Source organism: Haliotis rubra, unplaced genomic scaffold (genome assembly GCF_003918875.1).
Source record: "Haliotis rubra isolate DU_JTF1 unplaced genomic scaffold, ASM391887v1 Scf1007, whole genome shotgun sequence".
Taxonomy (NCBI): Eukaryota; Metazoa; Mollusca; class Gastropoda; order Lepetellida; family Haliotidae; genus Haliotis; species Haliotis rubra.
This window is the reverse complement of record NW_025764901.1, coordinates 259,214-331,302: the sequence shown is the minus strand read 5'-3', so window position 1 is coordinate 331,302 and position 72,089 is coordinate 259,214. Positions and strand designations below refer to the sequence as shown.

Genomic DNA, 72,089 nt, shown 5'->3' with positions numbered 1-72,089 from the left:
TGACGTATTTTGTGAGCAGATGTGTGACGTGTTGACGTAATCTGTGGGTAGATGTGTGACGTATTGACGTAATCTGTGGGTAGATGTGTGACGTGTTGACGTAAACTGTGGGTAGATGTGTGACGTGTTGACGTAATCTGTGGGTAGATGTGTGCCGTGTTGACGTAAACTGTGGGTAGATGTGTGACGTGTTGACGTAAACTGTGGGTAGATGTGTGACGTGGTGACGTATTTTGTGAGCAGATGTGTGACGTGTTGACGTAATCTGTGGGTAGATGTGTGACGTGGTGACGTAATCTGTATGTAGATGTTTGACGTGTTGACGTAAACTGTGGGTAGATGTGTGACGTGTTGGCGTTATCTGTAGGTAGATGTGTGACGTGTTGACGTAATCTGTATGTAGATGTGTGACGTGTTGGCGTAAACTGTGGGTAGATGTGTGACGTGTTGACGTAATCTGTGGGTAAATGTGTGACGTGTTGACGTAATCTGTTGGTAGATGTGTGACGTGTTGACGTAAACTGTGGGTAGATGTGTGACGTGTTGACATAATCTGTATGTAGATGTGTGACGTGTTGACGTAAACTGTGGGTAGATGTGTGACGTGTTGGCGTTATCTGTAGGTAGATGTGTGACGTGGTGACGTAATCTGTATGTAGATGTGTGACGTGTTGGCGTAAACTGTGGGTAAATGTGTGACGTGTTGACGTAATCTGTGGGTAAAATGCGACGTGTTGACGTAATCTGTGGGTAGATGTGTGACGTGTTGACGTAATCTGTGGTAGATGTGTGACGTGTTGACGTAAACTGTGGGTAGATGTGTGACGTGTTGACGTAATCTGTATGTAGATGTGTGACGTGTTGACGTAATCTGTGGGTAGATGTGTGATGTGGTGACGTATTTTGTGAGCAGATGTGTGACGTGTTGACGTAATCTGTGGGTAGATGTGTGACGTATTGACGTAATCTGTGGGTAGATGTGTGACGTGTTGACGTAAACTGTGGGTAGATGTGTGACGTGTTGACGTAATCTGTGGGTAGATGTGTGCCGTGTTGACGTAAACTGTGGGTAAATGTGTGACGTTGACGTAAACTGTGGGTAGATGTGCGACGTGGTGACGTATTTTGTGAGCAGATGTGTGACGTGTTGACGTAATCTGTGGGTAGATGTGTGACGTGGTGACGTAATCTGTAATGTAGATGTTTGACGTGCTGACGTAAACGCTGTGGGTAGATGTGGGACGTGTTGGCGTTATCTGTAGGTAGATGCGTGACGTGTTGACGTAATCTGTATGTAGATGTGTGACGTGTTGGCGTAAACTGTGGGTAGATGTGCGACGTGCTGACGTAATCTGTGGGTAAATGTGCGACGTGCTGACGTAAATCTGTTGGTAGATGTGACGTGCTGACGTAAACCGTGGGTAGATGTGCGACGTGCTGACATAATCTGTACGTAGATGTGTGACGTGCTGACGTAAACTGTGGGTAGATGTGACGTGTTGGCGTTATCTGTAGGTAGATGTGACGACGGTGACGTAATCTGCATGTAGATGTGTGACGTGCTGGCGTAAACTGTGGGTAAAATGTGTGACGTGCTGACGTAATCTGTGGGTAAATGCGTGACGTGTTGACGCAATCTGTGGGTAGATGTGCGGACGTGTTGACGTAATCTGTGGTAGATGTGCGGACGTGTTGACGTAAACTGTGGGTAGATGTGACGTGTTGACGTAATCTGTATGTAGATGTGTGACGTGTTGACGTAATCTGTGGGTAGATGTGTGACGTGTTGACGTAATCTGTGGGTAGATGTGTGACGTGTTGACGTAATCTGTATGTCGATGTGTGACGTGTTGACGTAATCTGTATGTAGATGTGTGACATGGTGACGTAATCTGTATGTAGATGTGTGACGTGTTGACGTAATCTGTAGGTAGATGTGTGACGTGTTGACGTAATCTGTGGGTAGATGTGTGACGTGTGGGCGTAATCTGTATGTAGATGTGTGACGTGTTGACGTAATCTGTCGGTAGATGCACGTGACGTGTTGGCGTAATCTGTGGGTAGATGTGACGTGTTGACGTAATCTGTGGGTAGATGTGTGACGTGTTGGCGTAATCTGTGGGTAAATGTGTGACGTGTTGACGTAATCTGTTGGTAGATGTGTGACGTGTTGGCGTAATCTGTGGGTAGATGTGTGACGTGTTGACGTAATCTGTGGGTTGATGTGTGACGTGTTAACGTAATCTGTGGGTAGATGTGTGACGTGTTGACATTTCTAAGGGTAGATGTGTGACGTGTTGACTTATTCTGTGGTAAGATGTGTGACCTGTTGAAATTTCAGACAAGGCTCTCCGGCTTCTCACGGAAGCTCTCAACCTGAGACGGAAGCTTGGTTGGTATGACTTCAACACGGCCCTCACACTGTGGTACAGGGGCAACGCATACTGTTTCAAGTAAGCTACTTAACATAAACTACCGCCTCCGTGGTGTAGTGGTTAGAGCGTCCGCCCGGAGAGCGGAAGGTCGCGGGTTCGATCCCCGACCGCGACATACCAAAAGACGTTAAAATATGGTACTTGTTGGTCCCTGCCTGGCGCTCGGCATTAATGGGTACAAGGACTGGTCGGCTCGGAATCAGTATAATGTGTCTGAGTGGGGTATTCATGCTTCACTGCGGCATGGTATCTCAGTGGGCTAGCACTATAAAACCAGCTTATGTCTGGGCTAGTACAAGCAGCCGCACATACACATACACCCGCATGCACGTTGTCATATGAGCGAAATATTCTCAGGCACGACGTTAAACCCAATTTCACCTCACCTCACCTCACTTAACATACACTACGCATTGGAAATAAACTCTGTCAAAAAAGAAACGCAACCCCTGTATTTTAGAGATTTTGATCTGAAGTTTTAGGACGACACGGCATTTTTATTATTTAAGACAGAAGTCTGAAATTTGGCAGAATAATAACCCAGATGGGCATGTTTAAAATTGTCATTTCAAAAGTCATCTCACAGACACCAGTTTGTCACCAGGGGGGCGTCTTTCTCAGTATCTCGTATGAGCACCACGCGCTGCAATCACTGCACGGCAGCTCCTTGGACAAGAACGGATAAGACGCCGGATTCTTTCCTGGGGAATGGCTCTCCACTCTCCTGCAGTGCAACGGCGAGCTGTTGCAGCGTCTGTGGCGGCGGCTGACGTTGACGTACGCGTCGATCCAGAGTATCCACAGGTGTTCAATAGGGTTGAGGTCTGGTGATTTAGAGGGTCATGGCAAGACATTGACGTTGGAATTCTGCAGAAAGTTCATTGTTGCACGTGCAGTATGAGGCCGGGCGTTGTCCCGTTGAAAAAATCTGTGTCTGTTGGTCAATAATCGGGAGAAGGTGAAGCTCTAACACGTGGTTGATGTAACGTTGGGCTGTCAGGTTCCTGGAACGATCACCAAGTCTGATTTCTGGTTGTATGAGATGGTTCCCAAACCATGACGCTTTCTCCGCCAAATCTGTCCACCTGTCGGACGCAGATGGGCGCAAAACGTTTATGACGTCTCCTATACAGACGCTGTCTTCCGTCGTGACGTTGCAAAAGAAAACGTGATTCATCAGAAAACCAGATTCGCCTCCAGTTTTGTAAAGTCCGTATCCTTACGTTGTTGCACCACCTGAGTCGTCGGCGTCGATGTAGGGGCGTAGTACAGGTCCAACAACTGGTCTACAGGCACGTAAACCCGCTTCTTTCAGACGGTTCCTAATCGTTTGAGCTGACACTCTCCTCAAACCTGGTATTTGTGTGGCAGTCACGGTTGGTAGGGCATGCCGATTACGCAGGTGATGGACCCGGATGTACCGATCTTGAAGGGGGGTCGTGATTCTTGGCCTTCCACTTCTCGGGCGATCGTTGGTCAAATTGAAGTTGTTGTAGCGGCTCCAAAGTCGGGATATCGTTGTTTTGTGAACATTTAGGTGCCGTGCAACAGTTCCAAAACTTTCTCCGGCTTGAACACGACCAATGGCGATATTTCGGTCGGCAGCACTCAATCGTGGCATTTTTAACACAGCTTTCGGCGACAAATGAATGAATATAATACGGAACCACATGGGCTTTTATACACCTACATTAACTGCCATTTTCATGATTTGCATGTGTTTTTTTTGTGCGAAGTCACCATGAGGGTCATTTCATGCGTTGTGACGGAATAAGCAATAAAATACACTTATGCGTACAAATGCAGTTGTTTGGATGGTAATCTTCATTAATTACGTGTATCATTTCAATACATTCGAATAAAATTTAGTTTGGAAGCAATAACTTCATTCAAACGAATTTTTCATATCTGAGGACAGGGGTTGCGTTTCTTTTTTGACAGAGTTTATATGTTATCCAAAACCCTATGAAAGTGCTTAAACAGAATTACTAGTGAATGCAAATTATTAAGGATGCCCGCTTGCCTATATTGTGTTTCAAATTTTTTAAAACAAATACTTTAAAAATATTTGTCCAAATGAAAAAAGCGGGTTACTGTGGATGATATTGCGCGAGACGCACAACTAATGCATACTTAATTGTAGTGCCAAGTTTGGAAATCATTCACCTTTGTCAGTTTTGTATAAATACAATAGTGTTTTTTAAAATATTTGTACTTTATATGAATAAAATGTTTATTTATAAGATATGTAAATGGCCATTGTTTCATTTATGCGGGGCGGTGGGGTAGCCCAGTGGTTAAAACGTTCGCTCGTCACGCAGAAGACCCGGGTTTGATTCACCACATGTCCCCCGCCGTGATATTACTGGAATATTGCTAAAAGCGGTGTAAAACTAAACTCACCCACTCACTCTTTCAGTTGTGAGCATTTACGTTTTTCTTTCAGTTTTAACGAGCAGTGACATTCCAATGATGACCTCATGCTATGCCTACAGTACACCTGTGCTGCTACCGTACAAACCCCCGTTTGACATAATTCTTTTCACGTAATTTTTGGTATATAACGTCGTTTCTTTGATGCTATATGGTATCTATGATTACCGTCTCCGTGGCTCTATTTCGGGGAAATGCGGTATCGTACATTGAACTTGAATGAACATAATTATTGGGATTGTTGTATCGCTTTTATTTACCTTATGCTGTTAGACGTCTCCAATACACTACATTTCCAACTGCCTAGTGAACACAAGTATAGAATGTTATACCAGTGCTTTGGGACCATTTGTACTGAACGAGAAGATTGATTTGCAGGAGACAAACAACGAGGTCGAAGAAAGAGTTGTTTTTCTTCTGCCCTGTCATAGTGGTTCTGTTCTAGTTACATCTTCGTACTATATTTGTTTACAACACTTTTCACAACACAGACTGTAATCTATCTCACTACTGAAACTTCCGCATTGAGGTCACCATGACCTGAGTATCACTCCGCTCAATGTATCATGTATACGTGAGATTGCATTCCTCCGCCTGACGCCTGAAGATGAAACAAAACAGAATAATATTTGACGCAAAACCATTTCCATTTAATTGCTATGATGTTTCAAAGATTTCATTTTGTTTTTGAAAACTGGACTGGAAAAAGTAGATACGGCAGCCGTCTAGAACGGAAATCGGAGTGCAATATGGAATTCCCTACGCGTGCCGTATTACAGGAATGTACTGCTTATGATAATCGTATTGTATGTAATACAATTCACATCGGAAGACTTACTTCATATAATATTGTGATAAGTGTCAATTTAATCAAGTAAAGTGAAATGTGGTTTAATGTTTCATTGGTTTATTTGGCGACGTCCATGCACGTGCATGCATGGCTGCTCGTACTAATACAGACAAGCAGCTTATAATGCTAACCCTTTGTGTGAATGAGTTAGTTTGGGTAGGGTAATCCAGTGGTTAAAGTTTTCGCTCGTCACGCAAAGGTCTGGGTTCGATTCCCCCACAAGGGTGCAATGTGTGAAGCCCGTTTCTGATGTCCTCCGCTTTGACATTGCTGGACTATTGCTAAAACGACGTAACCCAACTCACTCATTCACTATTTTGATATGGTTCATCGTGGGAACTATCGATGAATAATATATTCACTGTTACTGCCGTTTGAAGATTGTCTGATAATCTTTCACAAGATTGGTACTCATCCCTACATAGTACCACCAAGTTTTCGAATTATATTCTTTTCAAGTCCCTCCTGAATGTTGAAACTTATCTCAGTTTAGGTACTGCCCCATATTTAAGAAATTGTTTAACAAAATTTAGATGCGGTAAATTTAAACTTAGTTCTGAGACCGGTAGATATAACAATGTCCCTTATTATTCAAGATTCTGTCCTTATTGCTACAAAAATAATCTTAATTTAATTGAAGATGAAATACATGTTTTACTTATTGTAAAGCCTACTTAGATATAAGGAATAATTTTCTGGGTAAATATTTGAAACATCCTATTTCACAACACAGTTTTATAAACATAATGACTTCAACAAACATAAATGTTATAAATAATTTATGCATATTTTTATATTATGTTGGGAAAATAAGAGATTCTGATGTTTTTATGTAAAACCTGGGATAATCTACAACGTTATATAGTCTCCCTGGTAAAACGCATGTAACTTCTTATTATATTTATGAATGTATTTTGGGCCAGTGGCCTATTATTGAATAAAATGTCTGTCTGTCTGCCGTTTGAAGTACATTCGTTCGTGTTACAGAGGTCTTCTGGATGACGCCATCATGTCCTGTCACCAGGCTCTCGAAGTCATCATCCGATGCACACCACGCCACTCCTCCAACGTTGACATTAGACTCTCGCTCGCGCATGCGTACATGGCTAAAGGTGACCGGAAGAAGGCGGAAGGAACTCTCATGGAAACCTTGGATTATGTTCGTCTATTCCAGTCAAACATGAACGAGGTCAGCCTACTGTTGGCTCTGGAACATCTGGTCCTGATGAGGGAAGGTGAGAAGGATTTCGGGAGGGTCCACAAGCTGCTCACACAGGAGGCACAGCGTTTGATCGACGTGTTCAGAGATACAGACTCCAAAACGAGTCTTTCTATTCACCGGAAGTTGTCACTGTGGCGAGTATATTGTGGCGAGGTGTTGTGTAGGAGCGAGAACAGAAAAAATGCAACTAGTCACATCGACTGGAAGAATCTCTTTAAATGTCAATACTGCAGCATGCTGGGCTACAGTGATGAAAACTGGAGGTCTGGTCGTGCGTTGTAGCGTTTTGTATGGTGTGCACTACTCATGTCAGTGATATCTAAGGGACAGATCACTGACATGCATGGTGTGTGTGTGTGTGTGCGTTCGTGCGTGCGTGCGTGCGTGCGTGCACCCCAACCTCTCCTCATCGAACACCCATGAAAATATTTTCGCCCGACATGCCAAGTGCCCAGAAAGAAATGTGTTGTGAAGATATATTAAACTTTTCAGCTGTATTGAATGCTAAGCCCCTTGATGTATAGTGATTTTATCCTTTATAGAAGCAAGCCGAGATAAGAGGAAGCCAGTCTGTTATTTTCATTTTTTAGAAATTTTCGTTTAAACTATTAATTATTACCTTATGATACCTTTTAAAACCTGTACAAGTCAAAGCTCCTGTCTGATTGTACAGTTAACAAAATTATGAACTTCCGAGTTAGCTCCTTCGGCATGTGAAAGGTTAAATTCATACCAATTTCAATGTTGCTATGGTTACAGTTTCTCCCAGACTAACATCACCATTTTCATGCTGATCCGTAGTAAAGTGTAACACACAGCTTTGGACTTCACGCCTTCATATTTGACTGAAATGCTGTTGAAAACGGCGCTAATCCAAACTCACTCACTTACAATGTGAGTAGCAAGAGAACTATCCATATACCAAGTTGCCCATAATACTTTAATTTTTATTATTTCACGGATTTCCGGTAACAGATAATTTGTTCCACTGGAATAATTTCCTTCTTCAGTACTTTTTGTTGAAAAGATGAATTGACAGTATGTACTTTTTGATATCCTCTCCACGTTTATGAAGGGAAATGTTCATTCCAGAATGTAATCTAACTTACCTTTTAAAGTCCCAACAAAGCCCTAATCCGGCCAAATTCCATGTCTTTGCTCTGAGTGAAAAAGATTCGTGCACATGTTCATTGTAACTCTCTAATATTGTATACTCAGGGAAAGGAATAAGAGAACACATGAAAGTACAAGTGTTCCTTTGTTCTTTTCCAGGTTTCACAAGGTATGTATTACACTGTCTGTGAAAGTCTGGAAATGGATAAAGGAACACTGGTATTTTCCTGTGTTCCCGTATTTGTTTCCATGAGTATATGTTCACGGAGTATCTGTAGTATGGATCATGTTTCCGTCTCTACAAATAAAGAATGTTGAGTTTTCTTGAGTTTTAACTTGTGCTGTATACAAGTACACATGAGTTGTGTTATGAACGTGCAACATGACAATGCACATGCATGTATTACTTGAGCAACGGGTGTTGCATGTGCACCGTGCGTAGTATGGCATTTACACACGTTATTTATCAGTAGCAGGGCGTCACACGTGCACCATGAACATCACGCCATTTGCACACGTCCATCATCAGTAGCATGACATTTACACACATGTACATGGGTAGCATGACATTTACACATGATGTATTTACAGCATGATATTTACACACATGTACTTATGTTACATGAGTAGCATGACATTTACACACATGTACATGAGTAGCATGACATTTACACACATGTATATAAGTAGCATGACATTTACACATGATGTACATGAGTAGCATGACATTTTACACACATGTACATGAGTAGCATGACATTTACACACATGTACATGGGTAGCATGACATTTACATGAGTAGCATGACATTTACACACATGTATATGAGTAGCATGACATTTACACACATGTACATGAGTAGCATGACATTTACACACATGTACATGGGTAGCAGTAGCATGACGTAGCATGACATTTGACACACACATGTACATGAGTAGCATGACATTTACACACATGTACATGAGTAGCATGACATTTACACACATGTACATGGAGTAGCATGACATTTACACACATGTACACATGCACATGTAGCATGACATTTTACACACATGCACATGAGTAGCATGACATTTACACACATGCACATGAGTAGCATGACATTTACACACATGTACATGGAGTAGCATGACATTTACAGACACATGTACATGAGTAGCATGACATTTACACACATGTACATGAGTGGCATGAGTAGCATGACATTTACACACATGTACATGAGTAGCATGACATTTACACACATGTACATGAGTAGCATGAGTAGCATGACATTTACACACATGCACACGAGTAGCATGACATTTACAGACATTTACACACATGTACACACGAGTAGCATGACATTTACAGACATGCACATGAATAGCATGACATTTACACATGACATTTACATGTACATGAGTAGCATGACATTTACACACATGTACATGCAGCATGACATTTACACACATGTACTTGAGTAGCATGACATTTGACACACACATGTATGCACATTTACACACATGTATGTGAGTAGCATGACAGATTTACAGACATGTATGACACTATTACATGTAGTAGCATGACATTCACACATATGTGGGTACATGACATTCACGCATGACATTCATGGGTAGCATGACATTCGCACACATGTACTTGAGTGAGTTAAAATTTACCGTCCCATCGGCAATACTGCAGTCATATCGTGACGAGGATTTGAATAATAAATAAAGTCAAATAATTTAAGTCAAATTATAATACCCTGTCAACAACGGACAGTAAAATAACTAGAGGATCACAGATATAGATATATAACTAGCGTGAAGAACTAAAACTTTTAACTATACACGACAATACAATATAAAAACAAGCTATATATATTGCCAACAACCGAAGGTAGATCACCGTACTAGGGACCATGGGGACTTACAGTACATTTGCTTCCTGCATGGACCCTAGCTGGATTTACACCATCCCTTCAGCCGTTAGCTATTCAGTCAAATCTAGCCATACATTAAAAATAATACGTATTCTACGAGTAAAAAGGTGGTAAGAATAAATTTCCCTTGAATGTTTAGAGACTTACGTACCCTCTCAGGAGGACAATAATGTTACAGTACACTAACCCCCCTCGAGGATGCAGTTGCTAATTTCAACTACATGTATACCAATTATAAAATACGTCTACAAAAATCACATAATCTACAAAACACATATCAATCAAAATGAATTAAATAAATCAATTTCTGAATGAAATATATAAAACTCAATGATTAAATGAAAGTGATCACTTGCTTGACAACGACATCAGAATCTATGTCGAAACGTCGCCCTTCACAGAATAAAGGAAGTTGTAAATCCAAAAACTTGTCATCATTCTTCATCAACTCAAGTTCTAAAATGCCCATCAAAGAAATTGCCAAGGAGGAGAAGAAAGAAGACGGGAAGGAGATATATTTTCCAGCGCAATGCCGGCAGTGGAAATGAATGGTTTAATTCTGAGCCCAAGAGACGGAACAAGAGAAGGCTTCTTGTTGTATAAATCCTCTTAGAGGGATTGAAGACACAGTTATATGCAGAGTTAAATTCGTTAGAGTATAGGTTTGTAATTTATTGTAAAGGTAATTTTATACAGCGTTGTGTAAGAGATGGCTCATCTGCCTCGACGTAAAGACTCTCAAGAGGAGAAGTTCTATAAGATCCAACACAAAGTCGTAGACCTTGGTGGTGGAGAGAATCGAGAATTTTAAGGTTGCTTTTGCAGGCTCCACCATATACGATGGCGCCATAATCAAGTTTTGAACGGATCAGTGATCGATATAGATGTAGGGGGCAGTTTGATCCCCTCCCCACTTTGAATTAGACACGACTAATTTAACCTTTAACAAGTCAATCAACACTTTATTTCCGTACAAAGGCCATCGGGCCAATATACATACAATTTCATAGATTATAATACAAGATGCATATATGTATACACGCCCATCTGCATACATGTATACAGGTAATCTGAATACAGGTTAATATGGATAAAGTCGATAAAGATAAAATATGATAATACAAAAGTATAATATCGTATTTAATATTATCATTCTTGTAATAACTTACCTCTACGTTCATAAGAATGCATTATATATAGGCTGAGCATTTTCAAACTATGTACGTTATTTGTCATAAGTAGTTTCTTAAAGTTATGCATATTCGTTTTAAAATCACTTGGTAAATATTTACGACGTAAGTCTATCTAGGACAAATGAAAGTAAAATGGTATTCGTCTTCTACACCTCCGTAACAGATAGGACACGTTCTCAAATTTGCGTTAATTTTACACCATCGTCCTTCATTAAATTTTAACCTTAGTAATCCTGCTCTAAATCTAACTAAATATTTACGTAATTTATAATCTGCAAATTCAAAAAGGTATTTTTCAGGGTTTAATAAACTTTTGAATTCTCTATACAAAACATAACGTGTGCTATTGTCAAAATCGGATCTCCAGTTTTGTTTAAAAACATCCACTAAACGTGTTTTGAAGATTCCGATAAAACTTACACGATTTCCAACAGTTTGTGATAACCAAACAAATCCAAATCCATAAGAAAAGAGCAAATAGCGAATTTTTGAAGCCCATGTCTCATAGCCAAGGTTATCGAGATTAAGTAACATTTCATAAGCTTTCTTTGGTCTGCGATCTTTGTGCATTGTTATTATTTTAATCCAGTAGTCAAGGCAACGAACAGCTGCATTTACAAAAATAGGGAAACAGACACATTCACCATACACAATAGCGTTAGGTGTCTGAGGTCCAACGTTTAGGTATAATTTGCAAGCCGAAAGATGTATTTTCTCAATGCATTCATATTTTTTATATCCTCACATTTCTGAAGCATATAATAGGATTGATTGTATTTGACTATCAAATATTTTGAAAAAGATATCTGGTGATAACGAACCGATTTTTCTAAGGTTGCCATTTAATTCCATTAATCCTTTTTTACCACGCAAGGGGAGATCGGATAACGATTTGCCCATGGCTAACATTACACGTGAATAGAAAACCGAGATACTTATAGCTATTGACTCTCTTATAAGTTATTACCTTGAAAGTACCATGCATCAGTACTTTTAAGTCTGCCTCCCTCCTGAATACAACAATATTAGATTTATCAAGGTTTACACCCCACCCACTATCTGAATACAATGATAAAATATGTAATTGATTTTGAAGACCACATTTAGTATCTGAAGCTAAAATAACATCATCAGCGAAAAGTAGCATAAACATTTCTATCATATCGGGAAATAACTGGATGCCGTGATTTCCATTTTGTGAAATTTCAATAGAAAGCTCATTTATGAACAGAGAGAAGAGGATTGGACTCAGCATACAACCTTGTTTTAGACCAAAAGGACAGTTAAAGTAGTGTGTTAAATGTGAATTACATCGCACACATGATTTAACGGAAGAGTAAATACCTTTTAGCGCTAGCATCATTTTCCCACCCAAGCCGTAGCTTGATAAAAAACTCCATAATTTAAATCTGTCTATTGAATCAAAAGCCTTTTCAAAATCTATGAAAGCAACAAACAGTTTTTTTCTCTTTTTACATAAGCATTTTTCAATAAGTGCATTCAACGTGAAAATGTGATCTATGGTAGAATAACCTCCTCTAAAACCCGCTTGAGTTTCTGATATCTTATTCATGAAAATTGCCCATTGTGTTAAACGAGTGTTTAATGTGCTGGTATATAATTTGCTTAAAATACTTAACAATGAAATGCCCCTATAGTTATCTGGGTTGTGGATATCACCCTTCTTATGTAATGGAATAATTATTGCTTTACTCCAAGCATCTGGAAAGCTGCCGCTCTCAAATAGTTTATTAAATAGTACGAGAAGAAATGGCATAACGACCTTTTCCGATGATTTAATCATTTCTGCTAGTACATTGTCGACCCCAGGCGATTTACCAATTTTTAACCGTTTAATAGCATCGAAATTTTCTTCTTCTTTAATTGGAGAATCCAAAATCTGTTTCTCAAAATCGCTTGATTCAGGACATATATGTGCAGCACATGTAACACAAGTATCTTGATCTTGATCAGTAAGATCAGTTTTATCATACAGTGATTTGAAGTGATTAAACCATGATTCATCAGAAATATCGGATGGTGGTTTCCTGGGATTAGATATATTTCTCAGTTCCTTCCAAAATGATTTAGGATTGTGTCTAGAGTTATATAACTTTCTGGCTGTTGGCTGTTGGTTTATTCTTTTCCACTTCCTACATTTATTTTTAAAAGTCATTCTGAGTATGCAATATTTCTTTCTATTTAAGTTATTCCTATCATTTCTAAAGCGCTTAAGACCCTTTCTTGCCTCTAATTTAGCCCCGTGGCAATCACTACCATAGAAGTTCTTAGGTCTAGTTTTAGATCGAGGTGGCATTTTCATACAACCTGCCGCTTCTAATATACAATCTGCAAATTTGGAAACAGCATTATTAATGTCAATTGAAATATCATCTATGAGTAAGTCTAGTACATGCTTTCTATCATATATATTACATACGAATATTTGTTCATCACAAGATTTCCATTTATACTTTGGGATGCAATCATTTTCCAGTTGTTGATTATAATTGCTTTTCACACTTTTGAAACTGAGTACCAGTGGCATGTGTTTGCTTTCAATTCTATCACATATTTTAAAACTAAAAAAGTACTTGAATAAATTAGGGGGACGAAAGAATATAAATCAAGGCATTTACTTTTTTAGGTACTTAATATATGGTAAGAAAGTCAGCTGAGAGTAAAAAATAAGTCCCAAGAACTTGGCCTCTTTTGATGGGTGTGCCATTTAAAAATAATTCTGGGTCTTTTTGCGGTTTATATTTTCTACAGAAATGTATACAATTTGTTTTGGATTTAGAAAATTTAACACCGTTTTCAATTGACTATACATGGATTTTATTGAGACATAGCTGTAATTGCCTCTCTATTGTATGCATATTTTTACCACGACAAGAAACATTAAAATCATCCACGAAAAGTGATCCATCAACTGAATCATTGAAAACCCTCGAAAAGCTGTTTATTTTAATACTAAATAATTTTACAGACAAAAAACTGCCTTGTGGGACATCGACAATAATAATCAGACATGGTTGATTCCACTCGGACTTGAAATTGTCTGTCTGTTAAAAACTGTGATGCCAAAAGAGCTAAACCACCCCTAAAACCAGAATCATGTAAATATTTTAGAATGCCATGATTACACAATGCCATTGAGAAAGTGGTCAAATGTAACACGTTATATTTGGGTTTACACTTTCTTAGTAAAGTACAGATTCTAGTACTTTTTTGGGTTGTGTACCATCTGGGATTCCAACCCACACCCTCAGAATCAGGCACCTAATCGCCAGCACACAAAGTCAGCCGTCTAACCCGCTCAGCCACCGAAGTTTCCAAAAAAAATCTGGAAGTAGGATAACTGGTAGTCTAGGCACGGCTCCCACGGCCGAAAGCTATGATTACACAATGCCATTTAGAAAATGGGACGAGCTGGCTAAGGCGCCAGGCTAGGTTGAGGTGACGGGATCGAGCCCACCTGAGACCGGGTGTGAAAACTTTGGAGTAAACTTTGTGTCCAGACTCTTTCCATGTTGTCACAACCCCTAGTGTACGGTACACAACCCTGTGCACTTAAAAGAACCCACGAATCCGTTGGTATATGACCAGATGGTGGCCACACGAATACGTGCAAACATCTACTTGCGGGTATAGCAACGTGCAGTGAAGTTGGACAAAGTACTGTGACTATGCGTCCCAGTCCACCCAGCAGTGAATGGGTACCTCGTTAGGATGAGCAAGCCACAATAACTCGGTGCGCCTAGTGGCAGCAAGAGTTGTATACTGCCAAGGGGGTTGAGATTGATAATACGATGTGCCATTGAGATTAACATCCAGTGATCGAGGCAAAAAATACCATCCCCTTGGGCATGTACTAGTGCGGTGATATGTGCGCTATATATAAATATCTATGGGACAATGCCATGCCCATGTATGCTTTCCTGACGGAGCAAAATCTCCGAGATCAATTCCGGCGGCTTAAAATCTCTTGCCCCGTGAGCCAGTTCAACCCATAACTGATGCCCGTCAGGAACCTTTGCATAAGCAGAATGCTCAAGTGGCAACACAGCCAAATATTCTGATGAACGTCCGTGTTAACCTCTCTCCTCTTCCAGATGGAAACTCTTCCGGCGTAGAGCCAACTGGCCCCGAAATTTCTGACCCTTTCTCTTCCTCTTCCTCAGTTGCAGATCGTTCCGAAAATCCTGTGTACATTTTGTTTCATTCTATTTATGATGAAATATCTGATTTACCTTTAGAAAAACGGAGGCCAATTAAACAAACAACGGAATCTTTCCCCAAAAATGAAATTATTTTATTAAATGATATTATTTCTACGAAACTTTCTGTGGACTGTTCGTTACAAGAAGTGAATTGTTGTGTCTATGCTGCCGCTCGAACCTTGGAGGAACTACACACAGTTTCCAAAGAAAAAACATCCAATACTAAAAACAATACACCAAAGAAAAACCGGTTTCAAGTGAAATTAACAGAAACTAGAAAATACATATCCTGGATAGAGCTGTGCCTGAAGTTAAGATCATCAGGGAATCCCATGTCTAAACGACAAAAGTCAATTTGGAGAAAATTGAAACTGAAATACAAAACAACCAATGAAAAGATACTTCTCCAATTTGTCGATTCCCTTAAGGCAATAATAAAGGTTTGGACTGAAGGAAAAGAAAAATGGAAAAGGAAAAACAAATTCATCAAACAAAATAAACTTTTTAGAAATAATGAAAAACACTTCTACAGGCAACTAAAAACAAACGGTGATGGTGAGCATGATAAACGGCCTCCCATGAATGCAAATGAAAGGTTCTGGAAACAGTTGTGGTCTGTACCCGGCAACTGTAACCTGGAGGCACTATAGGTCCGTGATTATGACCATGCAATGCATGAGAAAGTAACTAGGTCGTTTGTCTGTTACATCTCACCAGATTGCCTGAAACGTGTCATCAAAAAGTCCAAATCTAATACAGCTCCAGGGCCTGATGGCATTCGAAACCGGTGCTGGAAACTGTTCCCCTGTGTCCAAACACCATTACTTCACTGTTTCAATTCTCTTGTGGACACAGGTGATGTTCCTCCACGGTTCTGTAATGGTCGCACAATAGTCCTTCCCAAAAAAGGAGACTTGACTGATCCCAAAAACTTCCGCCCTATCACATGTTTGAATACTCAGTATAACATTTTCACAGGGTGTTTAACAAGTCTCGTGTCATCTTACTGCTCTTCCAATGATATAATTTATAGAGAGCAGAAGGGAGCGAAAAAGGGATGTTGGGGGCGCAAGGATCAACTTCTTGTACAGAAAATGATTTTGGAAGAGGCTAAAACATTTCACCGAAACCTCTCCATGTGCTGGACTGACTACAAAAAAGCATACGACTCTGTCCCTCATGAATGGATTCTGAGGTCTCTTCGTTGTATTGACCTCCCTGAGCGACTACTTGATTTACTCAAGTCTTTAATGAGTTGCTGGTCGACACAACTTGAGATGTACTCGCAAGGGCAGGTGCAGACTTCGGAATCTATTCCAATCAGAAGGGGAATATTTCAGGGGGACTCCTTCAGTCCTTTGCCTTTTTTGTTTGTCTGTAAATCCTTTGAGCTTTCTGCTCAATAAAGAGGAGGGTTACCATCCCTGACCTCCTCAGCGCAGATCCCCAACACCGCTTACTCATATCCTTTACATGGATGAGATCAAGCTCCTTGCCAAAGGAGATACCAATTTGAAAGAACAGGTTCTCCTTGTCGAGTCCTTTTGTAATGATATTGGCATGACATTTGGACTCGACAAATGTAATACTCTTCATTTGAAACGTGGCAAGGTAGTTAATGGTGGATCGGTCAAGTTACAGGGGGGAGGAGTTATTGAGCATGTTGTGGAAGATCAGGCCTACACCTATCTTGGAATGCAAGTTCGAGACAAGCTCAAGAGTGCCCAAATTCAAGAAAAACTTCTGGCCGAGTACAAATCTCGCTTAAAGAGCTAAATACTCGAAACAACGTCAAAGCCACCAATACTTTTGCTGTGACAGTCCTTTCCTATTCCTTTTGGAGTAGTTGATTGGCCAAAACAAGACATCCAGAGTCTTGACCGCCTGACCAGAAGGATCATGTCTGATAACAGAGCCCACCACCCTCGTTCCTCTCTTAACCGTTTATATATGCCAATCAATTCTGGAGGACGGGGTTTGATTAATGTAGAGGCTCTTCATGATAGAATTTTATTGTGTACTTTTGCACATATCTATTTATTGGATGATCCTCTGGTGATGCATGTGAAGACTCGTGATGAAAGCAAGAAATTCCACAGTTATTTTAAGCGTGCCAAGGTTGTTGGACAGAATCTGAAATTTGAGGTTGATTTTGTTGATGGCATTGACTGTACTGCTGGATGGTACAGCGATAGGAGTAAACCAGGTGAAGTCCTTCACCAAGTCTGCCTTAAGAGTCGTTTTTTTTTGTGCTCAGAAGCTTTCTGAGAAGCCATTGCATTGTGTGTACATGCGTGTGTGTGGAACAGAATAGCAATCCCACCGACTCCTTCGCCTGGATGAAGTCGGCTGGTCTTAAATGTGAAACTGAGGGCTTCCTTTTTGCTGCTCAGGACCAGTCACTTCCCACTCGCAATTGCCTAAATGTCGCCTAAATGAAATTCTTGAAAGAGCAATATTAACATGAAGATGTCGACTTTGTCAGTGGATGCCCTTCCTTGGCACAAACATCATATCTTAAACGACATGATGGCATGGCTCGTTGCTTTACTACTACGTCTCCGACATGCCTGTGGCTTTGACTCCGAGGTCCATCCATGGTACGACCCTGAACATGTCCAGGGCGTCATGGAAAATAATGCTTTCAAACTTCTCTGGAATAGGCCCATATGCAGCCTGAGGAGAATTCCAGCCAACAAACCTGATCTTGTCCTTTTTGATAAAGCCAATGAATTTATATATATCATTGAATTTTCTGTCCCTTTTGACAGCAATGTGATTGGCAAGATTCAGGAAAAGCATGATAAATATGCGGACCTCGCCTTTGAAATGTCTCGCTTGCATCCCAAGTACACTGTCGTCAGGCTCCCCATTGTTCTCGGTGCCCTTGGTTTGGTACCTCCTGATCTCTTGGCACAGATCAGGAGAGTGCCCGGGTTCTCCACCGGGAGCACAGCCCTTCTGACACTCTGGGTAATGCAGAAGGCTGCAGTGTTAGGGAGCCTTCATATTCTCCGGAAAGTTCTTGGTGGGTTCGACTAGGCAGCGTTTCCTGGTAGAAGTCCCATTCGCTGTCTGGGCTGCGTGTAGAGGGGGCGAGGGCCCTGAGCTGATGATGAGCCTTACCAGCCTGACTGTGCCAGGATCACCCGAACCCTCTCTGCTGCATTTTATCTTTAATCTGTAAAACATAATAATAATAATAATAACAAAAAACATATGTTATTTACATATAATTTGATATAAGCCCCAGTTAGTCATCGAAAAATTCCATCGAGTATACGATGGAGAATCAGATGGAGTTTTTTTCTGAAAGGATAGTTGGGAAGTGGTCACCTCCACAAAGGTCATTGTGAACAGACCAATCAACTTCATTGAGGAGGTTAGAATCAGCAAGAGACAAATCCGGAGAAGAATACGTGCCAGTTGCAGAATTCAGATAGGTGCTTTAATCGTCATTGTATATACACGAGTCATTATTGGAAAAGAAATCTTCTAGCATTTTACCTTTAGTATTAGTGTTGGTAAAATAATGATAGGCTTTAAACTGACGTAAGTTAAAATTATTATTTGTTTTAGATACGTTTCTTGCAGACACAAACGCTGATGGTCTTACATCCTGGATTAATAGCTGTATTTCATTAAAATTCGTCTGTAGTCCTCTACAGTTCCACTGAACGATATGTTTTGGAAAGGCCTATCTTTTCGGTGGAGTGATAGGGATCTACCCCGCACCTTTCTGGAAGGCGACAAGCTGTAGAATGGACGTTTTAGGACACGTCCATGTCCTCAAGTGATCTGTATTTGTTAAATGATTTAATTTTATCGTCAGAGCTGTGTGCCACTTTGTTTTTCTAAGAATCTGGCCTCGGTTTGCTTTTGCTTTTGACGAGTTGTTGAACGCTTTTTGCTAGATTGAATCATTTGAGATGACTGAGCTGTTATGTGCCATGATCATAAGATGGCTCGGATTGGGTTTGGGGCGTGCCAGGAATTGGTTCCGCAATCTGTAGCCAGAATCGGTTTCTGAGCCAATCAAGTTTTGTAGCGGTTATTTCATCTGTAGCAGCTTGTATCAGACTTGGTTTTTGGCAATGGACGCAGATGTTGTCTTTAATTTTGGACGCATACGTTTCTTTAATTTCAGATCTTAAGACAAGCTTTTTGGCATCAGAAAAACTAATGTTTTGGGTAAATTTTATCTTATTGATCTCCATCTGCTGTTTCAGGATCGGACAATCTTTTGAGAGAGTGCCTGCGCAGTTGGTACATTTCTTTCAGGTACTCTCACGATCTTCTGTTGTATTTGTCTTCTCACCACAGTGAGCACACACAACAGACAATGTGCAAGTACTAACAACATCACCAAAGTTTTGACATTCATAACACCTCAGAGGATTCGGCATGTTGGTGTCGACATTAATGTTACAGTATCCTGCCTTGAATGAGTGAGTGAGTGAGTGAAAAATTTACGTCACATCGGCAATGTTTCGGTCATATAGTGACGAGAAACATTTGGTTCCTGTCTTTTAGTGATCTGGGAGCATTGGGAGAAGAAAATGAAAACAGGTAAGTGTTCGTCTGAATAGATTCCTGGTTTATACGTGTTGTAAAACGCTTAACGTAAGTGACCCCATGATCTTTCATTTCTGAAACAATATCAAGTTCGGACATGTCGGTGAACAATTAATCTCGGTCTCTAACGATTCTTTTGCTGGTGCTAAGTGATCTATGAGGAGAGACTGATACCGACAAGCCAACAAACGTTTCAGCATTCATCAGGGTAGTTGCCTGTTGACTTTGCTGCCTCAACGAGCAGTCCCCGTGAACGTAAACTTTCGATGTTTTACACCACCGGCAATGCCTTGTATGCATTATTTGTACTGCAAAAGGATTCAACTTCAATCTTGTGTTATCTTGAGTCTCCATCACAAAGAAACGTGGCCAGTAGTCACTTGATTCGGGCTGTCTATGGTTATCATCATCATCATTATGATCAGTGTCAAGAGGACGTTTTGTTAAGCCATGGTTAGTGTTTGATGGTTCATCGTCCGAGATGCCCACCCACCATGGAGTAGTGCTAAAAGCAAGTGGATCTCCGAGTTGCAGCACCAGTGATACCCGGGTGATGTGCTCCAGCAGAAAAAATAAACAATTCTACCAGATTGGCCCATGAGCCACCGCCTTCTGGACAGAAGACTCTAGACAGAATTCACGATAAACATAGTACAAAAATCAAATGGCGTTACATGAACGAAGGGTGCCAAGACCAAAACTGAAACAATTCCAAATCGAATTTCGTGCAATTACTTAAAAGCTATGCACAGTGCCTGGTATGGCCAGCCGATTGATAGAACCGGACCTATTTTACCAACCGTCAAGGTGAAGTAAGGGGGTCGAAGTGGTGTGTTTGGCAAAGGAACGCTGTTCCATGAACCAGTGCCCTCAACCACCTGACTCCCCGTCCTCCACCGACACAGGGCGCAAACCCACGGCAAACAGGTTGCCCAATTTCGGTCTTACGACTAGCTGCCATTTCATTAAGTCATAAAACCCATTAAAATTAATGACAACACGACGTCATTAAAAGTGAGTACAACAGAATTTAATAATACATTAAGTAATGAACGTTTAATGACACGTAAATGATTCATTAAAGTTTGATACAACCGGATCCAGCTGTTTTCTACTGCTGCTTGACTGCTGCTTACAGATACTGCTTTAAGACAACTACTTTACGTGGACAAAATGACAATGAGCATAATTTGCAAGAATGACAAAAACATTTACATATATTGGAAGTAAATATTTCCTTGCTATCGTAAATGTCTGGGTATACTTGATTCAAGGGATTTTCTTTCTGGCCTAATAAGCTATCTTTATTTAATTTTCAAGTAGTTTATCAGGTTGTCAAATATAGAATTGTTATCTAGTTTCTGACAAAACGTTTTCTGTTGTTTTCGGTGTTGTAGTGCGTGTGCTTTTGGCGCCTATCTTTTCAAATTGTTCCTGATTAGATTTTAATAAAAGGTAACCGTTGAGAAATTCATTATTATCTTTTTTAATTAATTACACACATGCACTTTGAGAGTGACAGCTTGACCTCTATGATCAAGACAAATTTCATAAAATTATTATGTCCAGACGATGCCGACCACTTCTGTGTTCTCAGCGGTGTTTATGGAGCCAATGTTGCTAATAAGTAAAGCGGGGCTTAATCATTTAGATCTATAAGTTTGTTGTAGGTATATAATCAGAGTCGGAGTTAACGGGAACCCATGGTGCAAGTTAATATAATTAATAATAAGCTTCTGACAACACTTGGTGAACGATGTGTCAGATTTGGGAATACTCATTTTTTCCGTAAAACATTTTGAAAACTGTTAAGGCATTGCATCGTTTTGTAATCTTCGAATAAACAGCATGTCAGATTATTTTTCAATCGTTGTGAGATGTAGACTAAAGACAGCAGCTGCTGAAATATTGATAGCCATAAGAGAAAAGCTGTCTCTTAGAAATCCATCCCTCATGCCATACAGTCTTGTGAATAGTAGATCATTACTCTGAAATGTATGTATATATCTTGACGGGGCGGCTTCGCGGGTCTTTTTTATTTCATGAGAGGAAAGGAATTTGCTATTAGACACTCACTGAACAATGTGAGATAATGTCAACATAACATTTGCAATTATGGAAGGAAAATCTGATGCATAAAGAAAGACAGGTTAGGAAGGAAGGGAGAACCACTGGTGTCCTTTGGGATGTCTACTTCATGCCTAAATGTCCTGTCTCCAAATTTCACAGAGATGCCAGATTTTGTATTCTGCGTTAAACAATCCTGAAACCACAGATGTTTTCGTTGCACATAGCCGTGGCCTTGTGTACCAATGTCAGCGCTTATCTACAAACCCTGTTGTTTCCAAACAGATGTATTATTATATACACTGCATGTGTAACCATGCTCTTGGTGGTTCTTCTCTTCATTGCCCTTGCCCAAGGGGTCCGTTCAGGATTCCAGCAAAGTGACTTCACTAAATGGAGGGACTGTGGTATGTACACAATCTACTGTGGATTGTCTGTGACATGTACATAACCAAGTGAGTGAGTGAGTGAGTTAATATTTATCGTCACATCGGCAATATTTCAGCCATATCGTGACGGGAACAATTAATAATTATATTAAAGATGAACAAAGTTAGAAATTAAAAGTCTGTTGACAAAGAACAGTAAAACTACTAGTGTATCACAGATAACCATTTAAAACTAGTAATTAAATCTAAAATATTTCAGCTATAAATGACAACACAATATAAAAACAGGATAGAGATTGCCAACGACTGAAGGTAGATCACCATACTAGGGACCATGGGGACTTACAGTACATTACATAACCAAGAGCGGAGGCACTATGTATGTACAACGCAGAGAATCACTGCAACTTTACATGTGACGACAAAGTCTTTTTTGTTATTTACTTTTTGTTATTTGATATTCTTCACAAAACCATTTCAGGTGTCGGTGACTCATGGGTGTCAGTGAAACAGTTTGACTTTCGACCAGATCCTTTCTTCACAAATTTGGAATTCACAACATCCTTCGATGCAATCATTACTCACAGTATCGCTGATCAAGTCACAATGGATGTCCTCGTAGAAAAACAGTTGCTGGGCCGTTACACCAAGGTGCCCTGTACGTCTGACATGGGTACATGGTAAGCGGGGTGAGGTTGGTGCAGGCGTTTACTGGTGGCAAAAAAATGAAGACATGCTACCATGTTAATCATCTCATTTAAGTTTCTTGTATTGTTTTTGTTATACATGGGAGTTAAGGCAGTCCAGTAATTATCCATGATGCCAGTGAACATCCTTCCTTAAATATATGTAAACTAGTAAGAGTTTAATGAATGCCATTGAGCTGTTCAAATTCAGTCTGTTCTCGTATAGATATACTTTGCATTATTGTTTCCGCCCCATTCCCAGTTTGACTCATATTACATTGTATAAGGCAAACCAAGGAAAGTTTGTTCAAACTCTGTGCTAAGTAAGGTGCCATGCAGATATAATTTTAGTGCATAGTAAGTGTTGACTGAGGTGTTTCTAAAGTGAAGTGCTATGCCTGTGTCCTGCAAATTGTACATCAAAACACATCACCCTACTCCTTTTACTGCCAAACTTGGATATATGAATACAGCCACGGTCCGCTGAGGTCAACTCTTTGAAAAATTAACTTCCCTGAACGAATTCTTTGAGTGGCATTTTTAGAAGCTGGAGAGTCAGATAGGGACAAGCGTTATAGATAAACAACTTCTTTATCCAGGTGATGCATCTATAAAGTGTGTCCTTATCTATCTTCCCTGGACGAATCATATTTTCACCACATGACAAAGTCTGAGACACGGTTCAATGTGGTTAGTGTGAGCTCATGTTTTAGGAGCTGTTTACCATTTAGGAAAGGCAGCACATCCAATGCTGTTATTAAGACATAAATTACCAAACTGTTCACAGAAACATGGGTTTCCTGAAACTAATCCGAGGAGATATTGTGAATATCGAAAATCTAGTGGGTTATTTACAGCCATTGTTATCTGCATCGAACTGTTCTAAAGAACTAGAGTGAGTGAGTTAAAATTTAACGTCACATCGGCAATATCTCAGCCATATCGTGACGAGAACAATTTAATTTATATCAATATAAGAAACAATAAACTGAGAACATAAAAACCTGTCAGCGAAGGACAGTAAAACTACTAGAATATCACAGCTCTTAATTTAAAACTAGCACACTATCATAAAAATATATCACTATACACAACAACACAATATAAAAACAGGCTACTGATCGCCAACAACTGAAGGAAGATCACCATACCAGGGTCCATGGGGACTCTAAAGAACTAGATATCGGATTTGAATTCTATTTTGACCAATTAAACTCGAGCATTCGTTAGGGTCACATTACAATACACATATCTGTCCGAATGGAGCTGCAGTATTACTTGAACCTGTTATTTGAGGAACCTTTGATTCTGGACAATGATGAAGATCAAAGGACAGAACAGGGCACAAAATTAGAAAGCTCGTAAAGACAAAACAGACGTGAAATCTATTGCCATTCAGAGACATAATCTGACATAATTTCGTAATTGAAACGTAAAATGATATTTTGTTTTGAAATGCAAAACTGCACTCTCGAAGAATCTGCTTCTATTTCAGCATCACGAACCTGCAGAGTAACAGAACAGATTATCCTTGTTTAGCCAAGTCCATGTTTTCAGTATTTCCTCTGTATCCACAGTCACTACACTGACCCCTGCCACTTCCTGAACGCGTACAATCAGCATGGAACATGCCCCCCACAGCTGACGGCCAATGGTATCCCCTGTACCTGCCCATTCAACCCAGATAAACTTTCAATACCGATGACTAAGTTCTCCTTAAACAGAATGAGGGGACTATGGAGAGATATTTTTTATGACGTACGTAATTGTTGAACATCGGTATGCATACAAAGCAAATTCATTTTCTTTGAGATCTCTGAATAGGTGCGACTGTTCCCTCGAAGGTAGCTTAAAATTATCAAATAGGGTAACTATCCTAACACACCTGTCAGATAACATGAAGTCGCCTGAAAAATGAATTACAGTGGGCTTTCTATTTGCTGCTTATGGCTGTCACTTCCTACTCGAAACCGACAATGTCTGATCATGCATCAAAATATACATATGAAACGTAATTTTTGCAAGTAATTCAGTTAAGCTGCCTGTAGAGGGAGCAAAGAGTCCTGAGTTGATGATGAGCCTAGCCATCTTACCCATCGATCTGTGTTTGTATCAGCTGAACGCGTATTTTATGTTTTTCAATTTTAGTCTGTGACTAATCTTAACAAATCGTATTGATTCGTTTTCAGGCTGAGTTCCACCTGAAAATCACGATCAACGAAAACTGACCCAACAACTACGAGGGTGTTTTGAGGCCTTCATTAGCACTTATTCAGGTGAGTAATAAATAATGCAATTACATAATCTGCATAAGTATTGATCATCCCAAAAGAGAAACAATAGACCAGAAATCTGTTGCGAAAATGTTGTATTTTCAAACATGTATAACTCGTCCACAAATAGACTTTACGGCATGAATTTTTACACCTGTTTAGAAGAAGCTAATGTCTATACAACCAAGTGGATATTTTTAGAAACCGGAGACGTTGAGCGCGATGGTGACGACGTAGCACGGTCCCGACGTCGAGTTTCCTGGCTCTCAGACCAATCTCCTTCAACCTGTTCCGTACAGTTTGACCGGATACCCTCCGAAGTCCAGGCACCCTGGCTGCTGTGCTCTCACGCGTGACAGTACAATCACGCAAATGTAGTACCCGGATGTACCGATCTTGCCCTGCGGTGGTAACTCGAGGTCTGCCTGTACGGGGACGGTCATTTGTTATACCTGTTTGGTTGTAACGAGCTGCAAGCCGTGATATCTTGCTCAGACTAACATTCAGACGCCTGGCAACAGAAGATTGGTAATCTCCACCGTGCATTCTTTCAATGGCGATGTTCCGTGTCGCCGACGTAGTGATTTGACCTTGAAACTCATTCAAAACGAATGCCAATTTCCGAAAGTAATCTGGATTTTATTGCCAGACAGTGCATGCTCTTTGCTGCACAATTTCAACTGGAAGGTGATTTCTGTTGCGTTGTGGCGAAGCCTTTTTCATCCTTGTAAGAAATCTCATCAAAATCAACGTTTTCAGGTAAAATCGATTTTTTTACTTGTGCAATTGTGTAAAATCATATGTTATCAACACTTTTGTTACATATTTTGATGATTCGTTTAAACACAATAGGTCATTAGTAGATTTTTAAAAATACAAATCGCCTATGCGTTTCCTTTTTGGGATAGTATATCTCAAATTTGATTTCATACAATTTTTCCTGTTTGCGATTCCACGGACATGAAGGTTGGTTACAACTGATTCATGCGCATAACCGTATGGTTGGTGACGTAAAGACTGAGGTCAATATTAGATAAATTTTATATACGAGTGTAATATTTACGGAATGTTGACTGTTTTGATGATGCAAAGAACACTGTATATTTTTTTTGAAAGGCGAGAGAGCTAGTAGGGAAGGACAATTTGTTTCCTTTTATTTCTGTAGACCTAGAATTTACTCGAGATAAAAGGAAAAAAACCCCTAATACTGACTTAGTTTGGTTTTACGCCGCTTTTAGCAATATTCCAGCAACATCATGGCGGGGGACACCAGAAATGGACTTCACACATTGTACCCATGTGGGGATTCGAACCCGGGTCTTCGGCGTGACGAGCCAACGCTTTAACCACTAGGCTACCCCACAGCCCCAAACCCTAATAACATTTATCTAAAGTCAATCAGTGTGTATACGATGTGCCAATGCCTCATGACATAACTTTTTTGGTACAATTGAGCACGCTCTTTCTACAAGACATTCAAGGTTAAGCTTTGGAAACTGTTTTAGACACAACTAAAAGATTTCGAAATGTGGTGTATCAGTGATCAAGATTACGTTACGTTGTTCACTTCTTCCATGTGTTCTCGCGTGTGTTTACTGTTTAGGTTAATAAATCACTGACCTGTACGGGTACGGCGATGGAGTGGAATATTTTGTATTAATTCATAAACATGTCGTACATGGGATCTTCTTTTAACACATATATCTTATGATAATGGAAAGAGTTTTGTCTTTTGCATTTAAAAGGAACAAATGAATAATCGCTTTACTGCTGGTGCCAAGCCTGAATTCTGATGAAGTCAAATTGATGATTTCTCTCTAAATACCATTTCGAATATATAACCAATAATGGATAAACATTCACCATTCACTCTCTAACACACATATTGATAGGTGCATGGTAATTAAATGCATCTTGACATATTCTGCATATACCCTCCCATGTATATGCATCAGGCTAAAAAGTCTTCATATAGAGACACTGAAACATTATGCACGTAGAAGAAAGGTCCCTGGCCTGTACCTCGCTTTCAACAACTCACCTTAAATTGTTTACCATTTCAATGAAGACATGCTACCATGTTAATCATCTCATTAAAGTTTCTGGTATTGATTTTGTTATACACGGGAGTTAAGGCAGTCCAGTAATTATCCATCATGCTACTGAACATCCTTCCTTAAATATATGTAAACTTGTAAGAGTTTTATGAATGCACTTGAGCTGTTCAAATTCAGTCTGTTCTCGAATAGATATACTTCGCAGTATCGTTCCAGTCCCTGTCCCAGTTTGACTCATATTACATTGACATTGTATAAGGCGCACCGGGGATGTTTGACACATGGGTGTTGAGCCCACAACTGGAGATCAACCCAAGTCCTATCAAACTTCCTGGGGATATCATTGTATCGTTTGATGGATTCATCACTCATGATATCTCTGACAACATCGTCATGGATATCCTCATGGAAAAAGGGAGACTAAATGGAGGTTGGACGAAGGTACCCTGCGTGAATAATTTGGGGACGTGGTAAGTATTGCGATAGGTACAAAGATATTTCCGTAACTGTGTGCTTGAGAGAGTTGAGATTTAAGTCATATCCCTTTTGAAGCAAATGTTATTGCAAAAGTTCAGGAGAAACACGGCAAATATGCGAAAGTCAATTTCGAAATGTCACGCTTGCATCCGAGTACCGATTTGTCCGATTCCCCATGGTTCCTGATGCCTTTGGTTTGGTATCTTCCGATCTATTGACAGTCATTGCGAGAGTACCCGGGCTTGCTGCCAGGAACACAGTCCTTCCGACTGACTGACTGACTGAGTTTGGTTTTACTCCGCTTTGAGCAATATTCCAGCAACATCACGGCGGGGGACACCGGAAATGGGCTTCACACATTGTACCCATGTGGGGATTCGAACCCGGGTCTTCGGCGTGACGACCCAACGCTTTAACCACTAGGCTACCCCAGCAGTGTTGGGTTATCTACATATTGTCCCAAACGTTTATGTTGTGGCATGGAGAAGTGTCATTTGTTGTATGGGCAACGTGTAGAGGGGGCTAAGAACCCCGAGCTGATGTTAGCTGAACCAGCGCGCCTGTGCCATCATCACCCCAACCCACTTGCTGTATTAATCTATTTTAATGTGCAATAATGATAAAAAATGGAAATTCTTTTGTATTTATAAACCCAATGTGTACAAATCTGTTTCCATTCAGAGATGACTTTAAAGATGTAATTAAGAATTATTTTTGGTTACAAAGAAAAAAAGAAGCGATGTATTAAACTTTGTTTTAGTGTTACCAAAAGTTACAAATATACAAGCAAATGCCAGAAAAAACGCACATGAATGGCCTTAAGTTAGTTTTACAAGAATCCTTTTACGTCAGTAAGCAGCTTTTCTACACAGATTCTAGGTACGAAAAAATCCTCTCCTTCTGCTCTTCATGCCACAGCCTTTTTACATAAATCCTTTTTGTCGTATTCTGCCATATCGAATGTATGCCATAAAACAGAAAATATGTTAGCAAGCGAATGTGCGAATATTTTAATCTCTCGCCGTTCATGGCCCTATCCCTATCGAAAACTTCCAATTATGCAACACAGCTAGGTTCTCTGTAATGTCAAAATGACAATATACATTTTTCAGGATTTTGCCAACATTTACATATTGTCGTAACTGATTTAAGCAATCATGATTATTTTTATCAAATCGCATCAGTCCTTATGCTCAGCATTACCGCAAAATAGGTAAGCATATGCTGCTTTACCAATAGCATCCCCCAATACATAGTTTCCCTCAGAAAGCGTTTGTTGACACAACTCCAACAGAGGAGTGCAAACAATCAAATGATGTAACAATGTTTTCCCTTTTACTCTCAGATTCCAGGAATGTTGTCCCGTTCGCTTATATATATATACGGTAACGATACTTTCGGTATGTGTACTTTTTACCACAGCAACTACAATTACCCCTGCAGCTTCCTGAACAGCTTCAAACAAAATGGAATGTGTCCTGTACAGTTTATTACCAACGGTATCCCTTGTAGTTGCCCGTTTAAGCCAGGCAGGTTCCACATGGCGCCGACGAAGTTCACTGTCTCTAGCCTCAGCTCTTACTGGCTTCTCATTCTGGACGTGAGTACATTAACATCACGCTCCACTTGTGCCCAATGTCCATTAAATTCACCTTCTCCCTAATGGGGGATAAATCATTATCCTAACCGCTTGAAAAATATACGCGCCTTGCTATAAAACACTACGAAAATACGCAAATTCAGCATAACATAATTCTACATGTCGCCTCGACGAGTAAAGATACCATCTTCAGAAAACTTCAAACCAGTTTGAACTGAAAATTATACATTTTCTGTCACATGTGCTGATTGGAATTTGTTGTCATTTATCTTAAAACTCGCACAATTTATGTACTCGATAAAGGATGAATCCCGCCAAGGTCCGGGTAAGAATTGATCTATAGCAACCCATGCTTGTCGTAAGAGGCGACTAACGGGATCAGGTTGTCAGACTCGCTGACTTGTTTGACACATGTCATCGTATTCCAATAACCCGATGCTCTTAGGGCCAGTCAACAGGATTGTCTGGTCCCGACACGAATGTTAACAGACATCCGTCATCCAGCTGAAAAAATGTTGAGTGAGTGCGTCGAGAAACAACAAACAAAACTAAAGGACGACCATACAAGATATCGTACAGAGAAGTTGAAGTTTGCTTTCCCTTTAGCTGGTGATACGACAATAGAGTAATGACTTTTACATGCATCATTTCACATGATGCAGCTTGCTAATGATATAACGCATCATGTTTATACCACGTTATAAATTATAGCGTAATCAACGCTAAATTATTTGGGTGTCTTTCATCTGACTGAATATGTTCTATGAGTCAGGTGTGTATCGAGAATGCGATCAACGTTAAACATAATATGTATGATTCGAGAAATTCACTTACAATTTTCTATTCCTTCCAAGTGTATTTTTAATGTAAGTCCCCATGGTCCCTGGTATGGTGATCTACCTTCAGTTGTTGGCGATCTATAGCCGGTTTTTATATTGTATTGTCCCCATAGTGCTATTAGTTTTAAACTTTCCACGCTAGTTTTAATTCTAATTGTGATATTCTAGTTGTTTTACTGTCCTTCGTCGACAGGTTTTTATAATATACATATATTCCACTTCAATGTCAAATATGTTCTCGTCACGATATGGCTGCAATATTGCCGATGTGACGTTAAATAATAACTCACTCACTCACTCACTCCAAGTGTATTTTGTCGAGCTGTTAATGGGCTTATGTTAAGTAGCATAAAGACTGGAAAAATGATTGAAGTGCTATTAACAAAACATAAGATGATCGCAATGATGTGATCAAATTTGAACCTCAGTTAACAACCGGGAATGGAGCTTTCCGGCAGGGCCGTCTTAAGGCAAGGGCACGCTGGTCTGTTGCCTGGTGGCTCCACGAACATAGGGTCCCATTCTAATTTATGTATGTTCTTTGCAATAAGCAAATGGGCTGGATGGGGGTTGGGTGGGAGGTTACAGTTACTATACGTACACTTACGGAAAGATGTAAAATGTGAATAAACTTGACAACTTGTTCATTGCTCTTTTGTACTGGATTCCATTTTAAAAAAAATCTCGGTCAAAGAACGATGTATAGCGCCAGATCATCCTCCTTTTAAGACAGTTTACACTGGCAATATTATAATTAGTTTACTAACATTCAATCTTCTGTCTCTGAAGTATAGCTAATTCCACATATTTAACGCATCGTATGTACGTATATCTGTGAGTGTTCATTGAACGTGTTTATCCATTTTATGACGTTTGATTTCTGGTTCAACCTATTAGTTTCGGTTTGCAAGTCACCTCGTGATAGCGGTGACATTACCACTAGTATCTGATAGTGATTAATAAACGTATGCTTGTGATGGAGTCGAACACATGGTTTGGCTTTTTTGATTAATTTAGCAGATTATGAGAGTTGAATAATAAAAATGAACTGATTCAACAATATGTTTTGTTTCCAGGGTAATTTCCACGTGAAAATCACCATCACCGACAAGCAATCTCACCAGCTGCGAGGGTTTGTTGAGACATATCTGAACATCACGATTCTCTAATACAACTCTAATGCTTTTCGTTGGAACCCGAGAAATAAGGATTCAATAACAAAAAAACTTTCCCACTTGGTTGTTTTTCTTTTATAACTGTCAGGGGTTTCTGATACTCATCCCACATTTGACGTTAGACGTTTTAAGTTACACACATTTGATGATGGGATATATCATAGCATGTAAAAGAGCCGTGGCAAACACATCGATCCACTTTGTGGGTATCCAAGAATCTAATGACATAAATCAAGAATACTGCTCTATTTCCAGTATCAACATTACTGAGGTGCAACAAACCGTACATTTGACATAGTCATAACTAGCTGAGTGATCGAGTGAGTTATTATTTAGCGTCACATTGGCAATATTTCAGCCATATCGTGACGCGAACAATCTAGTTTATATCAATATGAAAATCAATAAAGCTAGAACATAAAACCTGTCATCGAAGGACAGTAAAAAATACTAGAGTATCACAGATATAAATTTAAAACTAGTACGCTAACGTAAAATTAAATCACTATAGACAGTACAACATAAAAACGGGCTATAGATCACCAACAACCGAAGGTAGATCACCATACTAGGGACCATGGGGACTTACAGTACCTTTGCTACCTGCATGAACCCTAGCTGGATTTACACCATCCCTTCAGCCATTGGTGATTGACGCATAACTAGCTGACATATTCATGAAGAGTATTTTACCATTGTGGGGGGATATTGATGACTTTGCCTTCTTGTTGTAGAAGAAGAAATGTTAGATTGTATTCGTATTCCGCGTGACGGAATAAGAGAAGATCTTTTAAGTAGATGCCTTTATAAAGAGGATTAAAAATAAGAGTCATAAACGGATTGGATTTTGTAGCACGTAATTTAGAATCATACTGCAGGGATAATCTTACTTGACATTGTTTTAGGGACGGTTTATCAACCTCCACATACAATTACTCTGTGTGTCAGCTAAGATAACTTGTTAATAACATTGCACCAACAAACATGTATATTGGACGCGCCAGATGACATTCTAAACAAATTAAAACGACGGTCGTAATATAGGGCAAGATAAGATTTTATTTGCCCTTGTTGGAGTCTGGTTTACATCATACGAATTACTGTAAACATAAAAAAAAAGGAAACACAAAGCTGATATCATCGAAAAGAAACGAAGAAGAAAGGTGTGCCCATGGTACTTATCGATTTTGTACGTGCATAGCATGTAAGAAACATCGATTAAAGACGTTGAATCAGTATTTCACGAATAAAACCTTAGTAATAGAGAACCAGAAAGAATATCAACTCCATGGCAGTTATCATCAGTAATTGGAGTAACTGTACTCTTACGTAAACAATTGATACCATTTGAGAAAAATGAATGACAGTGATGCAGCTATTTTGTTTGGCAAGAAACTATTTGGTGTTCAGAACGATGCATTAAATGCATGTGTGTATATATTGTATCGTCCTCTATATTTAAAGTATTTTAGATTTGATTACTAGTTTTAAATATATATCTGTGATAGTCTAGTTGTTTTTTACTGTCCTTAGTCGGCAGATATTTTAATTTGATTACCTTGTTTTCATCGCTATATGGCTGTAATATTGCCGATGCGATGTAAAATTATAACTCATTCATTTGTACCTTCCACTGCATGTTGACCATCTTGGTTTTTGTACTGTCTTAATCTTAACGTTTGGAGAAATTAATCTGAGACATGGTAACATATCGACTAAAGTATGACATATGATAAAAGACGTTGCAGTGACCATGGCCCTACGTCTTCGCTACCTGGGATTGCACGAGGGAACCAAGAATGTCAGTACCATGTGTCTAATCAATGCCATTGGACGTCTTGTTTCCTGTATTCAAGACCAGGGCGCATGCGGCATTCATGTTCGACTATGACAAAAACTTGACATTCAACTTATGTAATTATTTTCATGCCACATATATGACTTATTGCCCTTTGTCATTGTATAATCTTACCCAATGTGTTTCAATATATATTGTAAAGAATTTATTGGCCGTGTGAGATTATCTACTAACTTCATGTCTGTTCGTACCAGTTCCTTGTAACCTTTGCGTCGTTACATGGGAATCAAAGGAAGGTGGGGTAGTAACCCATACATGTCTTAAGAGGCGACTAACGGGATCGGGTGGTCAGGCTCGCTGACTTGGCTGATATATTGGTTCCCAATTGCGCAGATCGATGCTCATGCTGTTGATCACTGGCATGTCTGGTCCAGACTCGCTAATATACAGATCGCCGCCATATAGCTGGAATATTGTTGAGTGCGGCGTAAAACTAAACTCACTCACTTTATATATATATATACAGATCGCCGCCATATAGCTGGAATATTGTTGAGTGCGGCGTAAAACTAAACTCACTCACTTTATATATATATATAATTTCAGTACCTTTGCTACCTGCATGGACCCTAGTTGGATTTACACCATCCCTTCAGACTATAGCCACCCCTATCCAGCCACAAAATCACAGTCCACCCAAATCCGAACCAGCTCCCATACGAATCAATATTCCTTACCAAGGCTACATTAGCAATCACACCAGTCGACACCTTAGAAAAACTGCCAGTGTTGATGTGACAAAACCTTGAAAACCATTCTGAGAGCGAATGGAAGAGGTAGCAGCAACCAGGGAGAACCCAATCCCAGAGGATGTGTCTACAAAATTAGTTGCGATTGTGGAAGCAGCTGTATTGGAGAAACTTGTCGGCCCTTCAACAGAAGACTATATATCGCAGATCATATATATATATATGTGTGTGTGTGTATATATATATATAGTGTTCTGTTGATTTACAGCATTTGTATCACTTATATCATTGTAATGAAACATTTGATTCTAAATTATAATTCTTTGATTTTCCTTAAAGAATGACAGAAAACGTGAAATTAAGTGGAAAGGTATTTAATAACAATTAGGCACCCTTTCCTGGACAAACACATTATTGCGTATATGCTTCCGATAATATGACTCAGTAATGAGTATAACACAGAAAATCCCGATATAACCAAAATAATACAATCTAAAATGTGTATATGTTGTGCAGATATTAGTTATATTTGAATTTAATGTTTACTGTAACGTATATGCTTCCGATAATATGACTTAGTAATGAGTATAACACAGAAAATCCCGATATAACCAAAATAATACAATCTAAAATGTGTATATGTTGTGCAGATATTAGTTATATTTGAATTTAATGTTTACTGTAACGAAAATATTGGTAGGGAATAAATAATAGTATATACAACTAGAAACATTATTTCTACTACAATCTTGCAGTATGTGCGATATTACCTACAATTTTGTTATATGTAAAATAATCCACAAGCATCTAACTACAATATATAAATCTCTTCATATGTCAGAGTTCACTGTGCGATTCCGAGTACGTATCATATCATGTGATTATGAAATGTGAACACCTTACTGAGGCAAGTAGGGAATTATATCACACACCAACCAGAGCTCCAGATAAGATTTAGCTCATGTGGGTACTGTACCCACTGTATTTTCTTGGAGTGGGTATTATAAATGTTGAGTGGGTATTTCATTTTCCGTTACCCACTGCTTTCAAATATGTGCGAATTTCAGTCATTTTACTCACCTAAGTATTATGTCATTGAGTAAGTTTACTAAGCAGGTATGTACAGCCTTATGTCATACCTAATCAAAACAAAACTTAAGTATAATGGAAATGATTTAATAAAAAATCACTCATCCTGTACTGATAGTACAACACTAGTTCTATACTAACAGTACAACTTGATACCAATCGTTGTCTTTTTTATTAAATATACTTTTTATAAATATATTACGTACGCATTTGTTTTAAACTTTTTGCGTATCTAACATTTTAAATGCGTAATTGGTACGCAACAATTATTTTTCAATGTGAAATTGGAAATTTTCTATGCGTATTTTACCCGGATACGCAGCTTATCTGGGCCTCCATTAAGGAGAGTCTTATGACGCAATGGTCACATGATCGTTGGAAGAGCATGACATCTTGTACCTCAAAAGGTGTGAAATAAAGAAGCCAAAGGCTAGAGCTGCTGAGGAATTGCTATGCATGATCAGGAAACTTGACTAGCTGAGAGTTGAAGTCATCACTCTCTTGATCCATCTCCTTGATATATTTCGTCACCCGGGATCTTTGAAACATACAAATTACAAAAAGTGGTGGTTTCTTTTATATCTAGCTGAGGTTGGTAAATCAGTGCAAGGGCTTATTCAGATCATCCATATACTTGTAGTTATGTTAGGGTTTACGGCCAAATTCTTTGTTTTGACAATGCCAGAGCATGGAAGGGAGCACATATGGTGGCTGGAGATGCCACCTGAAAGTCCTGTTCCCAAAGCCAACACGTATGCCATCTACAAGGAGGTCTAGCATTTCACAGCATTGTTTTCTCACACGAGTCACTGTAGGGTTGTGCTCTGTATGTGTGACAAATAACTTCTCGACATGACGATTTTGCCGGACCCCAAGAACAATCAGGTTTCAAGCTCTTCCTCAGCCTCTATGAAATAACAAGAAAAAAAGTGATTAGGAAGGGCTCTTATTACACAATGCTGAATACAGTCATACGATCGACTTATAGCACTGGACCATGTTTTTGATAAATAACATTTAAAATCCTGCACTCCTATTCGCCAGGAGTACTAAATGAACGTTAAACAGTGACTTTGCTAATGACCGAATTGCCACCAACCAATGATTCATTCAGAAGTACTTCCTCCACAAACCCGCCTGTCAGGCAAGTTTTAAACATATTGGCCTGACTGAAATCTTGAAGGAAAATAATAAATTCAACTTTACAAGTGAGTGAGTGACTTACAATTTTACGTCACATCGGCAATATTTCAGCCATATCGTGACGACAGAAAGTTATGTACTAAGAATAGATATACTTATACATTTATAAAAAGCGAAGGACAGTATAACGACTAGAATATCACAAATTAATTAAAACTAGTTTGAGTTCAGTATAAAATGCTAAATCATTTCAAAACAGCACAATATAAATTCGGGCTATAGATCGCCAGCAACTGAAGGTAGATCACCATACTAGGAACCATTGGGACTTACATTACTTTTGCTACCTGCATGGACCCTAGCTGTATTTATATCACCACCTCAGCTGTTGGCAATTTTTCAGCAATTTAGCCATATATTGAAACTACAAACATTCTACAGTTAAAATTCTGGTAATGAGCAACATACCAACTTTACAATATTGAGTCAAGCTTGTGTTCAATGCACCACGTTTTAGTACCTGCAGTACCGTTCCCTCCTCTTTGTAAATCACCACGAACATCACACTGACCAAGGGGATACAGGGAATCACTGCCAGACACCAACCAAAGGAAGCAGCATAATCAGGATAGATGTAGTTGCCATATGTGGGAGGCTGGTACTGAACCAGAGTGAAAATGAATATTGCCTGAAAAGACAAAATGGAGACAAACAATGTAATTATTATTTTTAATGAGTGAGTCAGTTAGATTTTAAGCCACATCGGCAATATTTCAGCCATATCGTGACTATATCAAGTTATAGATTCATTATAATTAAAGGTAATTTATTACAAGCTGTCAACGGAGGACAGTAAAACAACTAGATTATCACAGTTATAAATATAAAACTAGTAAATAACTCTAAAACAGTTCAACTATAAATTACAAGATAATGTAAAAACAGACTATTGATAGCCAACAACTGAAGGTAGATCACCATACGCATACTAAGGACCATGGGAACGTACAGAACATTTGCCTCCTGCATGGACCCTAGCTGGATTTACACTCTCCCTTCAGCTATTAGCAATTTTAACAGTCTAGTCATATATATATATATACTGCGATTAAAGATAGTAGCATGTAAATTAAATTTACTTTAATTGTTTTGGGACTTACGTACCCTCTAAGCAGGACAATAATTTGACTACACTTTTTAACCCCTTCGAGGATACAGACACTAACAATTCAAACTACCAATAATAAAACATAATAATATTTATTTAAACCAATCCAAATTTATCTAACAATTCTATTTCTTTCAAAAAATGAAATGATTACAAGATAATTCACACTAAAACATCCTTCAATGTTTTGACATTGAAATACTTATTCCTTGTGATGGAAAAATCAATACACCCAAGCAAGACATGCTAGACCGTGATTCTGTCATCACAAGGGATACAAAACAGAGGATCCTCACCTTTTTAAAGGTCACATGCAACGCAAAACACGACTTTGCACATTCTGATGGTGGGCTGCGCTAATAGCACATGCGCAGTGAAATAGGTTCGCGCAGCTTGGAAGCGGGATCTTCGGATTATAAGGTTGTGAGCAGGAGTAGTCTAATCAAAACAAATAGTAAATAATCTACTCATTACATAAAAGAACATTGTTAGGATCTACATCTACTTAGCTATGTGTCAACCAGTGAGGCGTTCGACATTTCAAGACGGAAAACCTTCGCTGGCGGTGAATACTCGGTGAAGGCTTTGATGTGAGCTATTTTACTAATGTTTTGTTGATATTTCACAGGTGCGAGCTTTAGATATGTTATGACAGTAGATTACAGATTTAGCTGATTATATAATTTCTTTTGCCTATTTCGCCACACGTTCTTCTTACCGAGTCACTTTCTCAGTTCGATACTTAAAAGCAATGTCATTATTTAGCGTTGACAGAATTTCTAACTGTGATATAGATATGTCGTTGTCACAGACAAAACCTATGTGTCTGCCTGCCTGTCTGCTAATGACAATATTCAATACACAACTTCGATCACTGACCACATGCAATTTGAACTTAACACCAGTCAGGCTAAACACCATAAACAAAACGCATTGATTTATGGCCCGAGTTCGGTCTCTGTCACATTATGTAATTACACACACAGGCAGGTGTGATACTTGTACACATGACATGTACACATGTTGATTGCAAAATCTTATACACAAAAACCCAACATCTCTATACACACACACAATGAGCCGTGAGGGCATCGGCAAATTAACCAGCCGTTACACTTGAGTGCACACCCACCCGCTCTGACTGGGTTCGGTATCCCGGGTGCTTCGTTTCGAGGGAAGTAAACCCAAGTACAAAATATTGCACTTTTTATATGCGATTGTACGCTTATAATTTTGTTTATATGTTTTTTCATAATCAGCAATGTATATTATATGTCATGAATAAGTGATAATTGTGTTTTATTTATGTTTGATATTCTGGTTGCATGTGACCTTTAATAAGCATTCGTGCGTGTCTAGCATGGACAACAAGACATCGTCGCATACTGATCTCCTCAAATCTGGACTAACAACCCAAGTACAACATGTAGGTGTAACCAATTGTTGGTATTATTTGATGCAACTTATGTATGTAGGTACTAAGTGTCCCACTTCTTTTGCATTTGATCACGGATATATGGTATAATCACAGCTTTATTATCAGTGTATGGGATTAGAAGTGGTATCTCAGATTTGTTGAGGGTGGCTTCAGCAGTAAAATTGGCCATTCTGTTACCAAAAATTCCAACATGACTGGGTAACTAACAGAAGAAAATGTCGAATTGGCCAATAGCAAGATCATTATATTACTCGATTATTTCAATTAAAAGTGGATGTTTAACAGATATGTTTTAATGGCCTGAAGTCTGAAGATACTATAGATTGTTAATATTTGGGCTGTGTATTAATATATTTTAAGGCTGTTAATATGGTGTTTGCTTCTGCTGTGAAGACTGATCTGTCTTTTAGTAATCTAAGAGATATTGTTCTGGATCCAATACCAGAGGCACAAGCCACTGCGCCACCATCCTTGGACCCATCTGTAAAAAGGGATTTCTATCTATTATATTTACTTTTAATTGATTACATTCTTGTCTATATTGCAATCCATTAGTTTCTGATTGTTTAAATGTTGTTTTAATTGCCAAGGAGGCGTGGAAATCAAACGGGAAGGAGAGATATGTTCTAGCTCAATGCCAGCAGCAGAAAGGAAAGATTTAATTCGTATTCCAAGAGGTGGAATAAGTGAAGATCTTTTATCATACAAATCCTCATAACGAGGATTAAAAACACAGTTGTATGCAGGGTTGGGCTCATTGGAAAACAATTTTTTTAACGTTTTGCAATGAGTTTGATACCGTTATGTTTTCGACAAGGTTCATCGGCCTCGACAGGGAGACTGTAAACATGAGAATTTCGAAAGGATCCACGACAAAGTCTTAGACCTTGGTGATGGACAGAATATAATAGTTTAGGGTTGCTTTTGCAGGCTCCACCATACAATGGAGGCGTAGTCAAGTTTGGAGCGGATGAGGAGCTGTTGGAGGGTAGTTTGCCCCCCCCACCCTCCTCTGCCCCCCAAAGTACTAGAATTAGTACTTCACTAAGAAAGTGTAATCACAAATATAACATATGTTACATTTTACCACTTTCTAAATGGAATGTGTAATCGTAGATAGAATAGTTCTGTGAGTAGGTCGGATGATTGAGGTTGAAGCAACAGGCTTTTCTGTCTTGACCCATGTCAAGTCAGTTTGACACGTATGGATGATGTTACTACAGAGACTGCAGCAGAGCAGGCTTTACTTATTGGAGATGTTGTCTGAGTCTGCTTCCAGGTATGAGATATTATTTAGACACTTCAGTTTCAGTATCTGGGATTCCGTTTGCCACACACGGTATGAGCAGCCCAAAAGCTGGAATATTGCTGAGTGCGCCGTAAAACTTAATTCACTCTCACTGGGCAAGGGTTCGATGGTGCAGCATGTTTGCCATCACAATTGCAGCATCCGAAATCCTTCTTGCAGTCAGTGTTGGGACCATGAAATAATTTTTTACATTTGTAACACCAGAGTTGATCGGGGACATACACCTCCGCTCCGATATTACAATGGTCTGCTTTGATGGAATCAGGAAGGGACGACCGCGCAAACGACATTAAATAAGTAAATTATTATATTTAGTTCTTTTGATCTAAGTTTTATATCTTATTAAAGTACATGAAGTAAGGAGGAGTCGGGTTATGACACAATCAGTTTCGGCTCATCATCAGGTCAAGGCCCTTGCCCCACTATACGCAGCCCTTATAGTGAATGGAACTTCTTCCAGGACGCACTGCCTAATCGAGACGAACAATAATAATATAAATATTCTTACCAGGAGCATTGCGGGAGTGATGAAAAACCATGATATTCTGAAGAACAATGGGGCCGGTCTCCCGATCATTAGTGCAACATCGGCACTGATACGATTAACTCCTAGAATAAAGAAATACAGAAGGCACTCATTGTCACTTTAGAGATCGTTTTGAGGAAAGCATGTTTAGGCTATAATACAATTTAATATTCTTATTTTATTTTCCTAATGTGTTGCTGCACACAATTTATTATATCATATCATTATTTGATACAAAAGTGAAAAAGAGAACATGCTTGTTTTTCACTTCGGCTCTGATCTACTTGTAATAGGTATGTTAAAAATGTGTGGCGACATGGTTGCTTATGGATAATTACACAGGCAATTCATGCAGTAGAAATTTGTTCTTAACTGTCTGTGAAAATTCACGTTACATGTGTGTGCTTTTACACAGTTTTATTATGTCCTGCGTTGTTCAGTTCTTGTTTTGTACTAAGGGGAAATGGTTTGTTTGTAAAGGCAATTTGAGGAAAATATAAATTGCCGCCGGGTTGATGCATCTAATGAACGTTTTTTTTGCAGTGTGATGCTTAACCTACTACCAAGGATTCAGTTTGTTCGGGGGAATCAAAATGACCGACTGTATTTATTCTATCAGTTATGAAAATTTAAATATATTACTGTTCATGAAGACGATTTATTGTACTTTTGAGTTTGACATTATGTAACTAAACGTATTTAATGCAAAGTTGCAACTCACTGTAATACGTTTTCGATTGCAACAATATTGACTCTCCTGAGAGTTTCAGTTTCTGTTGGGAATGTTAATCATGCCTGCCCCATAAAATAATATAATTTTGAGTTTCAGTTTATCCCTTTTAGGTTTCGTAGAAAAATAGTCACCAGACGTGCGATGATACGAACAATCTATATCAAAGTCCAAAATATTTCCTGGTAAATGTATAAGATTAACCAACACGTGGTATGATTTTCGTGATAAAAACCTTGGTTTGTTGTTTGGCGCCTCACTAAGCTATAGTCCAGTGAGTGAGTGAGATAACATTTCAATATTTCAGCCATATCGTGACTAAATCAAGTTATAGATGAATATTGTTTAAAGGTAATTTACTTTTAAATAATCAACTATCAACGAAGGACAATAAAACAACTAGAATATCACAGAGAGAAATGTATAATTAGTAAATAAATCTAAAACAGTTTTAACCATAGAGGACAACAGGCTATAGATTGCCAACAACTGAACGTAGATCACCATAGTTTGGGCCATGGGGATTTACAGTGCTTTTGCTAACTGCATGGACCATAGCAGGATTTAAACCATCCCTTCAGCCGCTGGGGATTTTACTGAGTTTAGCCATTATTTAAAATAACAAATATTTTATGATTAAAGGTTAAGTTTGGTAGAACTAAATTTACCTCGAATATTTTAGGACTTAGGTACCCTCGCAGGAGGACAATAAGTTTACGATACTTTAACCCAATTTGATGAGCTATAGTCCAGCTACATGACGGCGTCGTACCGTGTCTGGACCAGTGTAATTGTCTTCGAGTTTATCGATCAGAGACATGCATTAGCCAAGTAAGAGATAGGAACGAACCCGAACAGCCTTCTAAATACACAGGGACTGGTTGCTGAAGACAAATATTTACCCGGAAGTACAGTGGTGTTGACAGTGGCTAATACAACTTGATTTCCACTAAATTGTCACAAAATCTAATAAACAGAAAAATCTGAGCCTTACCATATACCCATGCAAGAATTATACACTCCAGAAATCCAGCAGAGAAGAGGAATAAGGTGGCTATGTACCAGTCAACCAGTTGATACACGTACATTCCACCCTGAAAAATGGCAAAACATATTTCGAAAAATCAAGAAAGATATTTCAAATGTTCGGTATAATTGTAAGATTCTCAGTATACCTACGAGGGATATTTGAAATGTGTAGTACACTGTTAAAGGTTTACATGGACAGTACTGCCCCTTGGTCACTGGTGGCTTTTACCAAATACACAACAAGGCAGCACATTTCAGAGTCAACTGTCTGGATATACTCCATTGATGGAGATGGGGCTAACGGCTTACATCACTGTCCCACGTATCTCCAACGACCATTCATGCGAATATGTTATACTCCAGCTTCGTTGGTTAAATTGCTCTGGGACAACATTTACACAGTTCATTCTAGTTCGGCCCTGACCGTTCTGACACCTTCGCATAACTGCTAAGATGTAAGGGGTTTGTCCACAATGGTAAAGGTTGTTGACCAAGAAATCAACAGACATTTACTCCTCTAGTGTTGTGTTTCCTTTTTGCATGGTAAACATGCTTCATGTATTTATATGTGCAACTTTAGTCTTAAATTTTATAAAGTATTAATTCATTAAATAATTCATTCTTGTGAGGTAGAAACTGTTTGCAAACCTCAGTGGTGAATATAAGCCCCAGCAAAAACGACACGAGACAGTAGGCAGCAGTCACAGGGATTCTCCATTTCAGCAGGAAGGAATATTCATCCAAGATGGCCGATATTACTGTTTCTACGGTTGAAAACTATAACAACACAAAGCACACTAGCTTTACAATTTTCTGAATAATCTGTTCCGTCCCGGTAAAATACTTCATGTTGAAGGATGTGTTCTAACGTGTTTGTTTGCTTACATACTATACATACATATCTAGCTGTCTCTGGTAATCCTTTTGTGTTTGATTCTTGTGACTTCATATGAAATCACTGAATATCAGTAATGAAGATAAATAAAAACTGTTAAATCTCGTCTCTGAAAGAAGGAGAATATGTATATTGGTGTGAAACACAAACAATGTATTTTGTGTGAAATCGAACTAAATAAATACTTTACCCACGGGCCTACCCTCATCACCCTTGTCTTGTACATATATGTATGAGTGGCTTCTCACCAAAGAATCTTGTACCAGAAAAATCAGCATGACAAAGAACAGAACACTCCATATTTGTGGGAGCGGAAGTTGAGCCAGTGCTTCTGGGTAAATGATAAAGCCAAGACCGGGCCCTGGAAAAAACCCAATAACTAATGTAGAAAGTGTTTGAGCTTGTTTGTTACCGGAAAGAGTTACACTTTAATAAATGCATAATAAACTTATGTGCACAGTGGACCCGCAACATCTAGCAATTCATCATATTTTGAGAACATTTTAAAAGGAAAACCTTTACTCAGAAATACAAAGGGGCTGGATAGTCAGCATAACGTTAGGCCTCCAAACCGAGGTAGAATTGAGAACTGAACCAAACGTCTCGAGGAACAGGATTAAACGCAATCAGAGGATTCCGAAAACGTCTTGCATTCCTCCAGTTGGACTGATAGAATTGCTTAAATCTCAATATTTTTAACCACACACCTGAGGACAAAACATCTGTGATGTGGACGTTGGCTTCGTGAGCCATGGATCCAAGAAACGCGAATACAACTAATCCCGCAAACAAGCTTGATCCTCCACACGCCAGTGTACAGATGATTGCGTTCCTTGGGACAAAATGAACAAACTGAAATCAGTCTCAGGGGTGAAATACACAGAGATTATTAACTTCGTGTGTTTCCGTATATTAGGAATAAAAATTGTATTATGCGAGCCTTTCATACAATGTCATTCTATAATTATTAAAAAAAAATCATTGGTGGTATCTTTCTTAGACGATTGCCTCTCAGTCGTGCCTCATAATCCGTACCTTCAATTTGAAAGAAGGACTCCGTTTCATGTTTTCTAAAGTCATTTACTGCAGTAACGACTCCAGAACCCCTGTCATGAATTCTTACAGAATCACTAATTTTGAGAATGGGGGCAGCCATATTTGTTTACAAACAATGTAAGCTCGCAACGACGTCATCAATGAAATGTTTATGCTTTAGGATTCGCATGGTGTGTATGGAGTTTTGTGAAAGTAGTTCGTGGATTGTCGTAATTTGCATAGTTATCTGATCTATTTCATGTCAGATGTACAGAACATATATTTCTCAATGTTTTATCAGAAGGTATGTTTTTTATTCGAATGTAATAGTTATCATTAATCGAAAATATTATCAATATCTGAGCAAGTATACATCATAGTTAACTAACGACAAAAAGAAACTGTACATGAAATAAAATTGCATAAGATAAAAGTTATTTTGAAAAGTTATAAAAATAACCCTAAATACACATGGTGCTGACAGCATTTATGAAACACGGGGGAGACACGACTGGCAAGGTGTTTTGTTCACAGCTCAGATGTCAGGGCAAGGGTGAACTGACGGCGAGGTGAACGGTATGCTGATACTTGCGTTGTTCCAGGTTGACATTTGGTGGTAACAGCGTTATGGTATGGTGGGGGACAGTACATCTCATGATCGGACATAGCTTGTCATTGCCAATGGCAATCTGACAGGTCTGCGAGATCATTGGGGCTCATGCGCATCCGTTCTTTAAGGACAGAGCCCGTCCACATGTCGCTCGTGTTGTGACAGAATTTCCCGAGACAGCAGAACATTCCGATACTCCCTTGGCCAGCTGTTTCTCCGGACCTGTCCCCTATTGAGAATGCTTGGGATGAAATGGAGCGACGTTTACGTCAACACAGAATCAGCCATTGACGTTAGCTGAATTGGGACAAACGTTGGTTCAGACATGGAACAACATTCCCCAAGCGTTCTTCAATCGCTTAGTGTCGTCTATGCGTCGTCGTTGTCAAGCCTGCAGCAATGCCAATGGTGGACACACACGATACTGAATTTGTAAACTGACATTTGACACCACATCTCTTCCAGGGCGTGTCATGATGCCAAGTGTCAAATAATAGAGATTTCGATATTACCCTGCCAACACTTAAGCATTAAAAAATTGAATAAAATCAAATAATGCACAGTTACTTTATTCCAGTAATATATGTAACTCAATTACCTCAAACAATTGCTGTGGAAGGTGTTGTAGCTAGCCATTGATATAAGACCTCCATATCCTGGCCCCAGTGAGAAAAATACCTGAACACATGCTGTTACCCACACCTACAACAATATAAGCAAGATCATTGACTTATTCTTGGTGGATACCCAATCCACGCTATGATTCTATAGTCAGTTTCTTAACAGCAACAACATAAAAAGAAAACAAACAACAACAATTTTCAATATCCCCTTGATGTAAGCCGTTAAATCAATACTCACATGTATGTGATAATTTGATTTAAGTCTCTGTTACTCACCAGACTTGCAGTAATATGATAACACTGCCACCTTGTTTTGCTACCAATGTTTATAACTAGCACAAAAAATCAAAGCCAGGATGACGTCAAAGATGCTCGGAAAAGGAAAGAAACAGTACCTGTGCAACTTCCTCAAACAGAGGGCATGAAGAGCATGCTGAAGTGGGAAAGTTCAGGGTTGGATTAACAGGAGTCATAGGGTCTAGGTGAGTGAGTTGAGATTCTTCACATCGACAGTGTTTCAGCCATATCGTTACTAAAACAAGTTATACGTTGATGAGACACTAGACACTTAGAATATATAAACCCGTTGACAAAAGGCAGTACAAACAACTAGAACACAACAGAAGCAGATGTTGCACTAGGACTTAAATGTAAAACTATAGGCAATACAATATGTATTTCAGTATATATATTTCAATACAAATCTTTGGAAATATGTGATCTTATCATGGATGAAAATATTGACATGATGTTCATTATAGAGACATGGTTGAAAGCTCGGGGAGAAGAAGTCACGCTTTCTGAGCTGACACAAACTCAAGCATGTTCCGTGGATACACTCACCTGGTGGTGGTATCCTTTTATTGTATAGAGAGTATATGAGGGTGCAACATGTGGTTACTCACAACCATGACTTCAAATCCATTGAACTGATGGAGACACTTGTCACTCTTCAAGAGGAAACAATCAGGATTCTGTGTATCTACAGACCTCCGCAGTCTAAAGTAAACACATTATAGTTTCCACAGTGTTTTGCTGACTTTTCTCAATTTTTGGATGCACTTAATGTTGATAAATGCAAATTTATGATCATCGGAGACATTCACTATGACGATAGTTCCAGGTTTGATACCACTAAGATTGTCCGACTTCTGGAGGCTCACAGATTGGAACAGATAGTCATTACAGCAACTCATCAGAATGGCCATATTCCGGACTGGGTGATTGTACGGCAAAAGATAATGTGATCAAAGATATTACTGTATTGGACAGACAGATGTCGGATCACTTCTTCATCTCCGTGGATATGGCTATTCACAAATCTACACCCGTGTAGTGTAGGAATATCAAACAGATGTCTCAAAGTGAATTCAAGAATAGCATTTCTGAATCGGAGCTACTGCCTCATACATATGATTATTTAAAGCTAGCGTCAAGCTTCAGTGATTATTTCCAAGCTGAAATAGAAAAGATAATATCTGGCCTAGATGCCTTATCTTCAGATATTGGTTTCACGAGTGATGAATTTGCTGGTGATGTTCTCACAGCCTTTCCTCCGCTTACTCCGGCAGAGGTTCTGGTGCTGATCAGTCAGTCTAAACCAACAACATGTGCCTTAGACCCACTTCCCGCAAAGTTCTTGTTGGAACATGTTGATGTACTTCTTCCTGTCATCACAAAGTTAATCAACACGAGTCTCCAGACAGGAGTCGTCCCCCCTCCACTCAAGAAGGCTTCTATTAAGCCTACACTGAAGAAACCTACCCTCGAAAATAATCAGTTGAACAACTACAGACCTGTATCAAATTTACCTTTCCTGGCTGAACTCCTTGAAAAAGATGTTAATAAAGGCTTACAGGAACATCTTGAGTGAGTGAGGTAATATTTAACGTCACCTCGGCAATATTTCAGCCATATTGTAACGACAAAAGGTTTTGTACTAAGAATAAACATATGTATACTTATTTAAAAACCTGCCATCGAAGGACAGTATAACGATTAGAATATCACAATTCGATTAAAACTAGTTTGAATTCAGTGTAAAATGTTAAATCATTTCAAAACAACACAATATAAAATCGGGCTATAGATAATGGTTTGGTAAAGAATGTTCTAGAAGCAGCCAGACGTAAATTAGCTAAGCCTGTAACGAAGAAGGAGCCTGTTGATATTGATATTCTGCATAAAGTGTACGATTCCAGGAGTGAAAATGCATCATTGGCTGATTTGAGAATATTAGCTGTATGTTTACTGGCTTATTCTGGGTTTTTGAGATCAGCAGAATACCTTCCAACATTACCGTATTATAACGGCTCGACAGCCGACATATGGCATACAATACCATATTACCGTATTATAACTGCTCGACAGCCGACATATGGCATACAATACCATATTACCGTATTATAACGGCTCGACAGCCATAACCCACCATCATGCCATATGACATGAACGATGCATGATCATGAGAATCTGAAACATACAGAAATACAACATTAGAATACAAACATGATAAATGCTGAAAGGCCGGGAGTGCACTGCCGCGGAACGGACGTCGGTTCCTGTTGTTCAGTATGTGCTTGTTGTGTTCCATGAAGACGGGAATGGGGGCGACTAGGAGAATGCCAATATCATTGCCATTAACCATGATGTTCGTTTTATCTCATGACTGTCCAAGATAGTCATTCTGGCCCAAACTGAAAGAAATAATTGAAAGGTATTTATACATTTCCATCACGCACCTGCACGTCCGTTAATTTGTTGAAATCAGGAGTGATGAAGAACAGAACACCTTGTGGTCCGCCAGGTAGAGTCAGTCCACGGACAAGCAGGATGAAGAGAAACACATATGGCATTGTCGCCGTCACGTACACAACCTAAACAAAGCAGATTAACAAGAGTAAATAACCTTCAATGTATAGACGGCTTATGTGCAATTACATAGCAACATCATAGATATTTGTTCATTAAGAGGTAGGTCAACATGGAAATGAAAGGACAAAGTAAAAGCAGAAGAATGAAACTCATCAACATGTCTTCATTGAAACCTTGATCAAGAACAGATAGAGAGTGACTGTATCTTTTTCTGTCATTATTTCTGATCCGGTGACAAGCTTCAGGGAAATGAAAACGATCCTTTCTAATATTTTTTTTTCCATCCTGGATACACAGCCGGAACCGTTTAGTATCCAGATGTACCATTTGATATTAAGGGGATGGAATGATTCTTTCAGTTCCAGAGACAATAGGGCAAACTACATTTCCTAAATAAAATCAAACTTTTACATCAGTCATGAGGTACAGGACATCATTCTGGTAGGAGAGACACTAAGATACTAAAAAGAGTGGGCATTACCTTTCCAATTGATTTGATACCTTTCACCAGACTGCTGAATATTAAAATCCAGGTGACAAGGAGACACAGAGCGAGTTCCCACTTGATGCCTCCCAGATGTTCCAGTCCTGAGCTGATGCTGAGGACCTTGTATCTGAAAACAAGTCACGGTTGATTTGATCTCGTCATCAGATATGTGTGTACTGGTGTAAGAATCGAAAATGACACTGAAACTGAGCAATAAGAGGCATTACATGAGGAATAGTGAGTGAGTGAGTTAATATTTAACGTCACATCGGCAATGTGACGAAAACAATTTATACAATAAAGATGAAAACATTCTGAAGATGGAAACATTCTGAAGAGTAAAACCTGTCAACGATGGACAGTAAAAGTACTAGATTATCACAGATATGAATTTACAACTACGATGCAAAACTGAAACATTTTAATCAAAGAAGACAATACAATGTAAAACGCGGGCTATAGATCGTCAGCAACTTACATGAGGAATACAACTGTTCCCACAGTACAATGTAATTGTAAGCCACGTTGGTAATCATTCCATCATAATGTTCCGACTTCAGGATATTATATCTCGATACGAAATTAATGTTTGCTGAAATAAAATATTACATCAAGTCCCTATTCAAAATCTCTCCCCTAAAGTACCTGCTAATAGTAGTCATTAGTCAATCTTAAGTAAATATAAGGATAGTGTAACTGAAAGTAAAAGTGACCTAAATATAGGCAAATGGTTTTACAGACAGGTCTGAAAACAATCAAAGAATGATACAAAGGCTCTTGTTCTTGAACATGTGTCTACATACTGCCAGAACTCTTCAGCTGCAGTGTGGAATAACGTTTCATTCTCCCCAACGCTGTCAGTAAGATTTGTGGTGACTGCCAATGATTTGTTGACTTGAGTTTCGTTTGGAACGGCGGAGCTACTTGCTGAAAGTAACATAACATAATTAGCCCTTAAAAGACACTATTCACGATAAACCATGGTTTTGAGCAGAGCAGATGAATCGACGCACCCCTTTTCGTTTACGAACGTACGTGTGCTTCCCCATATAGTGTTCAAACCGAAGTACATAGATTTGATAAGCCAATAACAAATGAAAATATTGTACTGTTCATTTGATATAGTATTACCAATCTACTGGCAGCAATAAAAACAAGGTTTATGGATCCGATCACTTAACTTGTGTCATCGGAAAGGTTTTGATATTTCACATCACCCGTGACCGCCGTATACTAGTCGATTGAACGGTTCAGACTGTATCATTAGCCAGGTTTTATGAATCAGAACCAAATAGTGATGATAACGGGTGTTTACTGTATCCTGGTGACCGTATACGTTTTACAAGGAGAGCATATCCATCCCCATACATATACATACAATAATCTTACCCGTCATTAACTTCATGTTTTCAACACAATTCTCAGTGTTCCAGGTGTTGTCGCAGCTGGTCCAGGGAAGAACTGTTCTACAGGAGTAGATCATGTAGTACACGGCCCAGGCACAGGTGGTACTGTAGTAAACTATCACCCCTCCGGATATGATAAGCATGCCGATCCCCAAGCCTGGTCCGGAAACGTAATATAAATACACATAAATTCTTTGGTTTCTCCGTGTCCTGAAGTATACTACTGGAATAAAGTAACTGTGCATTATTTGATTTTATTCCAATTTTTGATGTGAAAAGATAATTTGATTTGTGGTATTGTCCTTAATCACTGTCAATCATGACAGGATAATATCGAAATCTGTATGATTTGACACTGGGCACCGTGACACGCCCTGGAAGAGATGTGGTGTCAGATGTCAGTTTACAAATTCAGTATCGTGTGTGTCCACCATTGGCGTTGATGGGTTTGACAACAACGACGCATAGACGACACTAAGCGTTTGAAGAAAGCTTGTTCCATGTCTGAACCAAAGCTTGTCCCAATTCCGCTAACATCAGTGGCTGATTCTGGGTTGACATAAACGTCGCTCCATTTCTTCCCAAGCGTGCTCGATTGGGTGTAGGTCCGGAGAAAACGGCTTGCCAGGGGAGTACCGGAATGGTCTCAGTTACGTCTCTGTCCTTGAATTTATCCATAAATATTGTCCTCATTCTTCATCTCCTCAACTTCTAGAATACCAATCAAAGAAGCCAATGATCTCCACCCTGTATCGCCGACCTGTCAGATTACAATTGACAAGGACATGTTGTGTCTGACCTTGAGATGCGATGCGTCACACCATAAAGCTGTAGACACCAGACTGTCGACGTTGAACAACACACGCGTCAGCATACCGTTCATCTCACCGTCATTACACCCTTGCCATACGATCTGAGCTGTCCAGATGAAATCTCGACTAGTCAGTGAATAAAAAAACAATCCCAATCTTGTGTCCTGTACCGTAGACGCTGTCGGCACCAGGCAAGACGTGCCTCTCGGTGACGTTGGAGATAGAAAAACCCCAGAAAAACCGCGCGGTGAGGCAGTAAATGTTCCGAGCAGTCAAAGGGGCAGTCGAATGTGGTTGTCTTGGTGACGTGATGACACTCGTGGACAGCCGCTCCGAGGCAAATCTCTCGTGTTCCCATTATGTTGAAAACGTCTCTATGGAGACGAGATCGTGTTTTGATGGACACCAAATGTCTGACCACTTCATTTTGGCCAATTCCAGTCTCCAGTATCCACAGCGCAGAGACGCTGATTTCCTGTAATCTGTGGCATACGTACGCGTACTTTAGATAGAAATCAACGTATTTTCCTAAACATTCAGAGGGAAGAGAATACTTAACCGTTCTTCAGTTTTCAATATCAGGTGTGTGACCTTCAGGTGTCAAAAAACAACCAATTAAGTTCATTTTTATAACTTTTCAAATAACTTTTATTTTATGCAATTTAATGTTATGTACAGTTACTTTTTTCCGTTAGTGTAGTTACCTATCAAACTTCTATAGTTTATAGTTGATCCTGCAATCTATATATTCTGATACAAAATTAGGTTGGTATTAACTCATCTGTGTTCTCTCAGATTTCCAAAGGACTACCCTATGCATTCTCGGATGAACAATCTTCACGGTTAATTTTATACATTTGTCGGCAATAACAGACAAATCACAGATCGACATTTAAATGAGAAGTATGAGTGTAGTCAATCAAATATTCGAACTGAAACAGAGAAGATTAACCTATGGCATATCAGTTAGTATTTTCGTACACAAAGTTACCAATAGTGAGGAAGCATTACTGACTGTTCAAATAAATCAACAGCCCTTCTTTGCAAACGGAAAATTACTCAAATGGGCTTGGCTTTTGTATCGTAAATTGGCATACTGTAAGAAGACGCCCACCTTTTATCAAGGGACATACACCCCACACATGAGCGGCACCTTTCCCGTGGAACTGTCCTATAACAACTTCCAGAAAGAACAGCGGCAAACCACAAAGCAGCAGACACGAAATGTAAGGGATGAGAAAGGCACCTGCGAGAAAACACGGGAAAACAATCTAAGTGTGGTTTCATTTTAGAGTGGCATACGTTCTCAGTGTTTGTCTTAAGAGATCACATTTCAGTGGTTACAGGAAGTCACTCACTCATATTGGACACATTTTTAATTGCCTCGGAATACATACATAGAGAATCGCACCCAAGTGTCTACTGATATCAATAATACCAACACGAGTTGATAAAGTTACAAATATCCGAGGATTGCCGAGGATATTTTTACTTTTATCAACGAGTGTTGATATAATTGATATCAGTAGACACGAGGGTGAGATTCTATATATCATAAAAACAAACTCTTCATTAGTTTTCAATGAAAAATGTACATCTCCGAAGACGGTACTGCCATTAGACTTGCAGTGCAGCCATGTCATAGCATTGTGACGCCATCACGTTCATGATGTCATAGCATTGTCAGGGCATTGTACAAAGTCTACTGACAAAACGATATCTCCTTGGAGATATCGTTTGATATCACATAAGCAATATATCCAGTGGAACACAGTTTTTTTATGATAAACATGGTTTCATCACCGATCCATTCACTGATTATTAATTGTTGGTATATCAGACGTTGGGGAAAGCCCCGTCGTTTACTTTGACCTTCATGAACATTGTCTTGTAGTTATAGCTATCTCTGGATTACTTTTAATTGACTGTCTTTCCGTAAAGTGGGCAATGTGATAAATAATGGCAACGAAAACCCTTTAAGCAACTGTAATACATCTGAGAAAAACAATCAGAGACAACGTACGAATCCGACTACATGTATATCGCGAACACGTGTTTATTACTATCAAATAGTAATGATACCTGGTGTTCCCATAGAGCATATTCATCCCGCCCCAACTGTCACAAACACAAGCACTCTAGAAAGCACGCATTCCACTGCTAAAAGCTTGCTTAAAAGCATATTTATTTGTATTTGGAATGCATACCTCCACCATTTGTTTTGCAGATGTACGGGAAACGCAACACATTTGAAAGGCCAACACAATAGCCAACGACTGTCAAAAGGTACTGCACTTGCGAGCCCCAGTTTCCTCTTGCCTGCTCCTCGTCCCCACCATGGTCGGAATGAGTGTTGTCGGTAACGTCGCATGATGTAATTGTATCTTCAGTTTGAGTTGCTGCCTTCTGGGGTAAATCCATCGCTTAAGAAAAAAAGTCACGTTTATTAAAAATAATTCGACATCGCTGGTCCGAATGTTTTTCTTTTCTTTCTGTGCCATACACATTGTCTGAGTTCCATATGATTTTAAAGAAATTGTATTTCATGTGTCTGTGGAGTTCTTGGTACAGACGGGCATGCCAAATAATGTACATAATGACTCAAGTGTGATGCTTGATGATCTTTGATTACTTAAAGTCATTTGACGTGTTTTGAACAAAAGAAGCGACAAAAACATTGCATAAAGTAACCTGTTGCTTGTTCAAAATGTTTTTTTGAAGATTGGGTGAACAAATGAACTTGTCACCGAATGTAATGCATTGAAGAACAGGCAAATACCAATCAGCAGCTGTGTAACATGTGGAACATATTTTTAGAAGTTTATAATGAAAAAAACGTATTGAAACTACAATAATGCAGAGATAGTTTTAGAGTGCTGACTAATCACCAGTACAGTTTATTTTAAAATACATGCAAATAATAGAGACAGGAAGACAAAGTCATCAATATCCCCCGCAATGGTAAAATACTCTTCATGAATATGTGAATTAGTTATGACTATGTCAAATGTACAGTGTGATGTTCCTCAGTAATGTTATAGAGTGGTACTGTTGATTTATTTCATTAGGTTCTTGGATACCCCAAGTGAGTGAGTTTAGTGGAAAAAGAGTATTGAAAAGTTTAGTTAAAGTTAAAGTTTTTGCTATGGAAACGCAAACAATATTTTATTCAGAAATCCAAAACTACCAAAAGGCACCAGTTCACCACCAAATCTATCTATGTGCCAGTGTGGTGAAGAAACACTGAACGGTAACAAAGTTCTGCTCCGGAAAAGAGCTGTACCGCCAATAACCGCGTAATCATGCTTGTCGCCATGGAACGCAAAAAATATTATACTATTAAAAAAAGAACGCATAACCCAGAAATCTGTTGTGAAAATGTTGTTTTTTCACACATGTATAACTCGTCCACAAATAGACTTTAGTACATGATTTTTTGCATCAGTTTAGAAGAAGGAAATGTTATAATTTTAGATAACGGAGACGTTGAGCCCCATTGTAACGACGTAGCACGGTCCCGACGTCGGATCTCCTGGCTCTCAGTCCAATCTCTCTCAACCTGTTCCGTACCGTTTGACCGGATATCCTCCGAAGTCCAGGTACCCTGGCTGCTGTGATCTCACCCATGGCAGTACGATCACGCAAATGTATAACCCGGATGTACCGATCTTGGGCTGCAGTGGTGACTCGAGGTCTGCCTGTACGGGGATGGTCATTTGTTATGCCTGTTTGGTTGTAACGAGCTGTAAGCCGTGATATCGTGCTCAGACTAATTCAGACCCCTGACAACAGAAGATTGGTAATCCTCAGCGTACATTCTTTCAATGGCGATGTTCGGTGTCGCAGCGTAGTGATTTGACCTTGAAACGCCTTTAAAACGAATGCCGAATTCTGAAAGTAATCTGGATTTTTATAGCCAGACAGTGAATGCTCTCTCAACTGGGAGGTGATTTCTGTTGCGTTGTAGTGATGCCTTTTTAATCCTTGTAAGAAATCTCATCAAAATATACATTTTCAGGTAAAGTCGATTTTTTACTTGTGCAAATGTGTAAAACCATGTTATCAACACTTTTGTTACATATGTTGACGATTGTGTGAACACAATAGGTGATTAATAGAATTTTTTGGGATAATATATTATATTTTGCTTGACGCACCGTTTGCAAATGTCTGCTCCATCATTTGCGTGATGGCACCCATGAAGGGCCACCTCCTCGTGGTGGGTGCTGGGTCACGCTAAGCGCCCTTCAACCCCCGTTGTGGACCCGGGGGAATATTAGGTCCACCAACCCGTTTGCCGTGGGTTGCGCCCCTGTGTCGGTGGAGGACGGGATTCTGGTGGTTGAGGGCACAGGAGCCAGGAACAGTGTTCCTTTTGCCCAACACACCACTTCGACCCTTACTTCACCTAGACGGGTGGTAGAACGGGCCCGGTTCTACCAATCGGCTGGTCATGTCATGCCCTGTGCATGGTCAACTTCACATTATGTATATCTCTGTATCTTTTCCTAGAAATGCTGTTGTGATACTCTTACGTTGGAAAATTGTTACTCTGCCTAGAGTCCTATGCCAGAAGGCGGTGGCTCATGGGCCAATCTGGCATTACTGACCTCCGGGTTCTAAGTGTCTTCAGATAATCGCCATGGGCGGAACCAGCCTGACCTTTATTCTGTTTGACAATTTTAGCTACCTGTGTCTGTATTGCTCGAGTATAGCAACCCTGTAGCCCTGGTGTTTCGGAGTCGGTTTCCACTTCGACACCGTTCTTGTTGACACTCCATGGTGGGGGTGGGGAGCAGGGTTGTCGAATTTCCGTTTTTATTATGGCTACCCAAATTCTACCTGGTTCTCGATCAAAAATAAAAGGCGACATGTTGAAACAGATGCTTTATCATCTTCTGATGATGATTCTGCTGCAGTCAGTATTGATTCCTGGCCACGCTTTCTGGTTGTGAGAGAATTGATGGACAACCTTTAAAGCTTAACCCTTTGCCATATCAAAGGCCATTGCTGGAATATGTGGTGAAGTGAAAAATGTCACACGTCTCAGGACAGGTTCTCTATTAGTTGAATGTGCAAAGAGACCAATCTGTCAATTTGCTCGAAGCTCGTCAATTTGCAAATACTGGGATTACTGTGTCAATCCATAAAACACTTAATTCCTGCAGAGGCATAATCCGTGATCGAGCTAAATGTCTCGCTGACATGTCAGAGGAAGAAATTGCTTCTGAACTGAAGGCCCAAGGTGTCACCTCTGTCAAGAGATTCACTAGGAAAAACGGTGATGATATAATTAAGACCAATACCTACCTGTTTACCTTCTGTCTCACGTCACTACCAAAATCAATAAAAGCGGGATATTTTAACATCGATGTGGAAGTGTATATCCCAAATCCACTTCGATGTTTCAAATGTCAAGCGTTTGGACACGGAGCTAAGTCATGTCGCAGTTCCCCAGTTTGTTCCCGTTGTGGTGGAACGCATGAAAACGTCAACTGTACAAATGAAATTAAATGTGCAAACTGCAACGGTGACCATGTGTCATTTTCCAAATTATGTCCAGCATATGACATGCAAACACAAATTTTGAAATTGAAGCATACCAACAATATATCCTTCAATGAAGCAAAGAAATTATTACCAGTTAATAGTCGCTTGTCTTCTACCAAAACATTACGCAGCAGCTGTTTCTACTCCTTGCCCAAAGGTTGATCAGGGCTGTCAAACTGCAATCACCTGGGTCTCAGACGACCAAACTGTTTTGTACAGCGTTTCTGGTACCGGAAATGGTGCTGCCACTCAGACAGATACTGATATTGAAGCAGACCTTCCGCTTCCAGCATTGTCTGCCACTCCATCAGACTCAAGAATTTGCCAGCACCTCAAATTCTTTCCAGACCCTGAAACCCAGACAGCACCAGTAACCAAACCTAAACGTCTCACGAACAAAGAACGGAAACAACTTAAAAAGAAATTAGGGCACTTAAACACTTGGAAGTGGCTGCCCTTTATCCGTCCCTGTAGAGGTTCACAACACCTTTGAACCTCTGGACATGGAGGAGGTCACTCCATCGCTGCCAGATCAGCGAAGAGGTCCTTCTCCCGTGCTCGATCTCCCATTGAACCACCATGACTTCCTCCACTAATTTACTTCAATGGAATTGTAGGGACTTCGTAATAACTTTAATGATCTTCAGCTATTATTACAAGATCTAAAACCATCAGCCTTTTTGCTTACAGAAACTTTCCTTAAAGTTACAGATAATTTTGACTTGAGATATTACAACTCATATCATCACTTCTCTCCTCCGGGTGATAAAGCTTCTGGAGGATCTTCTGTTATGGTGAGGCAGGGCGTCATTCACAGTCCTGTTCCTCTTAATACCCCTCTCCAGGCTGTTGCTGTGCGAGTAACCCTAAATATCGTTTTACCCTGTGTTCTTTATATGTTCCACCTTCGTTCTGTCTCCGACAGGTTGATCTTCAAGCATTATATGACCAGCTACCAAAGCCCTGTGTCATCATGGGAGATTTAAATGGCCATAACCCGCTTTGGGGTAGTAATAACATCAATACAAAGGGTAAAATCTTGGAGGAGTTTTTCTCAAACAATGATTTGTGCATATTTAATGATGGTTCTCATACATATCTACATCCAGGGACTGGAACTTACTCTTGTCTGGATTTATGCATTGTTGACTCTAATTTACTGAGTGAATTTGAATGGTCAGTTCACGATGACCTCTGTGGAAGTGACCATTTTCCTACCATATTGAAATCTGTGACACCTTCTGATGTTCCTCCATCATCACGATGGAACTTTGCTAAAGCCAACTGGGATTTGTATGAACTTCGTTGTTCTACTAAACTTACACCTGGTGCTTTTTTTGATGTTCCCGACCCTGTAACACTCTTCTCTAACGAACTTCTTAAAATAGCTGATGAATGTGTTCGAAGTCCTCTTCCAATCCACATACGTAAACCATGGTTTAACGCTGACTGCAAACAAGCTAGGAAGGCCCGGAAGAAAGCTGAACAGTATTTCCGTCGCCATCCTATGGTCCACAATTTAAATAAGTTCAAAATTTTAAACGCGCTAAAACAAGGCGTACTTTTAAACAAAACAAACGTCAGTCTTGGCAAAATTATGTTTCAAAATACATTCACGCACGCCAATGTCAAAGGTATGGAACATGATCCAGAAAATCAAAGGTAAGGGTTCTAAATCTAGCATTCACCATCTGAAGATGGGAATCAATTATTGACTAATAAATCAGATATTGCCAACAAGCTTGGTGAGACTTTAATAAACATTCTTCCTCATCTAATTATGTACCTGCATTCCAAACATATCAAAACAGCAGGAAAAGAAATCTATTAATTTCAATTCAGACAATGGGAAGACTACAATGAAACCTTTTCGATACATGAGCTTCATACTGCTCTTGACCAAGCTCACGATACTGCTTCAGGAGCTGATGGTATACATTATCAACTCCTGAAGCACTTGCCTGAATCATGTTTAGAGACGCTCCTATCTATTTTTTGATGACATTTGGACATCTGGTCAATTTCCTTCGTCGTGGCGTGATGCTATTATTGTGCCCATCCCTAAACCTGGACGTAATCATACTGATCCTTCCAGTTATAGGCCAATTTCATTAACTAGCTGTGTTTGCAAGACCATGGAACGCATGATAAATAATCGACTTGTTTGGTACTTGAAACAAATAACCTTATAACTAATATACAATGTGGTTTCCGTAAAACCGTAGTACCATCGATCATTTAGTGCGCTTAGAATCTTTTGTGAAAAATGCCATAATTAATAAACAACATGCAGTGTCGATCTTTTTTTCGATTTAGAAAAAAGCATCACGACACAAACATGGAAACATGGGATTTTAAAGATTTACATGACTTTGGATTACGAGGCCGTTTGCCTCAATTTATATCAACTTTTTAAATAACAGGCAATTTCAGGTCCGAGTGGGTTCAACCCTGTCTGACCATTATAATCAGGATCAGGGGAGTCCCGCAAGGCAGTATTTTGTCTGTAACACTCTTTAGCATCAAGATTAACAGTTTATCAAAGGTTTTAACTGATTCAATTGATGGATCACTTTTTGTGGATGATTTTAATATTTCTTGTGTCGGTAAGAATATGCATACTATTGAACGGCAAATGCAGCTGTGTTTAAATAAAATACATAACTGGTGTCTTGAAAACGGCTTTAAAATTTTCTAAATCCAAAACTAATTGTATACATTTTGTAGAAAATATAAACCGCATAAAGACCCGGAACTGTTCCTCAATGGCACTCCCATCAAAGTTGTAAAGGAGGCCAAGTTCTTGGGTTTAATTTTTGACTCGCATCTAACTTTTCTTCCCCATATCAAGTCCCTAAAGACTAAATGCTTGAAGGCACTTGACTTGTTGAAAGTCGTTTCCAATTCTAAGTGGGGAGGATCAAACTACCCTCCTACAACTATATCGATCATTGGTACGTTCCAAACTTGATTATGGCTCCATCGTTTATGGTGGAGCCTGCAATAGTAATCTAAAACTTTTAGATTCTGTCCACCACCAAGGTCTCAGACTATGTCTTGGTTCCTTTAGAACTTCACCTGTTGACAGCCTTTACGTCGAGGCTGATGAGCCATCTCTTACACAACGCCGTATAAAATTAACTTTACAGTATATTACAAAACTTTATTCCAATGAGTCAAACCCTGCATATAACTGTGTCTTTACTCCACTATATGAAGATATGTATAACAAGAAGCCTTCTCTTGTTCCGCCTCTTGGTATAAGAGTGAAACCTTTCCTTTCTGCTGCTGGGATTGAGCTAGAACATATAGCTCCTTCCCGTTTTCTTTCTTCTCCGCCTTGGCAGTTGGTTTAGGCCACAAAGTTGATCTAACATTAACTACATTTAAAAATCAGAAACAAACGAGTTACAGTATAAACAAGAATTTAGTCAATTAAGAAATAAATATAACACATACAAATCCTTATTTTACAGATGGGTCCAAGGATGGTGGCGCAGTGGCATGTGCCACTGTCATTGGATCCCGAACAATATCTTCTAGAATACCGGATAACAGCTCTATATTTACAGCAGAAGCTAACGCCATCTTAACCGCTCTTAAATATATTAATAAACACCGTAAATTTAAACAACAATATATCATCTTTCAGATTCTCTTTCGTGTCTTCAGGCTATTAAAAATCTTTCTTGCAAACATCCACTTTTATTAGAAATTATTGAATTGTACAGTGAACTTGCTACTGGCCAATGCGACATCGTCTTTTGTTGGTTACCCAGCCACGTTGGCATTTCTGGGAATACAATGGCCGATCTTGCTGCTAAGGCAGCACTCAACAAATCTGTGACACCACTTCTAATTCCATACTCTGATTATAAAGCCAGCATTAGAACATACATCCGCGATCTGATGCAGAAAAAGTGGACACCCAAGTAGGTATTAATAAATTACATGCAATAAAACCCTACATTGGTTACACCTACTTGGGTTGTCAGTCCAGATTTGAGGAGGTCATTATGCGACGATGTCGCATTGGCCATACCAGATATACTCACGAATATTTATTGAAAGGCGAAGATCCTCCGTTTCCTTTGTGATGAAAGAATCACAGTCAAGCATGTCCTGCTTGACTGCGTTGAATATTCCATCACAAGGGATAAATATTTTAATGTCAAAACACTGAAGGATCTTTTTATAATGTTAATTATCATTTAATAGTTGAATTTTTAAAGAATTAGATTTGTTGACAGATCTGTAAATAGCTAAATATTTTATTGTTGGTAGTTTATATTAAAGTAACTGAGATTGTTAGTGGCTGTACCCTCAAAGGGGTTGAAGTATTGTAAAATTATTGTCCTCCTGAGAGGGTACGTAAGTCCCCAAATGTTCAAAGTCTATTTAAACATGCCAGGATTTTTAAACGTAGCATTTTTGTCATTTTAATTTTGGCTAACATTTCTTCCAATCGCCAGCAGCTGAAGGGATGGTGTAAATCCAACTAGGGTCGATGCAGGTAGCAAAGGTACTGTAAGTCCCCATGGACCCTAGTATGGTGATCTACATTGTGTTGTTGGCGATCTATAGCCTGATTTTATATTGTATTGTCCCAATAGTGCTATTAGTTTTAAACTTTCCACACTAGTTTTAATTCTATTTGTGATAAACTAGTTGTTTTCCTGTCCTTCGTCGACAGGTTTTTATAATGTACATGTGTTTCATTTCAATATCAAATGTTCTCGTCACGATATGGCTGAAATATTGCCGATGTGACGTTAAGTATTAACTCACTCACTCACTCATTTGCGTGATGGTGCAGACATCTGCAAACGGTGCGTCAAGCAAAAGAGTTGAAAACTCTGAATTGAACTGTTACATTATGTAGTGAAATCCATCGTCATCACAGTTCTATATCTGAAGTATACACCCCTCTCTAGGATGACATTGTGATTTAGATCATGGTTTTAAACTGATGGTTTAAGTTTTCACCCGGTGGCTATGGTAGCCCGGGAGGTGCCTATTTGCCTTCAGAATAGAAGCTTTCCTATTTGCCTTCAGAATAGAAGCTTTCCCATTTGATTTTGAATAAGGTGGTGCTTAATTAATGCTCCTGTGTCTATAAGTATGTGTTAATGAGTCACAAAAGTGATGATACAACGTGTTCACGAATAGGTGAGTGTCAGACCAATGCCGTCTGTTACTCACGTATACAAAGGATTTGTTCACATGAAAACAACAAGACCATACTAGGAACATGTTCTGCAAGTCAAAATAGGCACTTGCTTCGGCCATCATGTTTCCTCCTGGTGCGTCAAATAAAGGAGTGAGTGAGTTAAAATTCAAAGTCACATCAGCAGTATTTCAACCAGATCGTGACCATGAAAGCTATACACAATATACTTAATGCTATACATACTTGTCAACAGATGACAGTGAAACAACTATATCCTGCATACAAAATGAATAATTAATGTAATTTCCAACAATAATTGGCACCCGTGAAGGGCCACCTCCTCGTGGTGGGTGCTGGGTCACGCTAAGAGCCCTTCAACCCCCCGTTGTGGACCCGGGGGGATATTAGGTCCACCAACCCGTTTGCCGTGGGTTGCGCCCCTGTGTCGGTGGAGGACGGGATTCTGGTGGTTGAGGGCAAGGGCTCCAGGAACAGCGTTCCTTTGCCCAATACACCACTTCGACCCTTACTTCACCTAGACGGGTGGTTGAATGGGCCCGGTTCAACCAATCGGCTGGTCATGCCAAGCCCTGTGCATGTCTATTTTGCTGCACAAATGCAATAAACTCTGTAAAATTTCCGTTAGAGAAGCATTGGCTTGTGATTATTCTGTTTGAATTTCAAAACCTCAATTTTGTACTTTGCCTAGAGTCGTATGCCCAGAAGGCGGTGGCTCATGGGCCAATCTGGTAGAATAATTACTTTCTATTATTCTGCTTGAGTATATCATCCCAGTATCCTTGGTGCTGCAAGTAGGAGGTCCGCTTGTTTTAGCATTGTCCTTGTGATACTCCGTGGTGGGTGGGGAGCTGGATGATGAATCTTATATACTTTACCATGAATCCTGAAACCCCTTGAAAAAAACGTCAGCTTGATACTGATGAAAATACACCTGATAGTTGTAGACCATCAAAACAAGTAGAATACTGGCCAAGATTTCTAGTGATAGAATCTCCAGAGAAGAAACCAATTAAAATCAACCCGTTTGCTGTTTCTAAAAGCAGTGTACGGTATAGCAGGTGACGTCAAAATATCAAACGAATGAGATCTGGATCGTTACTCATAGAATGTAGCAAACGACATCAAGCGTCTAACCTGCTGTCAATTGATAACTTGGCTGGATTCCCTATTTCAGTGTCAATCCATCGGACCCTCAATTCTAGTAAAGGCATTGTCAGAGATAGAGATCATCTTTTAGAGGACATGACAGAACTTGATATCATGCTAGAACTCAAAGATCAAGGCGTCACGTACGTGAAACGATTTTACAAGGCGTCAGAACTCAGAAGTGGTACCAACCAACACGTACTTGTTCTCATTTGTGTCTCCATCGGCACCAAGATCAATAAAAGCAGGATATTGCAATCTTCAAGTTGAACTGTATATTCCTAATCCGTTGAGGTGTTTTAAATGCCAAAAATTTGGTCATGGGATAAATTCATGTACAAACCCAATAACTTGCGCTCATTGTGGGGAGCAATCACACGTCACCAGAAGACTGTACTAACAACTTTAAACAATGCGTCAACTGTTCGGGTAAGCATTCCTCGTCGTCAAAAGATTGTCCAGTTTGGAAGAGGGAAATGGAGGTAAATAAAGCAAAACACAGTCAAAACATCAGTTATGCTGAAGCTAAGAAACTTGTACCAACTGTCCACCCAGGTGAATCTTATGCTTCAATTACTAAAAGACAATCCACGACCACAGTTTTCAGTCGAATGTCAGACAGAGCTGACATGGATTACTTCTACATCTCCTATACTTGTCCCTTTAGTCAAGAACTGTCAGTGCGAGGAAATCTGCTACACAGACTGCTGACGTGTTACCAGCTACAGTGACCTCATCTAAATATATCTCTTCTTCCCAAAAGGGTCCCGCAAGTCCAAAGACAAAACCAGACACAAGACGGTCTTACAGTCCCAAACCCAGACAAGATTCATATCCATCAAAACCTGTAAAAGAACCTCTGGTTAAACAAACTGTGAAAGGAAACCCCAAATTAAATAGACTCAACCAAAGCGATAGACTCGCTAAGGGTTCAAATGATGAGATCCAGCTCTATAATAAGTTTGATCCTTGAGGACATGGATGTGTCTGACCATAGCTCTGGTAGGACACATAGCTTGTCACCCTCAAGGAATGCGAGGGGTAGATCTCCTGTACATCCTCCGCGGAAGAAATAATGTCTTCTCCAATAATTCAGTGGAATTGTAGAGGACTCAGAACTAATTTTAATGACTTACAGCTATTAGTCCAAGATCTCAACTCCGTCAGTGTTCTGCATTCAAGAAACCTATCTAAAGCAGACAGATCATTTTGACCTACGTCAGTTTAATGCATATCACTACTTTTCTCCCCCAGGTGACAGAGCTACTGGTGGATCATCTATCCTGGTGAGGAATAACGTCCTCCATAGCTTAGTCACACTCAAAACAAATCTCCCAAGCCGTGGCAGTACAGACTTACATTGCAAGTTGCATTTACTCTGTTCATTGTATCTTCCACCTTCATCTGCTATCCATTTAACTGATCTACAAGCTCTTTATGATCAACTTCCTAAACCCTGCTTGATCGTGGGTGATTTAAATGGCCACAACCCACTCTGGGGTGGTACTAATAGCAACACAAAAGGTAAATTACTGGAGGAGTTCATCTCAAATAATGATCTATGTCTTTATAATGACGGTTCAAAGACATATTTACATCCTGGCACAGGAACATATTCAGCTCTTTGATTTGTCTATTTGTGACTCCAACCTGTTGAGTGAATTCGAATGGTCAGTCCACGATGATCTCTGTGGAAGTGACCATTTCCCAACAATATTAAAACCCGTGAACCCAAATGATGTTCCTCCATCGTCAAGGTGGAATTTTAAAAAGGCCAACTGGCCTTTATATGAAAAACTCTGTACTGACAAACTTAAACCTGAACGTTTTATTAATGTTCCTGATGCTATAAAGATTTCTCTGACATATTAAGCAACATAGCTGATAAGTGTATCCCCAAGTCCCTCTACATTCCACACATACGGAAACCATGGTTTAATGCTGATTGCAAACAGGCGCTAGGAAGGCACGGAAAAAGCTGAAGATTATTTCCGTCATCATCCTATGGTCCACAATTTGAACAAATTTAAAATCTTAAATGCTAAAGCACGGCGTACATTCAAAAAATAAACGCCAATCTTGGCAAAACTATGTGTCTAATATCAATTCCCGAACGCCTATTTCTAAGGTATGGAATATGATCCAGAAAATAAAAGGTAAGGGCTCTAGATCTAGCATTCACCATCTCAAAGACGGAAACCAGTTATTAACTAATAAATCCGATATTGCTATTAAACTTGGCGAAACACTGGCACAACATTCCTCTTCCTCAAATTATGCACCCCAATTTCAAAAAGTATCAAAAACAGCAAGAAAAGAAATCTATCAATTTTACTTCAGATAATGGGGAAGATTACAACGAGTTATTTTCGACTCATGAACTCCATACTGCTCTTTGACCAAGCTCCATGATACTGCTACAGGAGCTGATAACATCCATTATCAACTTCTGAAGCATTTACCAGAATCAGGTTTAGAGACCTTTTGAATATTTTCGATGATATTTGGACATCTGGAGAGTTTCCTTCTTCATGGCGCGATGCTATCATTGTACCCATCCCTAAACCTGGGCGTGATCATACTTGATCCTTCCAATTATCGACCGATCTCATTAACTAGCTGCGTTTGCAAAAACAATGGAACGCATAATAAATAATCGACTTGTGTGGTAATTTGAAACTAATAACTTTCTAACAGATATTCAATGTGGTTTCCGTAAAACAGAAGTACCATCGATCATTTAGTGCGTTTAGAGTCCTTTTGTTAAAAATGCCATTATTCAAAAACAGCATGCAGTGTCGATCTTTTTCGATTTAGAAAAAGCCTATGACACAACATGGAAACATGGGATTTTAAGAGATTTACACGATTTTGGATTGAGAGGCCGCTTGCCTCAATTCTATATCCAACTTTTAACTGACAGGCAATTTCAAAGTCCGGTGGGTTCTACCCCTGTCTGATCATTACAATCAGGATCAGGGTGTCCCACAAGGTAGTATTTTGTCTGTGACTTTATTTAGTGTCAAAAATCAACAGTTTGTCAAAGGTTTTAAATGATTCAATTGATGGATCTCTTTTTGTGGATGATTTTAATATTTCTTGTCGTGGCAAAATATGCATACTATTGAACGGCAAATGCAGTTATGTCTAAACAAAATAAATAAATGGTGTCTAGAGAATGGTTTTAAATTTTCTAAGTCCAAAACTAATTGCATACATTTTTGCCGTAAATACAAACCACATAAAGACCCTGAACTATTTCTAAACGGCACACCTATCAAAGTTGTAAAGGAGGCTAAGTTTCTGGTCTTATTTTGATTCCCACTTGACGTTTTTGCCGCATATTAAATCACTAAAGGCTAAATGTCTGAAGGCCTTCGACTTGTTAAAAGTTGTTTCCAATTCAAAATGGGAGGGATCAAACTACCCTACTTCACTTATACAGATCACTCATTCGCTCCAAACTTGATTATGGCTCCATTGTATATGGAGGAGCCTGTAAAAGCAACCTTAAAATATTAGATTCTATCCATCACCAAGGTCTCAGACTTTGTCTGGGATCTTTTAGAACTTCTCCTGTTGACAGTCTCTACGTCGAAGCAGATGAGCCATCTCTTACATTACAGCGACGTATAAAATTATCTTTACAATATACTACAAAACTATACTCTAACAAATCTAACCCTGCATTTATTTGTGTCCTCGATCCCCTATGAGGATCTATACAATAGGAAACCTTCTCTTGTTCCGCCTCTTGGGCACAGAATTCAACCGTTTATTTTTGCTGCCGGCATTGATCTTGAAACTATATCTCCTTCCCGTCTTCTTTCTTCTCCACCTTGGCAATTGGTTAGGCCACAGGTTGACCTAACATTAACTACATTTAAAAAATCAGAAACAAATGAATTACAGTATAAACAAGAATTTAGTCAATTAAGAAATAAATATAATACATACAAATCCTTATTTACAGACGGGTCCAAGGACGGTGGCGCAGTGGCATGCCCACTGTCATTGATCCCGAACAATATCTTCTAGAATACCAGATAACAGCTCCATTTTTACAGCAGAAGCAAAACGCCATATTAACGGCTCTTAAATATATTCAACGACATCCTAAACATAAACAGTACATAATCTTTTCCGATTCCCTTTCATGTCTTCAGGCTATTAAAAATATTTCTTGTAAACATCCACTTTTATTAGAAATTATTGAATTGTATAATGAGCTTGCAACTGGCCAGTGCGACATCGTCCTCTGTTGGTTACCCAGCCACGTTGGCATTTCTGGGAACACGATGGCTGATATTGCTGCTAAGGCAGCACTCAACAAATCTGTGACACCACTTCTGATCCCATACTCTGATTGCAAAGCTTGCATTAGAACTTACATCCGTGATCTGATGCAGAAGAAGTGGGATACCCAAGCAGGTATTAATAAATTAAATGCAATAAAACCAACTATCGGTTACACCTACTTGGGTTGTCAGTCCAGATTTGAGGAGGTCATCATACGACGATGTCGTATTGGTCACACGAGATATACTCATGAATATCTGTTAAAAGGTGAGGATCCTCCAGTTTATATCCCTTGTGATGAACGAATCACGGTCAAGCATGTCCTGCTTGACTGTGTTGAATATTCCATCACAAGGGATAAGTATTTTAATGTCAAAACATTGAAGGATCTTTTTATAATGTTAATTATCATTTAATAGTTGAATTTTAAAAGAATTAGATTTGTTAACTGATTTGTAAGTAGATAAATATTTTATTATTGGTAGTTTATATTAGTTACTGAGATTGTTAGTGGCTGTACCTCAAAGGGGTTGGACGTAGCGTAAAATTATTGTCCTTCTGAGGGGGTACGTAAGTCCCAAAACTTTCAAAGTCAATTTAAACTTGCCAGGATTTTTAGACGTAGCATTCTTGTCTTTTAATTATAGCTAACATTTCTTACAATCGCCAGCAGCTGAGGGGATGGTGTAAATCCAACTAGGGTCCATGCCGGTAGCCAAGGTACTGTAAGTCCCCATGGTCCCTAGTTTGGTGATCTACCTTCTGGTGTTGGCGATCTATAGCTTGTTTTTAAATTGTATTGTCCACATAGTGCTATCAGTTTTAACTCTCAATACTAGTTTTAGATGTAATTGTGATATTCTAGTTGTTTTACTGTCCTTCGTCGGCAGGTTTTATTATTTCTCTATATATTCTATTTAATGTCAAGTGTTCTCGTCACGATATGGCTGAAATATTGCCGATGTGACGTTAAATTTTAACTCACTCACTCACTCCAACAATAATTAATCGAGATCTAATAGCATCAAAATGATCCTTCACAGATGATACGAAATATTAATTGATTGGAAAATCAATACAACCAAACAGAGCATGCAACATACCTTTATGGATAATCCAAATATCACAAGTATGAGAATATTCTTGAAATGTGGCGAACCGCAGTAAGCTTAGCGTATTTAACTAATGTTGCGTTGATACAGATACGACTGTCACGTGTTTACACGCTTGAATAAACACAAACGTTTACGGTTTACAGAATGGTCTCCGTGGTGGCCGAGAAAGGGAGTGAGTGAGTTAATATTTAACGTCACATCGGCAATATTTCAGCCATATCATGACGAGAACCAATTATCCAATAAAGATGAAAACATTTTGAAGATTAAAACCTGTCGACGATGGACAGTAAAACTACAGTATCACAGATGGTAAGGTAAAACTACAGTATCACAGATGGTAAGGTAAAACTACAGTATCACAGATGGTAAGGTAAAACTACAGTATCACAGATGGTAAGGTAAAACTACAGTATCACAGATGGTAAGGTAAAACTAGAATGATAATACAAAACATAACACTAAAGAGAACAATACAATATAAAAAAACAAACCCAAAAACTAAACAAACACACAAGAAAACAAACAAACAAAAGTGATGGGACGTACATACCCCTCTCAGGGAGACAATAATTTTAGGCTACATCAACCACCTTTGAAGGTATTGCCACTTCAGTCAGTTATTTATTCCTTCTAACAAATTAAAATTCATTTATTAATTACAATGGCGATTCAAAATGTATCAATTAAATTAAGTTCCTATAAAAAGCCAACAACTAAATGAGGATAAACGTTAGTATAAGACAAAATATTATTGGTGTCAACTTCTTTTTTATTGTATACACAACGTTTCTGGGCTATTCCTTGCCCCTTCGTCAGGTGAATACTAACTAACAGATAACTCCTTGGCTTCTATCACTTACCCACTTAATCCACTGTAACAACACCACATCTGCTTTGGTATATTTTATTCTCTTTCATCTTATAATCCGCTATTTATTGTATATACATGCTTAACATCACTCTGGCTTCATGTACATTACTAGTCTATATATCCTGTATAACTGTTAGTTAGTATTCACCTGACGAAGGGGCAAGGTTTAGCCCAGAAACGTCGTGTATACAATAAAAAAGAAGTTGACACCCATAATATTTTGTCTTATACTTGAATACCAACGTATATGTGCCTCTCAAGAACCTCAGGATAAACTTTGTTAAAAGGATCCGCTAACGTTTTGACACTGAAATATTTATCCCATGTGATGGAAAAATCAATACAGTCAAGCAGGCCATGCTTGACCGTGATTCTTTCATCACAAGGGATACAAAACGGAGTATCTTCACCTTTCAGCAAATACTCATGAGTGTATCAAGTATGGCCAATGCGACATCGTCGCATAGTGACCTTTTCAAATCTGGACTGACAGCCCAAGTAGGTTTTATTTCATGCAATTTATTGATACCTACTTGAATGTCCCACTTCTTCTGCATTAGATCACGGATATAAGATCTAATGACGGCTTTGTAATCAGAGTACGAAATAAGAAGTGGTGTCACAGATTTGTTGAGTGCTCCTTTAGCAGCAAGATCAGCCCTTGTGTTACCAGAAATGCCAACGTGGTATGGTAACCAACAGAGGACTATGTCGCACTGGCCAGTAGCAAGATCATTATGTAATTCAATAATTTCAATTAAAAGTGGATGTTTACTAAGAGAGATTTTTAATAGCCTGAAGGCAAGAAAGAAAGTCTGAAAAGATTATGCATTGTTATTAATAATTATGGTGTTTATTAGCTGTTAATATGGCGTTAGCTTCTGCTGTGAAAATAGAAACGTTATCTGGTAATCGAGAAGAAATTATTCTGGATCCAATGACAGTGGCACTAGCAACTGCACTACCATCCTTGAACTCATCTGTATATAAAGATTAGTTTGTGTCATAGTTGTTTCTTATTTGATTAAATCCCTGTCGGTATTGTAATTCATTTGTTTCTGACTTTTTTTAATGTGGTCAAGGTAAGGTCAACTTGGGGCCTTACTAATTGCCAAGGAGTAGAAGAAAGGATATAGATGTTCAAACTCAATGTCACCAGCAGAAATGAATGGTATTCCAAGAGGTGTAATAAGTGAAGATTTTACATACATCCTCACATAAGGGACAAAACACACATTTGTGTGCAGAGTTGGACTCATTTGAATAAAGTTTTGTAACAAATACGGCAAAGAAAGTTTGATACTGCGTTGTGTAAGAGAGGGCTTCTCAACTTCAATGTAGAGACTGTCAAGAGGGGAAGTTCGGAACGATCCAGGACAAAGTGTGAGGCCTTGGTGGTGGATAGAATCAAGCACTTAAAGGTTACTGTTAGAGGGTCTACCATATACAATGGAACCGTAATCAAATTTTGATCGGATGAGTGATCGATATAACTTTAGGAGAGTAGCTTGATTCCCTCTTTGAATTAGAAACAACTTTCAACAAGTCAAGTGCCTTCTGGTATTTATTTTGAGGTATTTAATATGTGGTAAGAAAGTGAAATGAGAATAAAAAATAGGTCTCAATTTCTTGGCCTGCTTTGCAGCCTTCATGGGTGTGCCATTTAACAATAGTTCAGGGTCTTTATGCGGTTTTTATTTTCTACAGAAATGTATTCAATTTGCTTTTGATTTAGAAAATTTAATACCGTTTTCAATTAACCATTTATTGAGCCAGAGTTGTAACTGCCCCTCGATTGCATATATATTTTTACTACGACAAGAAACATTAAAAATATAGTTGCAAGCAATGATGAGGGCTCCTCGGATTAAGGTTCTATCTAGCCTATTGCGTCTGTCACATATTTGATGAAAGTTGTAACAGTTTTAGTTAATATGAATGATTTCACTGCTAATCTTTGGAGATACATTACTTCAATCAGTAGTTATAATCGACACTAATAGCCCACTTGTACAGGTACATTTAGGTCGAAATCGGACCGTTGGTTTGAGAGTTACGGGTGTTTGAATTGTATTTGAGGGCTAGAAATCGTCCAAAACGGGGGTGGGGGTGGGGTGGTGTTTAACCTTTTAAGAAGTTCTGGAGAAGAAAGAGTTCCCTCTTTAAAAGGCTGTATCTCAGTTGTTCTTGGGTCTACGGTTAAAACAATTAGTGTTCTGGAATGACCATTACTTCATCTATTGTGCAGAATGTGCACATTTTGGGAGCAAACTTCTCAGACAACTGCTGAAAAACATGGCCAAAAACTGAAAACAAACATAACTGCCAAACGGTACATTTTAGCGACTTGACCCGTCCAGGCAAAATTGTTTGGAATTCGATTGTGCATCTGTACAAGAAATTTGGAAGTGTTGGAACTATTAGTTCTTGAGATATTTTTGGAATTATTTATGAATTATCTCCCCTTTGCTATTAGACCTAGATCCTAGAGATTTTAAGGGGAATATCTACACTTCGGTGGGCATCTATGTGACTTTTTGTAAGCAATTCGGAGCACTGGCTTAGGGGGTATGAATGGTACAAAAATCAGCTTTCTTTTTGCTGCTCAGGACCAGTCACTTCCCACTCGTAATCGCCAATGTGTGATTCTTAAAGAAAA

General features: G+C 39.2%; 3 protein-coding genes across 4 annotated transcripts in view; 2 read left to right on the top strand and 1 right to left on the bottom strand.

Moving 5' to 3' along the window:
- Positions 1-2,442, top strand: part of LOC124267952 — a 10,439-nt gene extending 7,997 nt beyond the window's left edge. Inside the window, exon 7 of the mRNA XM_046702956.1 lies at positions 2,342-2,442. The gene's annotated coding sequence lies outside the window, so the exon portion shown is untranslated. The remainder of the gene's footprint in view (positions 1-2,341) is intronic.
- A 19,870-nt stretch (positions 2,443-22,312) lies between these two features.
- Positions 22,313-31,590, top strand: LOC124268026 (ganglioside GM2 activator-like). Of its 2 annotated transcripts, XM_046703034.1 has the most exons (5): positions 22,313-22,445; positions 22,909-23,107; positions 24,691-24,871; positions 25,303-25,389; positions 27,703-27,826. In XM_046703034.1, the coding sequence occupies exons 1-4, from the start codon at positions 22,355-22,357 to the stop codon at positions 25,339-25,341; spliced, it is 510 nt and encodes a 169-aa protein (XP_046558990.1). In that variant the 5' UTR covers positions 22,313-22,354; the 3' UTR covers positions 25,342-25,389; positions 27,703-27,826. The 2 variants fall into 2 exon arrangements, with proteins under 2 accessions (XP_046558990.1, XP_046558998.1); XM_046703042.1 differs by lacking the exons at positions 22,313-22,445; positions 22,909-23,107; positions 24,691-24,871 and adding exons at positions 29,343-29,520; positions 31,436-31,590 and having other exon boundaries at positions 27,703-27,913.
- A 9,214-nt stretch (positions 31,591-40,804) lies between these two features.
- Positions 40,805-53,676, bottom strand: LOC124268017 (sodium- and chloride-dependent glycine transporter 2-like). The gene is made up of 11 exons (XM_046703025.1): positions 53,463-53,676; positions 52,370-52,501; positions 50,427-50,600; positions 49,841-49,964; positions 49,032-49,164; positions 48,418-48,552; positions 45,652-45,755; positions 44,116-44,240; positions 43,657-43,769; positions 43,162-43,290; positions 40,805-40,837 (listed from the first exon to the last, which is right to left on the bottom strand). Exons 1-11 carry the CDS (start codon positions 53,674-53,676, stop codon positions 40,805-40,807), a joined length of 1,416 nt encoding a protein of 471 aa, XP_046558981.1.
- Positions 53,677-72,089: the final 18,413 nt, after the last annotated feature.

Excerpts from the sequence above, each read along its gene's own strand:
- LOC124268026 (XM_046703034.1), top strand. The coding sequence starts at position 22,355 with ATGCTCTTGGTGGTTCTTCTCTTCATTGCCCTTGCCCAAGGGGTCCGT. Across the intron at positions 22,446-22,908 it reads CACTAAATGGAGGGACTGTG|GTGTCGGTGACTCATGGGTG; the intron begins GTATGTACACAA and ends AAACCATTTCAG. Across the intron at positions 24,872-25,302 it reads GGAGAGATATTTTTTATGAC|GCTGAGTTCCACCTGAAAAT; the intron begins GTACGTAATTGT and ends ATTCGTTTTCAG.
- LOC124268017 (XM_046703025.1), bottom strand. The coding sequence starts at position 53,676 with ATGGATTTACCCCAGAAGGCAGCAACTCAAACTGAAGATACAATTACA. Across the intron at positions 52,502-53,462 it reads CTGCAAAACAAATGGTGGAG|GTGCCTTTCTCATCCCTTAC; the intron begins GTATGCATTCCA and ends GTTTTCTCGCAG. Across the intron at positions 49,165-49,840 it reads GCAGCTGAAGAGTTCTGGCA|ATACAAGGTCCTCAGCATCA; the intron begins GTATGTAGACAC and ends ACTTGTTTTCAG.